The sequence below is a fragment of the Triticum aestivum genome, chromosome 1A, assembly GCF_018294505.1.
Source record: "Triticum aestivum cultivar Chinese Spring chromosome 1A, IWGSC CS RefSeq v2.1, whole genome shotgun sequence".
Lineage (NCBI taxonomy): Eukaryota > Viridiplantae > Streptophyta > Magnoliopsida > Poales > Poaceae > Triticum > Triticum aestivum.
Genome location: NC_057794.1, coordinates 345,197,771 through 345,268,746, shown reverse-complemented (window position 1 = coordinate 345,268,746; position 70,976 = coordinate 345,197,771). Strand labels below are relative to the sequence as shown.

General features: G+C 46.1%; 4 protein-coding genes across 8 annotated transcripts; 2 read left to right on the top strand and 2 right to left on the bottom strand.

Annotated features, from left to right (window-relative positions):
* Positions 1–28,270: 28,270 nt before the first annotated feature.
* LOC123049863 (serine/threonine-protein kinase BSK2) lies at positions 28,271–33,270 on the top strand. 2 transcript variants are annotated; one of them, XM_044472738.1, is made up of 10 exons: positions 28,271–28,572; positions 28,703–28,974; positions 29,071–29,206; positions 29,579–29,712; positions 29,944–30,049; positions 30,376–30,461; positions 30,992–31,180; positions 31,269–31,427; positions 32,085–32,174; positions 32,496–33,270. In XM_044472738.1, the coding sequence occupies exons 1-10, from the start codon at positions 28,485–28,487 to the stop codon at positions 32,745–32,747; spliced, it is 1,512 nt and encodes a 503-aa protein (XP_044328673.1). In that variant the 5' UTR covers positions 28,271–28,484; the 3' UTR covers positions 32,748–33,270. The 2 variants fall into 2 exon arrangements, with proteins under 2 accessions (XP_044328673.1, XP_044328666.1); XM_044472731.1 differs by having other exon boundaries at positions 32,061–32,174.
* A 4,477-nt stretch (positions 33,271–37,747) lies between these two features.
* On the bottom strand, positions 37,748–40,280 carry LOC123049852 (NAC domain-containing protein 86). The gene is made up of 3 exons (XM_044472721.1): positions 39,673–40,280; positions 38,396–39,121; positions 37,748–38,295 (listed from the first exon to the last, which is right to left on the bottom strand). The coding sequence occupies exons 1-3, from the start codon at positions 39,827–39,829 to the stop codon at positions 38,171–38,173; spliced, it is 1,008 nt and encodes a 335-aa protein (XP_044328656.1). The 5' UTR covers positions 39,830–40,280; the 3' UTR covers positions 37,748–38,170.
* A 663-nt stretch (positions 40,281–40,943) lies between these two features.
* LOC123049829 (cilia- and flagella-associated protein 99-like) lies at positions 40,944–48,200 on the bottom strand. Of its 4 annotated transcripts, none has more exons than XM_044472699.1 (5): positions 47,492–48,194; positions 43,144–43,205; positions 42,199–42,283; positions 41,904–41,970; positions 40,944–41,487 (listed from the first exon to the last, which is right to left on the bottom strand). In XM_044472699.1, exons 3-5 carry the CDS (start codon positions 42,251–42,253, stop codon positions 41,061–41,063), a joined length of 549 nt encoding a protein of 182 aa, XP_044328634.1. In that variant the 5' UTR covers positions 42,254–42,283; positions 43,144–43,205; positions 47,492–48,194; the 3' UTR covers positions 40,944–41,060. The 4 variants fall into 4 exon arrangements, 3 of the variants coding, with proteins under 3 accessions (XP_044328634.1, XP_044328644.1, XP_044328641.1); XM_044472709.1 differs by lacking the exon at positions 47,492–48,194 and adding an exon at positions 44,652–44,727; XR_006423667.1 differs by lacking the exon at positions 41,904–41,970 and having other exon boundaries at positions 47,492–48,188.
* On the top strand, positions 43,152–44,725 carry LOC123049818 (uncharacterized). The gene is made up of 2 exons (XM_044472687.1): positions 43,152–43,283; positions 43,391–44,725. Exons 1-2 carry the CDS (start codon positions 43,175–43,177, stop codon positions 44,716–44,718), a joined length of 1,437 nt encoding a protein of 478 aa, XP_044328622.1. The 5' UTR covers positions 43,152–43,174; the 3' UTR covers positions 44,719–44,725.
* Positions 48,201–70,976: the final 22,776 nt, after the last annotated feature.

The window sequence follows — 70,976 nt, the reverse complement described above, 5'->3', positions numbered from 1 at the left end:
CCACCGTTGTTGCTTCTTCGGTCACGTTCGACCATCCCCGCTACTGCCACGACCACCACACGACGCGCGTTGCCGCGGGCTTCCGAATGTGTCGGCGTTATGGGAACGGGGGTCCCCAGACTTGCCTGCCTGCGGCCTGCGGTGTGGCTCAAAGTGGGGCCCAGCACGGCCCATCTTCACCAACACAAACTCAAGACCCTCGCGAGGGGCCAAGCCTCGCGGGGCGGACGACACGAAGCTTCCTCAGGCACGGACTCGTCAGGCTGGCTCACGAGGAGGCGGAGAGATCAAGGCGGGGTACCTCGCGAGGTGCCCGTGACGCAAGCCATGACGACTCAGGGCACCAGGCGGGTGCCAGCCCGCACAGCGTCCTCCTTTCCTCTTTGGTGCAAAGGGGGCAAGCGCAGCCGCGGAGTGCCGAGGCATCTGGCGAAGGTTGCCATTTCAGTGCAACGAGACCAAGACCAGGAGGACTACGAGATGGAGGTCACCATGGGGCCCAAGACGGCGTCATCACCAGAGCTTTGCGCAGGCGAAGACTACTTTTGTCAGGATAGCTGATACTTGCTGTCCCCCTTCAAATTAGCCCGCCATTGTTGGCTCCCTTCCCGCTTAATATTTGGGGAGAGGACCAGGGCCACTATAAATAGGACCAGACACCCACGTGGCAAGGGTCGACCAGTTGGAAAGAGGGAGAGAGAGAGAAAGGTGGCTGAACTCCTCCCAGCAGTTCATTGCCCCAGCCAAGAACAGACCCTCGTGAGGCTGTTCTCCCTTGTATTGTTCATCATCATCAGCCCAAGAGGCAATCCACCACACCACACACTGGAGTAGGGTATCACACCACAACGGTGGCCCGAACCAGTATAAACCATGTGTCCCTTGTGTTGTTCTTTTCATAGCTTTGATCCTAGCGTGGCGGAGGGGTGCAGGAAGGTAGGAGGCGAAATCTCCGCGCGCACCCCAGTGTTCGAACCTCAAGGGTCTGCCGGAACTCGAAATCCGACATTTGGCGCGCCACGTAGGGGTGCGCCGGAATTCGTCTTCCACCGCTCCGCTCTCCTCCGACCATCACGCTCATGTCTGATGCACGTCGGGCCCGGGCAGAGCGTCGGGCCGCCCTCGCTTCCCGCATCACCTAGACATCCCCTGTCGGCGGGCATCCTCGCCATTCCCCGTCACCTGCCGTCAACGCCGCCACCGGCCCGGCAGGGGACGAGCAGCAAGCATCGTCTCAGCATCCATCTGTGCGCCAAGACGGCCGCACCATGACTCCCTCACTCGCCCGGCTGGATCTTCGTCCCGCGCGCTTCGCGCGCCCATGGAGGCTCGGGCTGCACTCATCGCGGCAAACGAGCTCCTGCGCTAGCGTCCCGTCGACGACGTCTACGAAGAATGGCTCGACCGTGTCGCCGAACTCGTCCGCGCCGCAGGGGGCTCCTCCGCGCCGTCCGCTCCGCTGCACCGCACCCCGCCCCGCGCGGGCGACGAGGCTCCGGCGGCGCCCCGGCCGCCTCCCCCTCAAGAAGATGCCATGGCTCCAAGACGCGTGGCCGCTGGGCGGAACCCGCTTCATCAGGTGCCAGCGCGGCAAGAGCAGAGCTGCCAAGAAGTCCCTCGCCCGCCAGAAGCTGCTCGGGCACTCCCTGCTCCAGCACGCCGCGACCATCCTCCTGCTCCGGCGCGTGGGGACATGCAGGACCAGGCTCTCCATCACCCAAGGCCTCTCGTGGCCACAGCAGGCTGCCGCGCCTACACCAACGAACTGCGCAGCGTCGCGTGGCCGGGCAAGTTCAAGCCGGACCTGCCTCCTCGCTACGTCGGCACGGCCGACCCTGCGGAGTTCCTCCAGCTCTACGAGCTGGGCATCGAAGCTGCCAACGGAGACGAGAAGGTCATGGCGAACTGGTTTCCCATGGCGCTCAAGGACGGGGCCCGCACCTGGCTCCTGAACCTGGCTCCAGGCATAATCTCCTCCTGGGAAGAGATGCGCACCCGCTTCATCGCCAACTTCCAAGGTACTCGCGACCGGCCACCCGCCGTGAGCGACATGCGCCGCATCAAGCAACAACCCGGGGAGACCCTGCAGAAGTACATCCAGCGCTTCAACAACGCACGCCTCAAGATTCCCAAGGTGACTGAAGAGGCCATCATCTCAGCCTTCTCCGACGGCGTGCGCGACGTCAAGATGAAGGAGGAGCTGGCGATGCATGAAGACCTGTGCACTTCTTTGGAGCTGTTCAACTTGGCGAACAAGTGCGCTAGGGCTGAGGAAGGGCGTCTCTCCCTCCTTGAGCTGCCTGCCGCAGACCCAGAAGAGAAGAAGCTCAAGGACAAGGAAGTGAAGCGCAAGGGGGCTGCCGTGCTCGCGGCAGAACCAGACACCAAGTGGGGCAGAGATCAGCCCGAACCTCCCAAGGGCAGCCAGTACTGCGTGTACCACGACCTCCACACCCACAACACCAGCGAATGCCAAGAACTCCGAGCCGTGCGTGAAGGAAGGATCGGCCGTCGCCCTGACCGTGGTGACCGGGGATACGGCCGAGGAGGAGGAAGGAACGCAGGGCGCTGGGAAGACCGTGGCCCGCGCCAGGGGTGGTGGCGCGACCAACCTCGTGAGGATCGCTGGCAAGACCCACCTCGCGAGGGAGGCTGGAGGGATCAGCCTCGCGAGGATCGCCCGCAAGGCAACGCAGGCCTCCCACCGCTGCCGCCGCAGCCAAGGAGGAACGAGGACCGCCACCAGGACGAGGAGGCTGGGGGCTTCCAGGAGCCTCGCGCGATCGCCTGCATCCTGGGCGGAGCTCAGGCCCCAGCCTCTCAGCGCATCTTCAAGCAGTTCGCCCACGAAGTGAATGCAGCCCTCCCCAGGCTCGAAGCCACGCGCCCTCTCAGGTGGTCGGCGTGTGCCATCACCTTCAGCTCAGCAGATCAACAACTCAAGTGTGCGGCTATAGCCGGAGTCCTCCCGATGCTTTGTTCCCCAATCATCAGCAACGTGGTGGTCACCAAGACCCTCATCGATGGCGGGGCAGGGCTCAACGTCATGTCCGTAGAGACGTTCAACAACCCCCAAGTGCCCTACAGCCAGCTTCAGCCAACCAAGCCCTTCTCCGGTATCACTGACAGCTCCACGGTCCCGATTGGGCAGGTCCGCCACCCCGTCACCTTCGGGGCACGCGACAACTACCGCACCGAGCTCATCGACTTGACGTCGCTCACATCCGCCTGCCGTACAACGCCATCCTCAGGTACCCGGCGCTGGCCAAGTTCATGGCCGTGACTCACCACGGCTACAACGTCCTCAAGATGCCAGGAAGCGGCAGAGTCATCACGGTGCCCTGTGAAGAGAAGGACGCAGTGTGTTCCCTGGAGCGAGCCTTTCAGGCCGCATCACTGGAGGACCCAGATCGCGGAAGAAGGAGGCTTCCCGAGGCCGCCCCCAAGAAGAAGAAGACATCGTCTGGCCTGGCCCCTCAGGAGGTAGGCCCCTCTGGGCCCGTGCCTGCCCAGGGGGAACCTCCTTCCATCGCATAGGAAAGCGCGCCCGGCGCCCTCCTCAGGCAGGGCTCGGGGGCTCTCCCCTGGAGGGCCACCGACCTAGCAAGGGTCACGAGGGAGGCGCTGGGGCACCACATGGAGGCGTGTTTCGGAGCACGTTTCCCTCAAGAAGGAGCAAGGCAAGGAGATCCAGACCCACAGGAGTTCGTCAGCAAGGCCATTCAGGAGCTACAGGAGTCCAGAGTCATGAGAGGCGCCCGCCGCCTACCAGCAGTGGCTCCCCATCCAGGCGAGGATGGCGGGCTGCGCGTCTGCGTCGACGTACCAGGGCTCAACCAAGTCGCCTCCCTGGAGCGCCTCTGGCCCTCGCGAGTGGGGCGCTGCGGAGGTCCACCCCACAGCTACATTCGCATGCCTTACGGCTTGCCGAGCGCGGCTGACGCGTACCAGCGCCTCATGAGGGGCATCGCGGAGGCGCAAGAGGCCAGGTGCTCCGCAGCCCTGGCGGAGATGAAGATGGCCCGCGAGGAACCGCCAGCGCCTCCGGAGCCTCCCATGAGGATCGGCTTCCGCAGCCCACCGAGCCGGCTACACCAACACCCCTTCGTCTTCAGCGTCATCAGGTGACATCTTTCAAGTTTCACTTCCAGCTGGGAGCGCCCCCAGGGTTGCATTATTCCCAAGCCGCGTGGGTCCGTCCCTGCGGCGTGTATCCCTTTTATTTCGCGTTGTTAGCTTACCTTGTTGGGGGCGCCCCTCGGGCTGCATGATCCCCAAGTCGCTCGGGCCTGACCCAGTGATCTCCGCATCTACTTGAACGAATCCACTCCTTCGCGGCTAATGTGCTTTACCTAGTTGCCTGCTCAGCTGACGCCAACTAACGGAGCTGCTCCCAAACGGCACGACGCTTGCGCATGGGTCCGTCCCTGCAACACCGACGAACCTGGATGGCTGAGCTCTGGCCGCGGCAGCCCCGCATAGCGTCACCTCGTCAAGCCTTCAGTGCCTCACTACCCTTCGGAAGCAACCAACGGCTGACCGCCAATTGTTATGGCAACCCCTTGCTTTTTCTATGGTGGACCTGCAGGACCTCCTGAAGGAGCCGCGTCAGGCAAGGCTCTTGTTGTGTCTCCTTCGCTCTCGTCCGCACGAACCGCTTGCATGTTAAAGGGGGGTACTTGAGCATCGCGACTCAGGGCTCTTACTGGCTCTCCAGCCCTCACCCTCTAGCCTTGACCACGACATCACGACCTGGAATACCAGCGACGGCTGAGACTCGCTCGAGGGCCGGGACCTGAGGACGTAGAGCAGAAAGGGGAGCAAAGGCGAGAGGAGAGACACGCGAGGACTTCGCCGAGCAACCTCGCGCCTGCCGATGCACGGACCCGGCCACACACCAGAGAGCGGCCCCTGATCCTCGAGATAAGTTATCACCCGAAAGCGCCAGCTACCGTGGCACCACCCCTGCACCTAACGCTATCCCATGTTAGCAACGTCGCTCCCCTTTCTCACCGAACGACGGCTGCTTGGGCGCCAAAGGGGACCTCCTGAGCATCGCGACTCAGAGGCTCTTACCGGACTCCGGGTCGCTCACCTCCTGGCCTTGACCACGGCATCGCGACCTGGCATACCAGCGACGGTTGAAGCCGCCTTGGGACTGGGACCTGTCGGCGCAGAGCACCAAGCCCTCGTGAGGTTCGAAAGGGAGGACCGAGCTAAGACGGGATGAGCAACTCGCGTAAATCTACGACAAGGGTTATATTAACAAACAGGATCACAGGCACCTTACAAGCCCCCACGGGGCGCGCTTTTGGTTCCTCGCAGGGAACAGATCCTAAAGAGACGCAAACTACGCGCATCGCTACAAAAGACGCCATCATTAACAGTGGGCCGCCAAGTACCGACGCCAACCCCATCCAGATCAGAGTCGGCGGCGGCCTGACGAGCCTGCCCTGCTTCGGGAGCGGCGCCGGCTCGGGGGCTCATAGTTGTCGTCGCTCGTCTCCGGAGTCGCGAAGGGCTCGCCGGAGTCGCTGGAGCCTCCGACGACTCCACCGCCTGAGGAGCCGCCAAGGGAGCGATTGGCGAGCCCGGTCCTCGTCACAGCAGGGCCCTGGCCGTCTTCACTGGGGCAGCACTCCACCCGGCGCCCGTCCGCGTCGAAGACCTTGAGGAGCATCACTGAAGCACCATCGTAGTCCAAGTGGATCGCGAAGACGCCCCTTGTCCTGCAAACCCGGGCAATCTCTCTCCAGCCCCGGATCATGTAGACCTCGCCCGGGGCGACGACCGCGACCTCTGCCTCGGTCGCGAGGGTGCTGCAGCCGGCGTGCTGCAGCCAGAGCTCCAGGGGCTCCCCCTGCGGGATGACGGAGGCGAAGAAGGGAGGAAGACGGATCCAAGACTGAAGAGGAATGGCGACGTTTAGCACGAACTCTTGGGAGGAGCCCTCGGTGTGGACCCCAGGGGGGACGACCCACACCTTCGTGACCCGTCCGCGCCGGCGGTGGCGCCGCCCGTGGCGGTCAGCATCAGCTCCTTCGGGGCCCTCGACGTGAGCGTACAATGGGAGCGGGAACCCCGGCGGCGCCCGCTCGCCCCAAGGCCTCGACACCACCTGAAGGGCCCCCTCGTCCGGACCATGGTGGACATGCCGTTTCTTCGGTAGAAGTGGGTCTGGTCCCTCTCGGGGAGCCTTTCCCTTCTCTGCTGACGAGAACCGGCGGATCGGAGCCATCGCAGCAAGATGGAGCAAGAATCGGGAAGAAGGAGAAGCAAGGAGGGATGGACTGGAAGGACGCACGACATTCCGTACTTATAGCCGGCGGAGGCCAACCGCCGACCTCCATGATCGCAGGTAATCATGACTCATTTTTCATGCAGGGGCTTGTCCAATCCGAGCAGTTGCCGAGGTGCCGTGGGGAAGTGGAGATGCCCACGTCCAGTCAACCGCCACGTGGCGCCCAAGGCCGCAGGCTGTTAGGGCCCGCGGCGCTTCGCTCTTGCCCTTCCGCCTCCCTGCACGGCCAAGTCCGGGCACGCCTTGGGCCCGGGGGCTACTGTCGGTGTTCTGGGAACGGTGGTCCCCAGACTTGCCTGCCTGCGGCCTGCGGCGTGGCTCAAAGGGGGGCCCAGCACGGCCCATCTTCACCAACACAAACTCAAGACCCTTGCGAGGGGCCAAGCCTCGGGGGGCGGACGACACGGAGCTTCCTTAGGCACGGCCTCGTCAGGCTGGCTCACGAGGAGGCGAAGAGATCAAGGCGGGGTACCTCGCGAGGTGCCCGTGACGCAAGCCATGACGACTCAGGGCGCCAGGCGGGTGCCAGCCCGCGCAGCGTCCTCCTTTCCTCTTTGGTGCAAAGGGGGCAAGCGCAGCCGCGGAGTACCGAGGCATCAGGCAAAGGTTCCCATTTCGGTGCAACGAGACCAAGACCAGGAGGACTACGAGACGGAGGTCACCATGGGGCCCAAGACAGCGTCATCACCAGAGCTTTGCGCAGGCGAAGACTACTTTTGTCAGGATAGCTGATACTTGTTGTCCCCCTTCAAATTAGCCCGCCATTGTTGGCTCCCTTCCCGCTCAATATTTGGTGAGAGGACCAGGGCCACTATAAATAGCATCAGACACCCACATGGCAAAGGGTCGACCAGTTGGAAAGGGGGAGAGAGAGAGAAAGGTGGTTGAACTCCTCCCAGCAGTTCATCGCCCTAGCCAAGAACAGACCCTCGCGCGGCTGTTCTCCCTTGTATTGTTCATCATCATCAGCCCAAGAGGCAATCCACCACACCACACACTGGAGTAGGGTATTACACCACAACGGTGGCCCGAACCAGTATAAACCCTGTGTCCCTTGTGTTGTTCTTTTCATAGCTTTGATCCTAGCGTGGCGAAGGGGTGCAGGAAGCTAGGAGGCGAAATCTCCACGCGCACCCCAATGTTCGAACCCCAAGGGTCTGCCGGAACCCAAAATCCAACAGAATGCACCTAGCTGCACGTCAAGCCGACGCCTGTGGCGGTTTTTCGACGAGGTCCCGAGCCCCTCCGCCTCTGTTTTGGTCGCCGGCGAATTTCTTCGGTGGTGCTGACGTGGCACCTTTAACCCAGCTCCTAATTATGTTTTGAGTCACCGACAAATGGGACCCACACGTAATTAATCATGGGCATAATTAACAGACTAGATAAACTAATCCAAGTAGTCCCTGACACATGGGGCCCATCCCCTAAATAACCCCCAGTTAAATTAAACATTGTTAATTAGTCTAGCCATTGAAAGTAGGCCCCACCCACACTATTTAACAAAATGGTTTAATTAAACACTGGTTATTTAGTTGTGACAATGACTGCTGGGTCCCACTGGACCTAGTTGACTAGTCAACCTACTGACTTGGATGAACCAGCCAATGGCAGGTGGGTCCCTTGACCCTTGTTTGACCAGTCAATAGTCAACAAGTGACCTGTTGACTCAGCCACCTCCTGGCCCACCTGTCATGCTCTGAATGGATGTAGATGAGTATAAAAAGTATTTTCAGTTTATTTTCGAATTAATAACAAATATGGTAATTCCAAAAAAAATCATTAAAACTTTGAAAATTAATATAAAATAAATCGTACCTTAGATGAAAATAATTTATACATGAAAGTTGCTCGGAACGACGAGACGAATCCGGATACACAATGCGTTCGTCCGTCACACATCCCTAGCATAGCGAACACGTAACTTTCCATCTCTGGTTTATCTGCTGGAAAATGCGAAACACCGGGAATACTTTCCCGGATGTTTTCCCTCCTTCCCCGGTATCGCCTATCCCTACGTTAGGTCACCCCTAGCACAACATATTACCGCGTCTTTCTTTGTGATGCTTTGATTACTCTGTTATTTATTGTGTTCCCCCTCCTTTACTTCTTTCCGGTAAACCCCGAGACTGTCGGCGACCCCCAGTTCGCCTACGGTGTTGACGACCCCTCTCTCTTGCTAGAACAACCAGGCAAGCCCCCCCTGATCACCAGATATCGCCTACTCTTCTATCTACTGCTTGCATTAGAGTAGTGTAGCATGTTGCTGCTTTCCGTTATTCCCATCCTAATGCATAGCCTGTCCTTGCTACTACTGTTGTTACCTTTACCTGCAATCCTAATGCTTAGTATAGGATGCTAGTTTATCATCAGTGGCCCTACATTCTTGTCCGTCTGCCATGCTATACTATCGGGCCGTGATCACTCGGGAGGTGATCATGGGTACATACTATATACTTTATACATGATACATGTGATGACTAAAGTCGGGTTGGCTCGAGGAGTACTCGCGGTTGATTCACGAATTGGGGGCTGGAAGGACATACTTTCCCGACAGCCCTCTGTGTGGATCTTTGTGGCGAAGCGATAGGGCAAGTTGAGACCACCTAGGAGAGAGGTGGGCCTGGCCCTGGTCGGCGTTCGCGGTTATTTCAAGATAACACGTTTAACGAGATCTTGGTATTTGATCCGAGTCTGGCCACTGGCTTATACGCACTAACCATCTACGCGGGGACAGTTATGGGCACTCGACGTCGTGGTATCAGCCGAAGCCTTCGTGACGTCAGCGACTGAGCGGTGCGCCGAGTTGGACTGGAACGCCTACTCTTGTATAAGGGAGGCTAGGTCTGCTCACCGGTCGCGTACGCAACGTGCAGGTGTGCAAAGTGCGATGCGCCCAGACCCCTGCGCCATAGGATTTAGACCGGCGTGCTGACCTCTCTGTTGTGCCTAGGTAGGGCTGCGACGTGTTGATCTTCTGAGGCCGGGCATGACCCAAAAAAGTGTGTCCGGCCAAATGGGATCGAGCGTGTTGGGTTATGTGGTGCACCCGTGCAGGGAAGTTAATCTATTCGAATAGCCGTGATCTTTGGTAACAGGATGACTTGGAGTTGTACCTTAACCTTATGACAACTAGAACCAGATACTTATTAAAACACACCCTTCCAAGTGCCAGATACAACCGGTGATCGCTCTCTCACAGGGCGACGAGGGGAGGATCGTCGGTTAGGGTTATGCTATGCGATGCTACTTGGTGAACTTACCATCTACTCTCTTCTCCTGCTGCAAGATGGAGGTTACCAGAAGCGTAGTCTTTGATAGGACTAGCTATCCCCCTCTTATTCCGGCATTCTGCAGTTCAGTCCTCATATGATACCCTTATTCCTTTTGATACCAATGCATACATATGTAGTGTAGCTCCTTGCTTGCGAGTACTTTGGATGAGTACTCACGGTTGCTTTGCTTCCCCTTTTCCCCCTTGCTATACCCGATTGTTGCGACCAGACGTTGGAGTCCAGGAGCAAGACGCCACCGTTGACGACGACTCCTACTACACTGGAGGTGCCTACTACTACGTGCAGCCCGCTGACGACGACCAGGAGTAGTTTAGGAGGATCCCAGGCAGGAGGCCTGCGCCTCTTTCGATCTGTATCCCAGTTTGTGCTAGCCTTCTTAAGGCAAACTTGTTTAACTTATGTCTGTACTCAGATATTGTTGCTTCCGCTGACTTGTCAATGATCGAGCTCTTGTATTCGAGCCCTCGAGGCCCCTGGCTTGTAATATGATGCTTGTATGACTTATTTTATTTGTAGAGTTGTGTTGTGATATCTTCCTGTGAGTCCCTGATCTTGATCGTACATGTTTGTGTGTATGATTAGTGTACGGTCAAATCGGGGGCGTCACAAATATCCATAGTACTAATGATGATTACACTAGTCATAATGAAAATGTCTCTTATAAGCATGTCAATTTTTGTGGAGTGCATAGAGTTTGCAAGTACACACCAATTAGGGAAAATAGATTTTGCAAGAGGCATAAGTATTTGGAAACTAAATGGTTGTAAGAAAGGCTAGATGTTTGTGCTGAAAATTTAAACTTTCTCAGTCGTACTTGTGAACTTTGCAATGAACGTGATCATTTCAGTACCCAATGCAAATTGTTTCATGATCGTATCGTGTCCAAAAATTGTGATGACTTGATTTCCCTTGCACATCATAATGAACTTAGTTTTCTCTTGGGTTATGAAGAAATGAAACGTATATCTAAGGTTATTCCAGAATTTGCCCTTGATAGAGTTCTTAATTTTGATCTAGAGGAAATTTATACGTATTGTGTGGTGCATTACATTAAATCCTTATGTTGCCAAGTATATAAAGAAAAGAAAACAAATAGAAGATGAAGAGAATACTAATGAAAGGGAAGAGACTTCCCAATATCCTCCTATTATTTCTTATGATGAATCAGATAACGAGAAGGAGCCTTCTATCCAACCAGTCTCATCAATAAGGAGCTCGAAAAAGAGGGTTAAACCCACACATGATGTGAAGAAGAAGAAGAAGAAAAGACGTAGAAGCAAAGGTAAAAAGGTATCCCTCCCAAATGATGTTGCTCCTATTACTCATTTCGATTATGATAATTGCTATATTATCGGTGCTATCCATACTATTAATGATGAGAGTGATTATGCTTATAATATGAAAAGGCCCAAGCTTGGGGATGCTATGTTTGATGAGAATGACATGTTTGAGAATATATTTGCTGCAATTAATGTCTGTCCCAAGCTTTGGGAGGCTATGTTTAATGAAGACGATATTTTTAGCCTCCCAAGTTTTGATGAGCAAATTTATTATGATGATAGCATGCCTCCTATTTATGATGATTATTGCGATGACACTTATGATATAAAGAGTAGTGATGATTATATTTACAAAACTTGTCGTGATTATGATTACCCTTTTCTGAATACTACTCTTTTAATGTGGAAACAATTTGTAGTATTCGAGTTTCTTATTATACTCCCACTATTCCGAATGAGAAGAATTTTGCTTATGTGGAGAGTAGTAAATTTTCTATGCTTGTAGATCATGAAAGCAATGCTTTATGTGATGGTTTTATTGTTGAATTCATTCATGATTCTACTGAAAATTATTATGAGGGAGGAACATATGCTTGTAGGAATTGCAATAATATCAAGTTTCCTCTCTATGTGCTTAAAGTTTTGAAGTTATGCTTGTTTTGTCCTCCTATGCTAGTTGATTATTGTTCTCATAAGTTGTTTTCTCACAAAATCCCTATACATAGGAAGTGGGTTAGACTTAAATATGCTTGTCATATGCTTCATGATGCTCCCATTATGTTTTAATTCTTATCTTTTATGTGAGCATCATTGAAATCATCATGCCTAGCTAGGGGCGTTAAATGATAGCGCTTGTTGGGAGGCAACCCAATTTTATTCTTGTTCCTTGCTTTTTGTTCCTGTTTAGTAATAAATAGTTTATCTAGCCTCTGTTATGATTGAGTTTTTTTGTTTTAATTACTGTTTGTGCCAAGTAGAACCTTTGGGAAGACTTGGGGAAAGTCTTTGCGATCTTGCTGTAAAAAACAGAAACTTTAGCACTCACAAGATTTGTTGCCATTTTTATTGGATAGTGCTATTTAGTTAAATCTTTTTTCAGATGATTAATAGATAAATTCCTCACGTACAGCAATTTATTTTAGAATTTTTTGGGTTCCATAAGTATACGTTTGATCCAGATTACTACAGATTGTTCAGTTTTTGACAGATTCTGTTTTCCATGTGTTGTTTGCCTATTTTGATGAATCTATGAGTAGTATCGAAGGGTGTGAACCATAGATGAGTTGAAATACAGTAGATATTACACCAATACGAATTTAGAATGAGTTCACAATAGTACCTAAGTGGTGATTTATTTTCTTATACTAACGGAGCTTACGAGTTTTCTGTTAAGTTTTGTGTTGTGAAGTTTTCAAGTTTTGGGTAAAGATTCGATGGACTATGGAATAAGGAGTGGCAAGAGCCTAAGCTTAGGGATTCCCAAGTTACCCCAAGGTAATATTCAAGGACAACCAAGAGCCTAAGCTTGGGGATGCCCCGGAAGGCATCCCCTCTTTCGTCTTCGTTCATCGGTAACTTTACTTGGAGCTATATTTTTATTCATCACATGATATGTGTTTTGCTTAGAGCGTCATTTTATTTTCTTTTGTTTTGCTTGATATTTGAATAAAATACCAAGATCTGAAATTCTTAAATGTTATAGAGTCTTCACATAGTTGCATAATTATTCGACTACTCATTGATCTTCACTTATATCCTTCGAAGTAGTTTGTCAATTGCTCTAGTGCTTCACTTATGTCTTTTTAGAGCACGATGGTGGTTGTATTTTGAAGAAATATATGAACTCTCATGCTTCACTTATATTATTTTGAGAGTCCTTTAGAACAACATGGCAATAATAAAAACTTACATATAAGTGCATTGAATACTAAGAGAAGTTTGATACTTGATGATTGTTTTGAGATATGGAGATGGTGATATTAGAGTCATGCTAGTTGAGTAGTTGTGAATTTGAGAAATACTTGTGTTGAAGTTTGTGATTCCCATAGCATGCACGTATGGTGAACCGTTATGTGATGAAGTCGGAGCATGATTTGTTTATTGATTGCCTTCCTTATGAGTGGCGTTCGGGGACGAGCGATGGTCTTTTCCTACCAATCTATCCCCCTAGGAGCATGCGCGTAGTACTTTGTTTCGACAACTAGTAGATTTTTGCAATAAGTATGTGAGTTCTTTATGACTAATGTTGAGTCCATGGATTATACGCACTCTCACCCTTCCATCATTGCTAGCCTCTCTTGTGCCATGCAACTTTCGCCGGTACCATACACCCACCATTACCTTCATCAAAACAGCCACCATACCTACCTATTATGGCATTTCCATAGCCATTCCGAGATATATTGCCATTAAACTTTCCACTGTTCCGTTTATTATGACATGCTCCATCATTGTCATATTGCTTTGCATGATCATGTAGTTGACATCGTATTTGTGGCAAAGCCACCATTCATAATTCTTTCATACATGTCACTCATGAGTCACTGCACATCCCAGTACACCGCCGTAGGCATTCATATAGAGTCATATTTTGTTCTAAGTATCGAGTTGTAATTCTTGAGTTGTAAGTAAATAAAAGTGTGATGATCATCATTATTAGAGCATTGTCCCGTGTGAGGAAAGGATGATGGAGACTATGATTCCCCCATAAGTCGGGATGAGATTCCGGACAAAAAAGAAAAAAGAAAAGAAAAAAGAGGCCATAAAAAAGAGAAAAGGACCAAATAAATAAGTAAATAAAAATAAAAAATGAGAGAAAAAGAGAGAAGGGGCAATGCTACTATCCTTTTACCACACTTGTGCTTCAAAGTAGCACCATGATCTTCATGATAGAGACTCTCCTATGTTGTCACTTTCATATACTAGTGGGAATCTTTCATTATAGAACTTGGCTTGTATATTCCAATGATGGGCTTCCTCAAAATACCCTAGGTCTTCATGAGCAAGCGAGTTGGATGCACACCCACTTAGTTTCTTTTTGAGCTTTCATACACTTATAGCTCTAGTGCATCCGTTGCATGGCAATCCCTACTCACTCGCATTGATATCTATTGATGGGCATATCCATAGCCCATTGATACGCCTAGTTGATGTGAGACTATCTTCTCCTTTTTGTCTTCTCCACAACCACCATTCTATTCTACCTATAGTGTTATGTCCATGGCTCACGCTCATGTATTTCGTGAAGAATGAAAAAGATTGAGAACATCAAAAGTATGAAATAATTGCTTGGCTTGTCATCGGGGTTGTGCATGATTTAAATATTTTGTGTGATGAAGATAGAGCATAGCCATATTATATGATTTTGTAGGGATAGCTTTCTTTGGCCATGTTATTTTGAGAAGACATGATTGCTTTGTTAGTATGTTTGAAGTATTATTATTTTTTGTCAATATTAAACTTTTGTCTTGAATCTTTCAGATCTGAATATTCTTGCCACAATAAAGATAATTACATGGCTAAATATGTTAGGTAGCATTCCACATCAAAAATTCTTTTTTTATCATTTACCTACTCGAGGACGAGCATGAATTAAGCTTGGGGATGCTTGATACGTATCCAATGTATCTATAATTTTTTATTGTTCCATGCTATTATATTATCAACCTTGGATGTTTTATATGCATTTATATGCTATTTTATATGATTTTTGGGACTAACCTATTAACCTAGAGCCTAGTGCGAGTTTCTGTTTTTTCCTTGTTTTAGAGTATCGCAGAAAAGGAAAACCAAACGGAGTCCAATTGACCTGAAACTTCACAGAACTTGTTTTTGGAACGGAAGCAATCTAGGAGAGTTGGAGTAGACATCAGGGAAGCTTCGAGGGAGGCACGAGGCAGGGAGGCGCGCCCCCCACCCTCGTGGGCCCCTCGTGGCTCCCCTAACCGACTTCTTTCGCATATATATATATATATATATATATATATATATATATATATATATATATATATACCCTGAAAACATCGGGGAGCAGAATAGATAGGGAGTTCCGCCGCCAGAAGCCTCTGTAGCCACCGAAAACCAATCTAGACCCATTCCGGCACCCTGCCGGAGGGGGGAATCCCTTTCCGGTGGCCATCTTCATCATCCCGGTGCTCTCCATGATGAGGAGGGAGTAGTTCTCCCTCGGGGCCGAGGGTATGTACCAGTAGCTATGTGTTTGATCTCTCTCTCTCTCTCTCGTGTTCTTGAGGTGATACGATCTTGATGTATCGCAAGTTTTGCTATTATATTTGGATCTTATGATGTTTCTCCCCCTCTACTCTCTTGTGATGAATTGAGTTTTCCCTTTGAAGTTATCTTACCGGATTGAGTCTTTAAGGATTTGAGAACACCTGATGTATGTCTTGCACGTGCTTATCTGTGGTGACAATGGGATATCATGTGATCCACTTGATGTATGTTTTGGTGATCAACTTGCGAGTTCCGTGACCTCGTGAACTTATGCATAGGGGTTGGCACACGTTTTCAGCTTGACTCTCTGGTAGACACTTTGGGGCACTCTTTGAAGTTCTTTGTGTTGGTTGAATAGATGAATCTGAGATTGTGTGATGCATATCGTATAATCATACCCACAGATACTTGAGGTGACATTGGAGTATCTAGGTGACATTAGGGTTTTGGTTGATTTGTATCTTAAGGTGTTATTCTAGTACGAACTCTATGATAGATTGAACGGAAATAATAGCTTCATGTTATTTTACTACAGACTCTTGAATAGATCGATCGGAAAGGATAACTTTGAGGTGGTTTCATACCCTACCATAATCTCTTCGTTTGTTCTCCGCTATTAGTGACTTTGGAGTGACTCTTTGTTGCATGTTGAGGGATAGTTATATGATCCAATTATGTTATTATTGTTGAGAGAACTTGCACTAGTGAAAGCATGAACCCTAAGCCTTGTTTCCTAGCATTGCAATACCGTTTTCGCTCACTTTTATCATTAGTTACCTTGTTGTTTTTATATTTTCAGATTACAAAAACCTACATCTACCATCCACATTGCACTTGTATCACCATCTCTTCGCCGAACTAGTGCACCTATAAAATTTACCATTGTATTGGGTGTGTTGGGGACACAAGAGACTCTTTGTTATTTGGTTGCAGGGTTGCTTGAGAGAGACCATCTTCATCCTACGCCTCCCACAGATTGATAAACCTTAGGTCATCCACTTGAGGGAAATTTGCTACTGTCCTACAAACCTCTGCACTTGGAGGCCCAACAACGTCTGCAAGAAGAAGGTTGTGTAGTAGACATCACCCATCAAAGTGAATAGTACAATGCGTGTTATCGGGCCTTTCCTCAGGCATCTGCAGCTCTATCCAATCATTGATGAAGTCCACCAGCGCCTGAGACTTGATGGCCGTGCGAGGCACATATTTTAACCCATGAGGCCCAAGCTCAATAGCCCACTTAGCAACCCGGCCAGTTGCTTCTCTATTTTGGATGATATCTCCCAAAGGAGCAGAACTGACCACAATGATGGGATGACCCAGAAAATAATGTTTAAGCTTCTGGCTGGCCAAGAACACCCCATATACAAGTTTCTACCAGTGCGGATATCTCTGCTTGGACTCAATAAGCACCTCACTAATATAGTAAACCGGCCTTTGAACCGTATATTCCTTGCCTGCTTCCTTTCTTTCTACCACAATAGCAACACTGACAGCCCGACTGTTAGTAGCCACATATAACAACAAAGCCTCCTTATCAACAGGGGCTGCAAGCACGGGCGGCTCAGTAAGCTGCTTCTTCAAATCCTCAAACGTTGTATTAGCAGCATCACTCGAGAAGAAGTTATCTGTCTTTCTCATCATTTGATATAGAGGGATAGCCTTCTCTCCCAACCGGCTTATGAACCGGCTCAATGCCGCAATACGACCCACCAAGCGTTGCACATCATTGATACACGCCGGCTTAGCCAGTGAAGTGATGGCTTTAATCTTCTCCGGGTTAGCTTCAATACCTCTGTTAGACACCAAGGACCCCAAGAGCTTGCCTGTTGGTACACCAAAGACGCACTTGGCCGGGTTAAGCATCATCTTGTAAACCTGGAGATTTTCAAAGGTTTCCTTCAAATCATCTATCAATGTCTCCTTCTCTTTGGACTTCACCACAACATCATCCACATAAGCATGAACATTATGCCCGATTTGGTTATGAAGGCAGTTTTGCACACATCTCTGATAAGTCGCCTGGGCACTCTTGAGCCCAAAAGGCATAGACACATAGCAGAAGGCTCCAAAGGGAGTTATGAAAGTTGTCTTCTCCTGGTCCTTAACTGCCATCTTGATCTGATGATAACCAGAATAAGCATCCAAAAAACTCAAACACTCACAACCCACCGTAGCATCAATAATCTGATCAATACGAGGGAGAGCAAAAGGATCAGCCAGACAAGCCTTGTTTAAATCCATGTAGTCCACACACATATGCCAAGTGTCGTTCTTCTTAAGTACCAGCACCGGGTTAGCCAACCACTCAGGATGAAAAACTTCGATGATAAACCCAGCTGCCAAGAGCCGGGCTACTTCTTCTCCGATGGCCTTCCGCCTCTCCTCATTAAAACGGTGAAGAAATTGCTTGACCGGCTTAAACTTTGGATTAATATTAAGAGTGTGCTCAGCGAGTTCCCTCAGTACACCCGACATGTCTGAAGACTTCCATGCGAAGATGTCCCAATTCTCACGGATGAACTCGATGAGCGCGCTTTCCTATTTTGGATCCAAATTGACACTGATGCTGAACTGCTTGGATGAGTCGCCAGGGACAAAATCAACCATCTTGGTATCATCTGCTGATTTAAACTTGAGAACCGGATCATGCTCTGTGGTTGGCTTTTTCAAAGATGTCATATCTGCCGGGTCAACATTGTCTTTGTAAAATTTTAACTCCTCTGTTGCACAAACCGACTCAGCATAAGCCGCATCTCCTTCTTCACATTCCAGGGCTATCCTACGGCTCCCATGCACCGTGATGGTTCCCTTGTGACCCGGCATCTTGAGTTGTAGATATACATAACAAGGTCGTGCCATGAATTTGGCATAAGCCGGCCGTCCAAATAGAGCGTGATAGGGGCTATGGATTTTGACCACTTCAAAGGTCAGCGTCTCTGACCTAGAGCCATGATCATCTCCAAAGACAACTTCCAGAGCTATCTTACCAACTGGATATGCCGACTTATCAGGCACCACACCATGGAAAACAATGTTTGACGGTTTAAGATTTTTATCAGTTAACCCCATGCGATGGAAAGCTTCATAATAAAGGATATTGATGCTGCTCCCTCCGTCCATGAGTACCTTGGTAAACTTATATCCTCCGACCTGAGGTGCAACCACCAAAGCCAAATGACCCGGGTTATCCACCCGGGGCGGGTGATCTTCCCGACTCCACACGATGGGCTGCTCAGACCAACGCAGATAACGAGGAACCGCCGGCTCAACGGCATTGACTGATCTCTTATGAAGTTTCTGGTCATGCTTACACAAGATGGTGGTGAACACGTGGTATTGCCCACTATTCAACTGCTTCGGGTTGCTCTGTTAACCAGACTGCTGCTGCTGACCCCCCTAATTACTCTGTTGGTTGTAACCACCTTGGTTGTTGTAATTACCTTGATGTCTTTGGAATCCAGAGCTAGAACCGCCATCGCCATAACCCGGACCATGAGAGCTGGGCCCAGAGCCGCCACCTGACCCATGGTCGTCATTAAAAAGATTGGAGTTCTTAAATTCCTTCATAATGTGACAATCTTTCCAGAGGTGCCCGGATGGTCTTTCTTTCGTACCATGTTTTGGGCAGGGCTGATTTAACATATGTTCAAGATTTATACCAGATCCTCCGGCCCGCGGGGGTGGCTTACCCTTTCGATGCTGACCATTATTCTGTGCATTGGTGTTACCCACAAAGTCAGAGCTATTATCAGCCTTGCACTTACCATTGCCTCCCGGGTTATACTGTTGCCCCTTGGCGTTACTGCTCTTCCTTCCCTTCCCCGGCTTTTCATCATCAGACTCGGGGTCCTTGGTACTATGCGAGTCAGCATACCTAACGAGAGCCGCCATGAGTGTCCCCATGTCATTGCAATGACGTTTGAGCCGCCCTAGCTCCTGCTTCAAGAGCATGAAACGATAATTGTTCTCCAACATCAACACCGCTGAATCGGCATTGATGCGATCCGATGAGTGCAAGATTGTCGAGAACCGACGCACCCAATGGGTTGTTGACTCGCCTTCTTCTTGAACACAGGAGGCCAGATCCACAATTGACATGGGTTGTTTGCATGTGTCTTTGAAGTTCTGGATGAACCGGGCTTTTAACTCGGCCCATGACCCCATGGATTTGGCGGGGTGCCCCTTCAACCAAGTGCAGGCCATCCCTTCTAGCATCAGGGGGAAATATTTAGCACATGCAGCCTCGCTGACATCTAGTAACTCCATGTCCATCTCATAACTCTCAATCCACACCTCCGGACTTAAATCGGCTGTATAGTTAGGCACCTTGCGAGGACCTTTAAAATCCTTGGGCAGGCTCTCATTACGCAGATCCGGCACCAAACATGGCACACCCAGGTTTCTAAAGGTCATAGCCAGCTCCATAGAGGTGGTTGGACGAACCGGAGTTGGTTGACAAGCCGTATACTGAGCCGCCAGCTCGGCCTCTCGACGCGTTGTACCTTGATCCACTACATTCTGAGCATTAGCACCACCGCCCACCGGGTTATGCCCGCGTGGTGGGTTATGGTTCCGTCCACTGCTTGACACCGCCGACTCATCGAGATGTCTGTTGTAACTTCGGCTCGGGCGAGGGGTGGAATGAATCCTATCACGACTATAAGAATAAGCCTGTTGCCGAGTTAGAGACATCTGGAGAAGTTCTCTAGCCCTCCGCGTCTCAACTGCCATCAGCGACTCACCATCAACCGGGATCGCCGACAATCGTGATGCCGCAGCGATCATGTTATCCAAGGGGTTAGAATAATGACCCGGTGGTGTCGGCACGTGCTGCGGCGGGTTAATGTTCTAATGAGGCGGGTCCATTGTGCGCGGCTGGACCAGCATACTAGTCCCAGGTGCTTCGACCCGGTTTGCGACTGCCGGGTTACTGGTTCCTGCTCCTGGCATGTTAAAGAGATTCCTCGCCTCATAAACTGAAGGCAAACGAGTCTGATGCCTCCTCCTCATAACTTCATTGGAAGTGTTCTGATCTAACATGAGCCGGAAAGATTGTGACTGAATCCGCTGAGCCTGAGCATCCAAAGCGGTCCGCTCTTCAGCCATCCTGGCGCTTTCTGCGTTTAGCTCCTCCTTGGCCTGCACTATCTCATCACGCAGTTTTGTGATCGCCGCATTGTGCTGATCTTGATCTGCTGGGTTAACCACTGCTGTTAACAACACTGTCAGTTTGTCCAGTAGATCGGTTAAAGCTTGAACCGACGGGCGCTCAGGGCCTCCTGCACCGGCAGCCATTGCCGTTGCTGAACCAGAAATCAACTCTGCCGCAGTAGATGAATGCTGCACGGGCTGTGTACCAGCCATGAAGATTGCAACCCGATTCGGCGGCTCACACGGGTCCGGAATACTGTCGTCGGAGCAGCCCCCAAGCCGACCGTCTGGCAGTTGATACAAAGACTCTATCTCACCGGTGGATGACTCGCCATCAGAGTAGATGACGATCTCATCACCAGATGCTGGTCTGTCCTCATATTCCACTCCATGGATAAATCCCATGAAGGCACGATTCATGGCAGGCTGAACCCAGGCGGGTCTCGCACGCTGAGCCATCTCGACGATGTTGGTGCAGATGTCCGGCTCAGGGCCTGGTTCGCCGATCTTGCCGATGAAGACGTGGATTCCACCAAAGAGGACCCGGTACCCGTACTCAATTGAGCCGGCCTCGGGGCCCCAGCCTGCGTCGTCGATGTAGAGCTTGTCGCAACGACTCTTGGTCATCCGGCCCACAGCGTATCCCTTAATCCCTTTGAAGCTGCCCTTTAAGAACTCAAAACCATCGTGCGATAGCCCCACGGTGTGCGCCAACTGTCATGGAATTGTCACGGTAGATGTCCTAGTGTGAGGACTTAGTCGTGGAGCCATCGCGTTGAGGTTAGCTTAAAAGGGTTAATCAAGACAAAGGACACGAGGAGTTTATACAGGTTTGGCCCCTTACGATGAAGGTAAAAGCCTAGTCCATATTGTAGTTGGTATTGCTAGGGTTTCGATGAGCAGGGAGCGAATACGCTTGACCCGGCTCTCGATATGTTGTTTCTTGTCCTAAGCTGCCGCTAGGTTGTCCCCTTACATACACGGGTTGATGACCTACGGCCCTTAGAGTCTTGGCCGGTTTATACAACGTACCCGCCTCGGTGACCTATCTCTTATGCCTTATGATACAAGTTTTACATACATGGCGGTTTATAATCATGGGCCTTAAACCGCCTTCGGGTCTGGGCCCTCTACCAAGCCTACCTATGAACCGCCATATGACCTTGGGCTTTGTCGGATTTCAGGTTCCGGTAGACCCTTGAGGTTCGAACACTGGGGTGCGCGCGGAGATCTCTCCCCTACCGATCTACGCCCAATCTCCTCGCGTGATCTAAGCTAGAAACAACGAACAACACAAGGGACATGAGGTTTATACTGGTTCGGGCCACCGTTGTGGTGTAATACCCTACTCCAGTGTGTGGTGTGGTGGATTGCCTCGGAGGCTGATGATGAACAGTACAAGGGAAGAACAACCTCGCGAGAGGTGTTCTTGAGGTGGTGCGATGAACTGCTGGGGTGAGTTCAGTCGCCTCTCTCTCTCTGCTAGGGCTCTACCAGATTTCTAGATGTCCCTCTACTCTGTGTGGCTAGTTCTACTTATAGAGACCCTGGGCCTCTCCCTAAATAATGAGCGGGAAGGGCGCCAACAATTGGCCATTTTGAAGGGGAACATCTAGTACAAGTTATCCTGACCAAAGGTGGTCTTTGGCTGCCAAAAGCACTGGTGATGACGCCGTCTTGGGCTCCACGGTGACCTCTGTCCTGCCGCTCTGCTGGTCTTGGTCTCGTTGCACCGGAATGGTAACCTTTGCCTGATGCCTTGGCCTGTGCTTGCCCCCTTTGCACCAAAGGGGAAACAAGGACACTGCACAGGCCGGCGCCCGCCTGGTCTCGATTGTCATGACTTGCGTCACGGGCTCCTCACGAGGTACCCCTGCCTTGATCTCTCCGCCTCCTCGCCAAGCCTGCCTGATGAGGCTGCCTCTGAGGAAGCTTTCTGTCGTCCGCCCCGCGAGGCTTGGCCCCTCGCGAGGGTCTTGAGCTTGAGCTGATGAAGATGGGCCGCGTTGGGCCCCCACTTGAGCCACGTCACAGGACGCAGGCAGGCAAGTCTGGGGACCCCCGTTCCCAGAATGCCGACAGGCTTCATCAAGACGGATCGTCATTGGGATGACCTGGCCCCTCCTGGGTGGGTCATACCTAATATTTATATCCCCAACACCGACCAACCCTTACTGTCGCCTGCAGCTCTTTCTTATCCTCTACCTCGTTGTATCCCGGCTCTATCCGTGATGTCCTCTGCATCAAAGTTGTACTGAAGCTGCAATCGATCTACAATATAATCCACGATTTAGTCCAGCCTCTTGCAGACCCCTTTCATCTCCAACCTTTTAATCTCCTCGTTCCTCGGCCTTAAATTCTTGGCCGCACTGCACTACAACTTCTTTTCTTGGGTAGGACAACTCACATGATTGTTGTTGCAGCGCAGGAGCAGCTGTTTTGATGGCTTCCTTTAGTGGGAAACTACGGGTGAGTCTAAACCTGGGCAAACGTCGGGCCGGGCCGGGTTTCGGGCCGGGCTTGTAAAAGCCCGACCTTCATTTCTCAAGCCCGAGCCCGGCCCGAAGCCCGAAATACTCCATATTTTCAAGCCTGAGCCCGGCCCGAAGTCAAGCCCGAAGCCCGAAAGCCCGGCCCGAATGCTATTTTCTAGTACGCGCACGTGCAAGCCCGGCCCGAAGCCCGAAAGCCCGGCCCGAAATACAGGAAAAGTGAAGCCCAAGCCCGGCCCGAACTATCTTTCGGGCTGCAAAACAAAGCCCGAGCCCGGCCCGAATGTCAAGCCCGGCCCGGCCCGGCCCGGGTTTTTCGGGCCGGGCTCGGGCCGGGTCATCGGGTCGGGCTGCCCATGCCCGGGTTTAGGTGAGTCCTCCCATCTGCCCACTTGCCATCCTCCAATCTGTGGCAGTGCTACGCATCACAGCAGGGAAGAGAATATGTTTAGAGACCAGTGATTGTGATCTGGCCAACAGTAGCATCTTTTGGCATTGAGTAGCGGCATAATTGCAATTTCATGAGTACTGCCACTTAACATTTAAGCATTCAGTTTATATGGTTGCCCCTTATTATCATATTTCAAATTTTATATCTTTGTCAGTACTCATTTAAGAAATTCAATTACATGGTAGCCTTTTCATATGTTTGCATATGAACAGACATAGGCATCTCCTTGCTGGAGTTTGATACAGGTGGAGTGCACTCTACAAGTTAGTAGCATGGTCGCTCTATCTAGCCATCCGTGTATTGAAGAATAGTGTGATTTGTATTTCTAGAAGTATTGTCTATGATTTGTATGTTTGCAACCTTGCTTTCAGTCGTTGTTGGCTCATTGTTCTTGGAGATTTCCCATTTTCTCTGCTATGCGAGGAATGAAAATATAATTGAAGTAGGTTTACTCACAATATTGATACTTCACATAGAGTTCATATGCCCCCCTCCCCCCAACACACACACACACACTCTCTCCTTTCCTCAACTTTATTGTCCTCTTTCTTTCCGTGTGTGTTACGAATAGAAACAACGCATTCTCAAGATATAAATGGATCTAATTTTCAAATTCCAATGCAATGAATACATGATTCTTATTTCTGGGTTATGTATTTCACTGGTGGCTTTTCTCCCAACGAATAGTCAAATTTTTCTTTACATGGAACTTAACTATTTTCAAGCCTTTCCCTATGTACTAATTTTTTATGTAGGCAAACCAAAAAGTAGTTGTGAAAATGGTGGAGAACATCGTATGTAATTTCAGTTCAATTTAGTGTGAACAACTACTCTTGAGGAAAATCATAAGCAATAAATCTCATGGATCTGTAATAGCAATGATATTTTGAATAAATGCATTGATATTTTAATACGGAAATGAGAGGTAGCTAGCCCGTGGTGTTGAACAGGTTGATGAACCGTTGAGGCACACATACTCCACATCTAGGTGACTAATATTTATATTTAATATATTTTACAACTATGCAATAATACAATAAATCATATTTTTATTAGTGTTATTTATTATATTAGCATCAAACATTCATGTTCCTTACAACCAAATCCCACTACAATATGTTGCAAAACATTCCCGCAACAACGTGCAGGGTATCATATAGTTTATCTATCCTTTTACCCGGGAGGGATTGACAACCCCTCTTACATGTTGGGTTGCAAGTATTTGTTCTTTGTGTGCAGGTACCATTTACATAGTGTTTTGTGGTTCTCATACTGGTTCGATAACCTTGGTCTCATCACTGAGGGGAATACCTACCGTAGTTGTGCTGCATCATCCCCTCCTCATTGGGGAGATACCGACGTAGTTCAACCCGCATCAATATTTCGCATAGATTCCAAGCATAGCATAGCAAATAATTTATTTGATTCCATAGGAGTCTCCCCTTTTGAGACAATCGCTGACGCACAAAATAAGCATGCTCATCTGGTGATTTTTCATCAACTAAACTAGTTGGGTTTTCAGCATGAGCACAAACGGATCGAAGATGATCCAAGTAGAAAACTTTAAGTGGATCCATAAGTCTTTACTTTCTATTTTTGTGTGATGACATGATTATTGCAAGCAAACTAACAAAGATTTTTTTTGCGTTCTGATTTTTTAGGGAAGTGGAGGGAGATGAAAAAGAGAGGCAAGCAAAACGATAAATAAAAAAGCAAATAGAAAGTATAACAAGTAGATGATAGTTTGTATGTAGGACCCTAGCAAGAATTTGATGATGTCGCCCCAACAATGGTGTCATAAATTCTTCCTCCTACTTGCAAACTATGTTGGGATTTCCTCGAAGAGGAGGGGTGAAACAGTACAATTGAGATAAGTATTTCCCTCAGTGAGAACCAAGGTTATCGAACCAATAGGAGAACCATGCAAATTCCTGTCTTTGGTACCTACACACACAAAAGCAAATACTTGCACCCAATGCGGGCAAGAGGGTTGTCAATCCCCTTGAACTTGTTACTTGCAAGGATTAATCCTGATAGTGATAGATAGATAAAAAGAAAAGTATAATAAAAAGAGTAAAATGCAGCAAAGTATTTTTGTTTTTTTAGCAATAGATAAATGTAGACCTGGGGGCCATAGTTTTCACTAGAGGCCTCTCTCTCAAACACATAACATACAGTGGGTAAACAAATTACTGTTGGGCAATTGGTAGAAAAGCGCATAGTTATGACATATTCATGGCAATGATCATATATATAGGCATCACATCCGTGAAAAGTAGACCGACTCCTGCCTGCATCTACTACTATTACTCCACCAATCAACCGCTATCCAACATGCATCTATGGTATTAAGTTCATGACAAACAGAGTAACACCTTAAGCAAGACGACATGATGCAGACAAAGTAAACCCAATCCATATGAATAAACCCCATCGTTTTACCCTTAATGGCAACAACACTATACATGCCTCGCTACCCCTTCTGTCACTGGGTGAGGACACCATAAGATTGAACCCATTACAAAGCACCTCTCCCACTGAAGATAAATCAATCTAGTTGGCCAAACCAAAAGGATAGATCAGAGAGAAATACAAAGCTATAACAATCATGCATAATAAAGTTCAGAAAAGACTCAATTACTTTCAATGAATAATCTGATCATAAACCTACAATTCATCGGATCTCAATAAACACACCGCAAAAGAAGATTACATCGGATAGAACTCCAAGAAGATCGAGGAGAACATTGTATTGAAGATCAAAGAGAGAGAAGAAGCCATCTGACTACTAGTTATGGATCCGTAGGTCCGTAGTGAAGTACTCACGCATCATCGGAAGGCAACGATGATGATGTAGAAGCCCTTCGTAATCGATTCCCTCTCTGGTAGAGTACCGGAAAAGGCCTCCAGATGGGACGGCGGAAAAAGTGTTTCGGGTGGATCTCTGTTGGTTTGGGAGTATATGTGAATTTATAGAGGTGGAATTAGGTCAAACGAAGTTGCGTGGGGCCCACGAGCTCAGGGGGCGCGCCCTGTGAGCTCGTCGCTCTCTCGTAGCTCTTCTGGTCTCCTCCCGAACCTTCTAGGGCCCCTTCTGGTCCAGAAAAAATCACCATAAAGTTTCATCGTGTTTGGACTTCGTTTGGTATTGATTTTCTGAAAAGCCAAAAACAAGCAGAAAACAACAACTGGCACTGGACAGTGGGTTAATAGGTTAGTCCGAAAAAGTGATATAAAATAGCATAAAAATGCATATAAAGCATCCAAGATTGATAGTATAATAGCATGAAACAATAAAAAAGTATATATATGTTAGAGACGTATGAGCGAGCAACGGGGAAGCTAGGATGCCGCTTTCCTTCTTGAAGGCATCACCGAGGAGATCGATCACCCTCCTGCCTTTGGAATCCTTCTTCGGGTGAAAACATAGACCCGCCTTGTCGGATCGGCAATGGGGTGGCCTTGGCGACCTTACTTCGCTGGAAACATTGTTTTGAGAGAGGTTGTTGGTGGGCGCACCTGGTTGGCAGTGGTCTGGATGGTCGGGCTTCGGCTGTGGAGCATGTGACGGCGCGACCGTTCGTAGTTAGCCGTGGAGGGCAGAAGAATCACACTTGACATGCGGGGAGCGTCAGGCAAGCCTTGTTCTTCCTCCTCTCGGAATCGAAGTAGCACATGTGTGCCTCTCTTTAGATATGTATTCTCTCCAATGTTGATGAGGTTGAAGAACACGCTTGTGGCGGACATGCCGATGCGGGTGCTCCTGTGTTGTTGCAACGAATTCCAATCACCAGGTCGCAGGTGCGATGGATGATGTACTAGCGACCTAGTTTTTTTGGCATTTTTGCATGTGCTGCGACGTGCTCTGCTCCGTCATGTTCAGTTTTTTTGGGCATTTTTGCATGTCTTATGGTGCTAGCGACCTAGTTTAACTAGGTGTAGTTGCCTTGTTCAGGTATTCGCCCGGTTTGCCTCTAATAGACCGACCAAACAGTTCTTGCCATCGACGTACTTCTTAAGGGAATCATAACATCTCTCCTCCTAATAACTTAAAGAAAGAAAGATATGCCACATATGAACAATATTGTGCAAATTGTGGTGCATCCAACAATTTTTTGGATTTATTTAGGTGTGGATGATTGGGAAAAAAATTCATGCCTATGCACTGTAGCCAAGTTTAGCTGGATAATGCAAATCTAGCCAAAATATTAGCCTGTAATTTTTTTAATGGGGTAGAGGCCGCTGGTATTCTCGAAAAAAAGAATCAGAGGCAGACTCTACTGGTCTTAGGCCCTGTTTGGTTCATAAGTCGTAGGACTTCTTTTAGTCCCAACTAAAAAGTCATTAGTCCCTAAAAAGTCCTTGCACGTTTGGTTCCTGGGACTAAACATGGACTTGACCATGTTACAACTAAAAGTCCCAAAAAGACTCTTCCTCAGGGTCTTTTTTCATAAGTCTCAAATGCCCACTTTAAGTCTCTATAAGTCCTCCCTGTTTGGTTTAGATGGGACTAAAAGAGACTTTTTTAAATCCCTACACCAATAAGTGCGTGTAAACAAACACCCTCTTAGGCTAGTCATAGTGGGAGTAACTTAGCAAGTAACATAACACACTTTGAGAATTTTTTGCTTACATGGCATGTAGTTAATGAGAAGTGGTAACATAATATATTACTGTAACATAGTGCTTTTCAAAACAAGATGAGCCTACAAGCTAATTAATGAAGTTCTTTATGACACTATAGTATGCTACTTTACATTATGAAGATAGTAACTTAGACTAGTGTCATATGCATGACACTAGTATAAGTTACTCCCCACTGTAACCAGCCTAGCTTATTCATCTTCTGTGCACACAGCATTACTTGGTCGGTCGGTCCCTACTCGTTCATCATTAACCATCGATTTGATTCAGATCTGATTGAACGAACACACAATAGACAGAAGAGCAGATACTTCTTTCGTGGTTGGAAAATACTCTATTGATTCGAATGATGTTTTCTGCTTCCTTTTTCCGTTAATAAAAAAGTTATACTACACAGTACTAGCAGCGTACGGCTGCTGCGCGGTGTTTGGTGCGCACCCAGCGGATCCCTGCCCCGCCCTGCTGCCGCCGCGCTTCTCTCGGAGCGCTGCCTCCCACCTCAGTGACCTCACTCTGCCACACTCGCCTCTCCTGCTTCCTCCTTCCACCAGTCCACATTCACACACGCTCTCCCTCCCTCCCCCACCTCCGTTCCACGGCTTGCGTTCCGTTCGCTGGCAGGCTAGCAGATCTCCGATGGGGTGCTTCCAGTCCAAGCCGGCGGGGAAGCCGCTGCCGCCCGACGCCGACGCCGCCCTCCCGCCCGACGACCCCGCAGATCCCGGTAAGCAAGCAAGCAGGCAGGCGGGCGGGCCCGCCGCCATTGCCGCCGCCTCCTAAACCCTAACCCCCCAGCGAATGCGCGTGTCCGGAACGAATCTAATCTGGCCTGCTCCCCTCTTGCTCCACGGAAGAGGCGGCGAACGGGGCGGACGGGGCGGGCGCGGACGGCGACGACAAGGACGGAGCGAAGCGGGCGGTGCCGGTCTTCAGGGAGTTCGGGCTCGCCGAGCTGCGGGCCGCCACCAAGGGCTTCAGCGCCGACCTCATCGTCTCCGAGAGCGGCGAGAAGGCGCCCAACGTCGTCTACCGGGGCCGCCTCGACGGCGGCCGCCTCGACGGCGGCCGCCTCATCGCCGTCAAGCGCTTCTCCCGCCTCTCCTGGCCCGACCCGCAGCAGTTCCTTGTACGCGCCCCTGCGCCCCAATGCAAATGCCTTGTCTGTTTGTGCGTATCTGCTCCGAGGATCCCGTTCCGGATCTCACGTGTTTGGTTGCTGCAGGCGGAAGCGGCCGGCGTGGGGAAGGTGCGGCACAAGCGCCTCGTCAACCTCATTGGCTGCTGCGCCGAGGGTGACGAGAGGCTGCTCGTCGCGGAGTACATGCCCAACGACACATTGTCCAAGCACCTCTTCCACTGTACGTGTCACTGTCTATTCATATCCATGTCCAGTTAGCTATAGTTGTTGTTGATACGGGTCTGACGTACTACTACTTGATCCGTGGAGGTTGGATCAAAACACGATCCCCCTCTGCATTGATTGAAGAGCTTAATGCACCTCTGCCATTACCACATTTGTCTCTTGCTGTCTCGTGCATAAACAGATGTGGTTAATTTGCCAGGACCATCTGGGCGTGTCTGCATTTTCTCTCTTGCTATATTTCTTTTTGGATTTTACCTCAATCATCATAATCATGACTTAATTTCAAATATGAAGATGCTTACCATACATACCATGTGGTGCTATATTTGTTTTGTTGTTTGACTGGAGTTTGGTCTGCTCTTTGCAGGGGATAAGCAGCCGTTGCCATGGGAAATGCGGTTGAGGGTTGCACATTACATTGCACAAGCTCTCGATCATTGCAATGCAGAGAACAGGAAAATCTATCATGACTTGAATGCCTACAGAGTACTTTTTGATGAGGTACGCATGGCTTTGCCTGTCTGGTTCGATAGGTACTTGACAAGCAAGGATCACCTTACTGATGGAAATCTAGTTTGGCTACTTCTTTGCAGCTGACTTTTGCATCATAGCTGCTGTTACTCCTTACATGAACATGAAAATTTTCTCATGAAACTTTTTATGAAATTTGATTGACCTCTGTAGCTACTGAGCAAATTCTCATTGTCATGAACAACATATGTTTGCCATCAGGAAGGTGATCCTCGCTTGTCAAGTTTTGGACTAATGAAGAACAGCCGCGACGGAAAAAGTTATAGCACTAACCTGGCTTACACTCCGCCAGAGTTCCTACGAACGGGTACGCATGACCACATGATCCCTCCACATTCATAATTAGCTAATACCATTGGTGTTATCCATTACAATTTACAAGTGAACATGTGGACTTATTTTAAGCTCATTAGATATAAGATTAGCACTCTTATTCTGTCCACAGAGATAATTTGTGAACCTGTATTGAATTTATCTTTTAAAAACACTTCTGTGTTCCCTCAGTATCAGATGATAGGTATGTTGTGGGTCGTTGTGATAAACTGATCGCATTTTCTCTTTTTACTCCTGAACTGCTCAGCACGTGTTCTTTGGACTGCACTGAATAATTTGTGCTTGACTCCTTAATGGCAGGCAGAGTCATCGCTGAGAGTGTGATATATAGCTACGGAACAGTTCTGTTGGATCTTTTGAGTGGGAAACACATTCCTCCTAGTCATGTATGCTTCATTTCAATCTTCGCTTTTCTTGTTATCAGTTCCTTGCATCGTGGATAGTACCGTACTGTTATTTAATTATCACGCTGGAAGCTGAAATGAGCTTTGAACCATTAGCTTGAATCTGCTAAGGACTAGATTTCTTGATGGATAATAAGCAGGGCACATAACCATCTCGTCTGGAATGTCTTAGGGTGTGTTTGGTTTGAGCCGAAGCCAACCCTACCAAAATTTTGCTTAGGGTTTTGGTTGTCCATGTTTTTTTTTGGCCAATGTTTGCCAGAAAAGTGAACAGGAGTTGTTTAGAGGGCACAGATATACCAAAATATTGGTAACCATCCAAACAAGAGCCAAAATTTTGGCTAAGACTAAAAGATGGTATGGTTGGTTTTGTTCACCATCCAAACATACCCTTATACTTGAAGCCAAGTGCAGCTCAAAGAACATAACAGCATTATGCTAGGTTGTTGTATTGCCATCTATCACTGTTGCCATGCCAGTGAATTTCTCACGTCATTTGTTTTGAATTACAGGCACTTGATTTGATAAGGGGAAAGAACATACTGCTATTGATGGATTCCTCCTTAGAAGGGCAATATGCTAATGAAGATGCTTCAAAATTAGTCGATCTTGCATCAAAATGCTTGCAGTTTGAAGCTAGGGACAGACCCAATATAAAGTATTTATTGTCCTCTGTTGGGCCTCTTCAGAAGCAAAAGGAGGTAAGCAGCTTCAACCATCTTTTGGATTATTAAAGTTCTGTGTTGCCTACAGTAACACAATTCACTTATTTTATCAATCATAATTTAGGTGGCATCGCATGTGTTGATGGGCATTACAAAAACCGCGTCGGTCTTACCAACTATTCTTTCTCCACTTGGAAAGGCATGTGCCGGAATGGACCTTACAGCAGTACATGATATATTGCTCAAAACAGGTTACAAAGACGATGAAGGTGCAGAAAATGAGGTAACATACAATTCATGTATCATTCCTCATTTATGATACACCTGCTGTTAGGTCATCATTTATGTGGTGAACTTTCCTTCTGTCATGATTTGTGTCAACTTGGCATTTTTCTAGTCCTCTCTCAAATTAACTGCTAACTTGTTCTTGAAGGTCCTATACTTGATTTGTTTTGGCATATGGCTTCCTGCACCTTTCCTATGCTAGTTTACAATTACATATGATTAGCTATGTTGGCATTGCATGATTAAATTGAAAAAAAATGCTTTGATGAAATTAGCATATACAGTGGGGATCATGCATCTAAGATATCTTCTCTTCTGTATCGAGAGAAGCTGACTTTCATCAATAACTGATAATTCTTTCTTGTCTGTAGTTAAAAAGGCAATCATTTTCAACTGGATAACCGAGTATTTTGTCAGGCTTAAACTTAGGATGCTGTTGTGCACATTTGCTTATTAAACTCCTTTTTGGCTATTTTTCTTGTGCACAGAATATGTCATATGCTTTTTTTTCCCTCTCTTTTCTTATTCCCATTTGCTCAAGTATTTAGAAATTATGAAATCTCATTCATTTGCTCTGTTAAGATAAGCTAGTTTTATTTGGTGCATGTTTATGCTGCTGTAAAAACTGAAGTTGTCCTTTCAAGAATGGACTCAGCAAGTGCAAGAGATGCTGAACACAAAGAAGTTTGGTGATATTGCATTTCGAGACAAGGATTTCAAGACTGCAATTGACTACTATTCAAAGGTAACATCACTTAAATTATCTGTTCTTATTTTTAACTAGGATATCCAAGTTCATGAATTTTGCAATGTCAATATGCTGCTGCTTCATGATTGTTTGTGCCAAATAGCTACTAATTGAATAATATATTTTCCATAAGCAGTTTGGCCCTCAATATGTTACCTCAAGTGCTGCCAGTAAAGCAGTCACTAAGGAATTCTACTTTCTAACTGATACACAATGTTACCAAAGCTTTCAATTTGGTTTGTGGTCTTCATTTTTTATTTTGTTTGTGATCTTCATTTTTTTGTCCTGTAACATGACAAGCTAATTTGCATGTTGCAGCTAGTTGGAATGATGTCAGTACCTTCAGCTACAGTTTTCGCCAGGCGGAGTTTTTCCTACCTGATGAACGGTCAGTCGGAGCTTGCGCTACGCGACGCAATGCAGGCCCAGGTCTGCATGCCCGAATGGCCTACTGCATTCTACCTCCAAGCCCTAGCTCTCTCAAAGCTTGGAATGGAAACCGATGCACAGGACATGCTCAACGACGGAGCCACCTTTGAGGCCAAGAAGCAAAACAGCTGGCGTGGTTAGGGACGAAGCCACGGCTTCCTCCAAACTGTTGTTGCCTTTCAACAGAAAAGGGTACAATGATGAGTGTTCACTGGGACGTCTGATGAACTGCTAGGAGTGGGATTGAAATGCACTGTTTTATCGTGCGAATTCGCGGTCCCTGCCCCCAAATGTCGATTAACGACGCTGTCGTGACCTGGAAGATCTAAATGGGCAGAAGGCTTATGAGTTGCACCACATGGTGGCAAGATTTCGCTGATCATTGCGTGGCGGTGCTCCTGTGGGAGAGAAGATTGTAATTAAGGTGACGATCTCTTAACGGTTTCTCCTTTTCTTTGTTTATGCTGGATGGCTGGACGATTGTGTGGGAACAGAGGGGGTTTGTTCCTTGTGATTAGCTGGAGAGAAAATAAACCAGAGCCATCTGAATTCCGTTTGATTCGACCATGTTTCCTCGTCTGCTGCTTCTCTATTGAATGAATTGGTGGTGATTTGCATCAAAATAATGTTAGATCATTTTTAGCCCTGCGTCCTGTTTTCTGGACAGACAGTGCCTTGCTTGTCTTTGATTGTTTTGGCCACGTCAGATGATATTCTGTCAGCGTGTCCTCTGGCATCTGAACCACGATGTATGAACTTGCATTAACCAATGTTTTGTTAGTTGAAGAAAGAACTTAGAGCAACTCCAGCAGATGCCGCAAACCTCGCCGGCCTGCATAAATCTGGCAGTTTTAGCCTTTTTTTTGCATTTTGGGCCTGAGCAGAAACGCTATATCTAGCCTGGCCTGTAATTTTTTTACCGGTAATGCTACACCTACGAACAGGTTAACGTAATGGTTACGTAATTAGCCAAATGGCATAGTATGATTGGGGTTAGGGAAAATGAGGGGCCCACCCCACTTAAAATCAGGGAGAGGGAGTTATGTTGAGGGGAAAGTTATGTAACTCCTTCGTAAGTCTTCGTAGGTGTAGGATTTTTTTTTTTACAAGAGGCCTGCATATTGCCCCTCCGCAGCTATATCTACGGGGTCGGGGGCGTTTTAGGGTTTGCTTGCTCCATATCCTCGATCGCAATCCTCCCGCCTTTGTCGTCTCCTTTGGTCTCTTCGGCGAGAGATTCTACATGATCCCATCCATTTCTTGCTAATCCATATAACTGGAGGGGCACGCGGGTGTGGGGGCCGAGGCGGATTGCCGCTGCGCAAGCACTCTTGGCACGATGCGGAGGCCGGCAGCTCTAGCCGGCCTGCCATCGAGCCATCAGCCATGGTGATTGAAGCAGGCGCTAGAACGCGGAGGGCTCTCCCGCAACGATGGCCAGAGCACGTGGGCTCGCTTCTTCGAGCTCAGTGATGCTCTTTGGCAACACACCAAGAGGTGCCGTGAGGCGGAGGAGGAGCTCCTCGTCGTGCTGAAGAGCCGGAGAAGATGGCGTCGCCGAACAGCTCACGGCGGCGAAGGAAGAGCACACGTTTGCTAATTCGTGCCGGAGGTCGCCGAGGCCTTATACCTAGGCGTCGAGTCATGAGCTGGCAATCCCTAGCTCTAATAAATTAGTTTGCTATGTTTTTATGCTATGGAATGTAGATGAACTCCGGTGGTGAGCTTTGTAGCGCGAAAATCGTTTTAAATTTCCAGTATCATTTAGCATATCTGTTCTGCTGTGCCATGCGCGATACCGTAAATTTGTTTCAGAGCACACCTTAAAGGACATTTGCGGTACATGAAGTTGCTCTTAGGTAGGTCTTGTTGTCATCTCTGAAACTCTAAAAAACTGTGTGGCATGGAAGTTTTTTGCTTGGTAAACATACCTTTGATAGTTCTGCACCCCGTGACTCAATCAAAACCTAAGTTGGATGCCGTCACTGTCTCCTCCTCCAAAAAAGCTAGGGTTTGTGCCTCTGGCTGTCGCCGCCGCTGGTCCGCCTCGTCTCCGGTGGTTCTAAGGCCATGGGGCGTGGTGGATACTGGCAAGGCCGGTGGGAGGACTTCATTGTTAGTCGTTTCTTTGAGTTTTGTTAGGGTCTGTGTCCTACTTAAGAAAGCGGGGATTGCGGCGGCTCCCTGAAGATGGAATAAAGGTCTCCCCGCTTAAACCCTGTTCCGGTAATGCGTCTAGCATCGTTGGTGGGTGTGTGGAGGTGTGTCTTCAGCGGATCTATCCACGGTGAATTTGCTCGGATCTGGTTGTTGTTCGTCTATGTTCCTGTGTCTTAAGGTTGGATCCTTTTGATCTACGTTATTCTTCATCAACGACGGTTGCTATTCTAGTGCGCTGGTCCTATGAGGCCTTAGCATGACGACTTTTCGACTGCCTACTACAACAAGTTGTGTCCGACTCCAGCGAGGGAGGGGCGATGACGGTGACGCGCATTCGACTCGCTTCAATGCTTGTAGTCATCGCTAGGTGGTCCATGGATCTGGATATAATTTTTGCTATTTTTGATGTTCGTTGTACAACCATGATGATTGAAGATAAATAGATCGGAAGTTTTTTTTAAGAAACATATCTTCAAATTCTTTTAACTCATAATAAAGAAAAGCTATACTCTGTGAAAAATGCTCAACTCTAGTCTAGGGGGGAAAGGGTGAAAGGTACCCCATGGGAAAAATCTGTAGTTTGTCCTCACTTGGCACTTGCATAGAAAAAGAACAAAAAAATGGTCAGAAGAAATAAAGTGAATGCGATATGTGGGTCCGGTGAATACTGCGTAGTGCGTACAGCCAAAAGAGGGGTTGAAGTTCGTACTAGTGTTCTTTTTCTTAAAAAAGGTGATTTTATTATCTCAAAATGTAACATTTAACGGATACAAAACATTAAAAGTATCATGTGGTCACTGCATAATTAGGATGCACACAGTCAAACATTAGTAGTCTGACAAACAAAAAGATAAAATACCAACAATTCAGCAACAGTAGAGTCCATAGACCGATACTATGCCTATGTCGAAATAGATGGTGGATCGATCCGAAGATTATGCTACCATTCATGTTGGGTACAAACCTCTGTAACCACCTGCTTCAATAGCGTACACACCGCCTTAAATAGCGATTGGTACTTCGCTCGTTGTAGCGTACACCACACATGAAATGAATGCGTACAACAAAAAATAACCTACAAAAAAGAAGCATTTTTAACATTAAAAACAACATCATTTCTCGTAGAAGTTTCGTAGTGTAACAGTGGAAAGTCCCGTGATAAGTTAAAAGTGGTTAGAAAGAGGATGAGACACTCGACCGTTCTGGATCTTTTCCCTACTTCATCCCTGAACTTGACTATATAGGCTGATTTGTTCTTCTTGAAAACCACAGCAATAGAAAGTCATTAGATATTGAACACTACAGAATTGTGTTTGTCTGTAAAAAGTTACAGAACTATATAGTACCATCCATTTCTTCGTCCAGAAATATAAAACCTTATATTTCTTTTTAAAAAACAATCCTTCGTCCAGAAATATTTGTAACATCCATTTCTTCGATAAGTATTTTCGGACAGAGAGAATATAAAACCTTATATTTCTTTATAGAGGGAGTAGTTTCTATTTTTTTTTAAAATTGCATGGTTATTTGATTGTGCATGAAAAAAAACAATTCTTCACTTAGGTTGGAGTGTAAATTTTTTTCTATGAAATCTAGCACAAACTAATTGTGAGGAAAAATTCCTATGAATTCTGATATATGAATCAAACAACCCATGTAGAAAAAAGAATTCCTAGTAAGAGTTAGAGTCCTTCAAAATTTGTTTGAAAATCTTTTGAACCAAACAAGCCTGACAATCATTATGCTCTAGAGTATGAAAGGACAGATTCATGGGACAAGCCTACCGCCGAGGCACCCAATGCATAGAGGCTGAATGAATAAGATCAGGAAAGAATTGTCATGGAATAGCATGACAACAAAAAATTTCACTTCTTTTTCAGATTTCAAAAGGCCCAGAATAAAGGCTAGCATTCGGGAAAGAGCACTGCGCGATTAAAATCTGTGAGCAAAATGGAGCGCGCCGTCCTCTAGCCTCTTTTCTCTTTAAGATGGGGTGATTCTTGGAATGACGGTGGCCACATTTCCTCGTCCAGCACAGGGCATATGTGCTTCCTGTCAATCATTCCTGGCTCTTTTCTTTTCTCCCCCCTTCGGTTGCACTTTAGTCAGACTTCATGCCATGCTAAGTCACCGCCACGCCATCAGATGCACACCACTCTGGTCCAAGCCGTTTCTGTTTTGCCTTCTACAGGAAACTGATATTCGCATCCTCCCTGTCAGGAGTCAGGATTCCTTTGCAGTTATTGTAACAATTTTGTGCAGAAATTCCATGCATATATACAGTACCATGGATGTGTTTGCCGGACCTGATTACAGCGCCATCCAAAACCGTTACCTGCGTTTGGTTTGGTTGATTGAGTCGGGCTGGAATCAGAAGCTGTGTAATCCAATTACAGTGCTATACAGAATCGATCACACCCGCTCCTGGTTGTTAGGGCATGTGCAGTGATTGATAAGAAAGTCGTATCAATTTTCGACGATAATTTAGAGATGGTAAATTTTTCACGATAGTTCTGCTTCTAATATATTTTCCACGATAGTTCTGCTTCTAAATATAAAACGTTTTTATCTTAGTAAAGAGATAGTATCTCTTAATCTTTATCTCTAGTAATCAAATACTATGATTAAATGTATGGTGAGAGGTATTGTTGCTAAGAGATCATCTCTTAATCTTTATTTCTATTTTCACCAAAGAAAAAGAGAATGCAAAGTTTTTTTCTTTCAAGTTTCTCTTTCATCCACCTCATCATTTTCCCATGTAGTCCTTCTCCTTTTTTTTTGACATGCATGTAGTCCTTCTCTCTGTTCCTGTTGCGTGAGTCAACCAGACAAAAGTAGCAAAAGCCCCGTTACACCCACAATGTAGTGTAACCTCATTACGTTACCATTTGCTTTCAACGTAACCCTAACCAAACATGTCCCTCCGTTCCGAATTACTAGTTCGGAACGGAGGGAGTACATAGGAATCACAGGGTCATGAATTGTTAGAATAGATGATGATGATGATGATGTATCCTCCATTTCTAAAGAAGGTTATATATTGTATAAGAGCAATGGGGAATTTTACATCGCCCGAAATGGGAGCACAACATATTGCTGCGTAAATTGCAGCAGCAGCAGCAGCTAGTACAGAGACTGAATCACAGTAAAGGAAGAGATGGAAGTGTCGTGCCACAGCGAGAGAAGACAGTGCTAAAATAGGCCGTCACTCCGAGTACAACTGTACAAGACACACACACACACGCGCGCGTAGCAATACTACGTACTCTTACATATCATACGGTATACGACCCCGTACACTGGCTGAAAATATACCGCCGTTGCCGAGAGCAATTAGGTTTCTGGAATTATTTCCTCTGTTGCCGAAATTACTACGATCTTTTCTTGGGTGTGAAACGAGAGCTTCAGTAGACCACCATGTTGTTCTCGTCCAAGGACGAGAAAAACGCCGCCAGGTCGTCGCTCGCCTCCCTGCACAGCATCGGGGCGGCGGCGTTCGGTGCCGCCGGGTTCCACAGCTCCGCCGCGCCTGCAGAAGGACATGCATATGCATTGAGAACTCGCGCGAAATGGCGACGGGGGATTCAAGAATTGATCGAGCTCGTGAGGCAGAGCATCAGTGCGCGTACCGGCGGTGGTGGAGAAGGTGCTGTTGGCGCAGGGCGGCAAGGTGTCCCATCTGAGCTCGTGGTCCGAGACCACGCCCATGTCGCCGAAGAAGGGCATGTGCGACTGCGTCGTCTCGCCTGCGCCGGCGAAGTCGCCGTCGATGAAGAATGTGGCGGCGGCGTCCTGCTGCGGGAACCCCAGAGGCGTGCCCATGCCGGACACCACCTCCCCTCCTCCTCCGTACAGGGGAGAGGGGGAGCTGTGGAGCTGGAAGGCGTTGCCGACGATGTCGAGGCGCGGCGGGCTGGGCGTGAGGGAGCCCAGCTGCTGGTCCGTGGTGACCAGCGACGAGCTGCTCCCGACCTTGCTCATCTGCCGGTGGCCCGGCCTCGCCTTGGCGGCCGCGTCGCCGTGGAGGAGGCCGGCCTCGGTGCGCTTGATGACGCGGCAGAGCGCGTAGGCGCCGATGAAGTTGGAGGCGCCGTGGAGGAGGTCCTGGCAGAGGCGGTACTCGTGCATCACCCAGTCGGTGCGCTCGCCGCCGGGGGCCCGGCCCTTGTAGAACACCAGCGTCTTCCTGACGCCGCACACGGCGCCGCCGTCGCACGACACCTTGCGGTCCTTGCCGGTGGCCTTCCAGTAGCCCGTGGTGGTGGCCCGGTTGGTGCGCGACCCGTTGGGGTACTTGCGGTCCCGCGGCACGAAGAAGAACCACTCCAGGTCCCTCTTGGGCAGGAACGACTTCTCTGAAGAATCATCAAACGCACACACCTCTGAATCTCAGCATTCTCATTCACATTGGCCACTGTACAAACTAGCTATGTACAGTTGAGTGCAGAGAAGGTTATGCCAGAGTTAACAGTGTGCTGATTACTGTGATTGGCTGCTGAGAATATTCCAAAATTGAGAGGGGTGGCTGTGGTGATTTGGAGAACAAGTTTCTTTGGGAAAAAGGCGGGAAAATGACTCATCTGCAACCGGCCTAAGTTATGGAGAATATATGAGGCGAGATGCCTCTTTCACAAAGTCCCTTTTCATGTATGCTGGCTAGCTAGCAAGCAATTTGGAGGGCAGATTCTTTTTCTAAAAGAATTATGCGATTCGAGGATGATGGCAAATTATTACTTGTCAAATAAATTGTCTATTCAGGGGAGAAGAAAGGTGAACACCATGCGGTTTGACATAGGTAAAATTCAACTCTCTCGAACACTTTTTTTGTCGGTCGAAGCATGAATGAATGTGTGGCATGTTGAAATACAGAATGAATCGGATGGAAGATGCATGTGTATGTATGTACCTGGCAACTCCCATGGCTCGCACTTGTAGAGGTCGATGACGGGGATGACCTCGAGCTCGATCTTGAGGTTGTCGACCCTCCGCTTGAGGTAGTAGCCGACGAGCTCGTCGTCGGTGGGGTGGAACCTGAAGCCGGGCGGCAGGGTCATGGTGCCCATGCTCGTTGCTTGCTTGCTTGTGTGAAACTTGCAGCCAATTCAAATATCTTGGGCAGTTCGATCCGACAGTAACCCAGCCCAACCCAACCCAGGAGGAGCAGATGATGCTACTTAAGCTTGCGCTGTGACTAGCTAATAACTGTGTGTATGTATGTATATATGTAGCGTCAACTGCCGATCACAAATACTCGAGGCAGGACTAGAGATCTAGAATCCAGGAGGCGGAACGGAGTCAGGTGGAGAGGAGGCCGTATCGGTTGAAGATTTGGAAGATCCAGAAGTAGAAGCTCTTGTTGGCGATGAATACGGTGTAGCAGCCTCCAGGATTCACGCTCATTATCCTCCGGTCACGAGCTCCAGAGCAGAGGCGTCCGCGGCGGGCGGGAGGAAGGCGAAGACGGCTGGAGAGGACTGAGGAGGAGGGAGAGGAGGTTGGGGAGGGATGAAGTGACGGGCATGGTGCCGTTTATATAGAGGACGAGGAGGAGAAGCCAACGGGAAAAGGGTGGAGAGGCGGTGAGAAGGTGGTCGGGCGCACGCCATTCCAAAACCCCCGCCGGCGCTTGTCGCGCGCCCAAGCCGCCGCCAAACCGTCTCGCAATCCGCACTTCTTTTCCCGTTTCGTTTTCTTTCGCGGCTTGCTTGGGCAATTCACCACTAACCAAACGTGCCTGGCCGTTCCGTTCCGTGTGCAGGGCGTATCGTGGCGACGCGATGATCAGGATGCGTTATTCATTTCTTTCTGAACCCTGAGGCGCAGCAGCGGCGGCGGCGGGCGGAGGTTCGAAAGTGCAGTTTTGTTTTCATATGGGCTTTGGTTTTGAATATGGGTTCATTCCGCTGTCACCAAGATCCGTGCTTAGCCCCCTTGGCTTAAGTTGATTAATTAAGTTTATCATCCTCGGCCGCGTACCGGTTTTCGGAATTCAGGTAGGCTCCCAGGACTTACCGCCACTCTGTTTTCCAGCTCATGTGTTCATACTCGTGTCGTCGTCGTGAGCGTGTCTGTTTTACACGAATCCCATCTCCGCAGGAACATTACACGAGCTTCTTCTACTTCCGGTCCTAGAGTTAATTAGTGGTGATGCAGGATTCTCTTGCCCAGTGACATGCGACATACTCCCTCTGTTCCGAAATGTATGTCGCTGGGGAATATGTTCCGACCAGGTGAAAATGGGCAAATGGACCTTTATGCCCCCAGTTCAAACTTTGAATCTGTCCGTCATCTTCCTCAGCGTCTTCCACCTCCGCCTCCGCCCCGGCACTCCACCTCCGCCTCCGCGGCTCTGCCACCCGCCCTCCACCTCCGCCCCGGCACTCCACCTCCGCCTCCGCGGCTCCGCCACCTGCCCTCCACCCCCGCGCTCCTCTCCCACGCCAGGGGCTCCTCCCGGCCCCCGCGCGCCCAGGTGGTGCTCTGCTGCCGCCCGCTGGTGGAGACGAGGTGCTGATCTACTGCCGGCCGCTGGTGGAGGCGAGCTGGTGCTCTGCTGCCGCCCGCTAGTGGAGGCGAGCTGCTGCCTACGCGCGCCCAAGGGCTGTTCCTCCCCATGCACAGGTGCTGCTGCCGCTGAAGTCCTCGCCGCTGGGCAGGAGCTGCTTTAGCTGGAGTTCTCAATTTTGCTCTCCTAGGTTCATCTCCTCGCCCATTACTCCCTCTGCATCATCCGAGTAAACAATTTGATGATCATAAACTTGATGTAATCATCTGTCTTAAATAATTTGAATAATTGCATGTAGTACAATCTTGGAGTAATACTGAAATTTAACACTGAAACTGAACAGTGATATTGAACACTGAAAGATGAACACTGAGTAGAACATGTACTGTCAATACAAGTTTGGACTTGTACTGTCAATACAAAAAATGAGCATGTACTGTCAATTTAACACAGGTTTGGACTTCTTAGTTTCATCAGTACTCCAAATCAGTAGGAGTATGAATTAATGGGCAAAAATAATTGCTACTCTCATTTCAGGTAAAATTGAGTAGGAATAGGAGTATGAATATCAGGAGCATGAATACCAAGAAGGGTAGTGGTAAAACATAGAGCATGGCCTCCGAAAATTTTACCTCAGCCTTACTTTGAACTCACTATCATTTCTGTACTCCATTATTCCCATAAGAGGGTCTCTTTCACCTGTAACTTGACATGATCAAGTAAACTGTGCACATGGCTATTTTTATTTGAATCTTCAGAATGTCCAAACTTTTAAACACTATGGTATGACTGAACAATCTAAAGTGTTTGACATAATTTGATGTAAATAAAATACTCCGGTCATTATTAGTATGCAAATTTGCAGTTAGTGCTTCGAAAAAAACACTATGGGAAATGACTTGAATGGAGAAATGTTGAGATACCAACCTGCTAGCTGAAAGTGCGGCATGCCGGCATGAGAGTGACTGATGCCCTCACACATCTTTTTTCAATAGCCCTTCTTTAAAACAATCTGATGGAAAAAAATTCAAGGTCACAAGTCATATTACTGTAGGGCTCATATTACTGTAGAAGAGGGAAGAGAGAGAAGAGAGCAAGAATATGGAGGTCACAAGAGGAGTATACTACAGTAGCTCTCCTCTTGTTGCAAGTCCTACACTAAACTACTAAAACTACTGCTTGCAAGTCCTAACATAACAGCAGCAATCATCATCAGTACTCCAAGTATCCAAGATCGAATAATTAACAGAAAAACAAGATAACCTAACAGAGCAAGATGGAGTAATCCAAGAAAATTAATTGAAAATTGCTGAGTAGTGTTGTGTGCAAGTGCAAGTACTCCAAATTTGTTTGAGTAGCAAATCTTGGAGTACCGGAGGACTCCAAGTTAAATGTACTCAAAGCAAAATTAACTTGGTGATGCATGCTAAACTTGAGAACCATCATCAGTTGGTACACACATCATTCAGATTACACATGATAATTAATTAGGTGCGATAACTAAATAACCCCAGCAGCTACGTTAGTTAGGTGTAGTAAAAACTCCTACTGCTACTGCATCTTTACCAACCAAATTCAGTGACAGAGCTACTCCATTTTACTCAAAATTCAGTATGCAAAATTAACAGTAATCCATACAGCTGCTTCATACTCCAAATTCAGTATACAAATTCAGTATTCATGTACTACTCCAAGTCCTACACTAAACTACTCAAAGATCATTTTCATTTCCATCTGATCATTTAACGTTAAACAAGCAGTGCAAGCAAGAGAATAGTGCAAACAAAGTATGCAATAATGTTGTACTGCTCCAATTGATCATTTTCATTTCCAAAATGTACTGGTGTGCATCTTGAAAGTTCAACCTCTTACCTTGAAAGTTCTTTTTAGTTGCCTGGAGAACATGGATCTCCCAGACCTCAACTACACCCCACCTGCAGAAGATGAAGATGAAATGGACGAAGATGTAAGAGATGAGATGGACGAAGATGTAGGAGATGCAATTGTTCAAGGTAAATGACTCAAATGATCATGAGTAGAGAGTAAACGACTCAAATGACTTGTGTAAATGCATTGTTGTACTCCATTTGATCATATATAATATATTTTCTTTGTGCAGGTGTTGAGCAAGCAGTTCAGAAAAGGGATATCCTAGATGACAAGAAAAGATATGCTGCTTATGTTGCAATGCATACATTGTGCATGAGTAGAGGGGGAAAGTTTAAGAGAGATGACAAGAAAAATATTGCTGATTTCTTTGGAGTGGGTGTCTGGAATATACAAAGGATTTGGAAGAAAGCGATGGAGCAAATTGCTGAAGGTCTAGACGTAGATGTTTCAGGTCAGAGGAAAGGAAATTGTGGAAGAAAGCCGAAAGACATCAATCTAGAGCAAATCCCTACCATCCCACTAAACAGGAGGTCTACTATCAGGTCACTTGCCTGGCAACTCGGGTGCAGCCCTACGACACTCCACCGGAAGTTCATGCTCAAGTTGATAAAGAGGCATACAAATTGTTTGAAGCCAGCTCTAAATGAAAAGAACAAGAAGGATAGAATGAAATTTTGCTTGTCAATGCTCGATGAGACAACAACACAAACTGAAAGGCCAAAATTCAAGACCATGCACAACATTATTCATATCGATGAGAAATGGTTCTATATGACCAAGAGAAAAAGGAACTATTATCTGTTGTATGGGGAGGAAGAGCCTACAAGAACTCTGCAAAACGGCAGTTGTATTGGAAAGGTTATGTTCTTGACAGCGATTGCTAGGCCGAGGTGGGATAATGAAGGAAATGTGACCTTCTCTGGAAAACTTGGAATTTGGCCGTTTGTGAAAGAAGTTCCGGCTCAAAGGAGAAGCGACAACAGGCCCAGAGGAACATTGGAGACAAAGTCAATAAAAGTCAACAGGCAAGTAATGAGAGAGTTCATGATAGAGAACCTGCTGCCAGCAATACAAGCATCTTGGCCTGAGAATGATGCTGGGCAAACCATCTATATACAGCAAGACAACGCTAAGCCTCATATCTTGCCTAATGACCCAGAATTTTTAGCAGCCGTGGAAAGAACTGGACTCGATATCAGACTAATCCAACAACCTGCCAATAGCCCTGATCTGAATGGCCTTGACCTTGGGTTCTTCAGCTCGTTGCAATCTCTAACAGATTGTTTAAGCCCTAGAACGCTTCAGGATCTTATCAAGGGTGTGCTAGATGAATTTGAAAACTATGATGTTTACAAGCTGAACAGAGTTTTCCTATCTCTACAAGCTTGCATGATTGAAATCTTGAACCATGCAGGGGGCAATGGGTATAAAATACCCCATGCAAACAAGGAAAGGCTAGAGAACTTTGGGATGCTACCTCCAAGACTTACATGCCCTCAAGAGGTATATGCAAATGCCCTGCACAATCTTGGGATAATGGAGAGAGTTGCTTGTTGAGTTGCTTGTCGAGATGCTAGTTCAGTTGCTTGAGGAGATGCTTGTTGAGTTGCTTGTCGAGATGCTTGTTGAGATGCTCGTCGAGATGCTTGTTGAGATGCTTGAGGAGTTGCTTGTCGAGATGCTTGTCGAGTTGCTTGTTGAGATGCTTGAGGAGTTGCTTGTCGAGATGCTTGTGGAGATGCTTGAGGAGATGCTTGTCGAGATGCTTGAGGAGTTGCTCGTCGAGATGCTTGTTGAGATGCTTGAGGAGTTGCTTGTCGAGATGCTAGTTTAGATGCTTGAGGAGTTGCTTGTCGAGATGCTTGAGGAGATGCTTGAGGAGTTTCTTGTTGAGATGCTTGAGGAGATGCTTGTTGAGATGCTTGAGGAGTTGCTTGTCGAGATGCTTGTTGAGATGCTTGAGGAGTTGCTTGTCGAGATGCTAGTTTAGATGCTTGAGGAGTTGCTTGTCGAGATGCTTGAGGAGATGCTTGAGAAGTTTCTTGTTGAGATGCTTGAGGAGATGCTTGTTGAGATGCTTGAGGAGTTGCTTGTCGAGATGCTAGTTCAGATGCTTGAGGAGATGCTTGTTGAGTTGCTTGTCGAGATGCTTGTTGAGATGCTGGAGGAGTTGCTTGTTAAGATGCTTGTGATTATTTGTGTGGAGTATGTGTGTAACTCCTTGTTTGTGTGCAGTATATGTAAACCCCTTGTGAAATTACTCCATATGTTTGCAAAAGGCTTCTATGGACTGGATTTTACTCCATATATATGATCATTTTTGTTTGAAAAGTTTAATTTAATTTTGTGAGGAGTGCATCATTTGTGTGATCATTTTTGTTTAATTAAGAGAGAAGAAGAGAGGGCACTGGAAGAGAGAGAAAGTAAGAAGAGAGGGCAACACACACACACACACACACACACAGAGAGAGAGAGAGAGAGAACTGGAAGATAATCAAGCACTCCAAGAAGAAAGAAAGAAGAGAAAAGAAGAGAGAAATAGGAGTACTCCATTAGTGAAAGTTTCATTTGGTTTCATTTGATTTAGGTCTCATATTGTTGCACTATTGTAAGAGGGCAAAAGAGAAAGAGAAGACAAATGAAAGAGACGAGAGGAGAGGAGAAGAGTAGTTCAGTTTAGTTTTAATTAAATGAAAAGGTTTAATTAACCAAGAACTACTCCTACTCCTACTCATACTCCAAGAACTACTCCTACTCCTACTCCAAGAGCTACTCCTACTCCTAATTTTAAATAAAACTAAACAGCAAGTCCATAGAATAGATTTTACTGAAACTACTCCTGAGTTTGAGTAGCTTGTATGGCATGTCATGATTTTACAGAAACTACTCATATCATGATTTTACTGTCATTAATATGCAAGCAACAATTAAGTTCACAATATTATGCAAGTTAACAAGCTTCAGTAGCCCAAGTTTCAGTAGACAAATTAACACAAGCTACATACGACAACTTTCAAAAGAAGCTACAGCTGCTTCATGAGAATAAGCAAAGTTTCAGTACATTTGATCCATCTGGCCAAATCGAGAAGAAAACAAATCAGGGAAGTTTAACTAATAACTGCAGTTTACCCAGCCCCATGGTGAGAGGAAAACAAGCTGCAGTTACCACACACCCAAATTCAACCAATCTACTCCGGCCGGCCGGTTATCAAGTTCAAAGGTCTTGTTCAAAGAGAAGAAGAAGAAGAATATGTTCCATCAAAGAGGAGACGGGGTCAACCTTGATGCAAAAAGATTTTAAGTTAGTTAAAGGAAAAGGTTTCATTTTATTTTACTCCTACACTTTACTGAAAAAGAAGAGAGTAAGAGAGGACAAATGGTTCAGATAATTTTACGTTAATTGAAAGAAATGGTTTTAGTTTATCTTAATTTTACTGGAAGTTTTAAGTTAATTAAAAGAAAAGGTTTCAGATTATCTTAATTAATGGCTGCAGTTCTTTCAGTTAGTAGGGTCTGCTGCAGTTCTTTCGGTTAGCAGGGTCATTGATGGCTGCAACCACCCAATATACAGGTGAAAACGTTGTTGTGAGGATATGAGTGAAAGGATAAACAAGTTGTTGCAAGAGAGATAATTCTAAGAAGTCAGAAAACTACTCCTTCTAGATCAAACAAGTTGTTACAGGAGTACTCCAACTGTAGATCAAACAAGCAGTAGCAGCAGCTACTGCACCAAAATTAACACAAGATACTGACAGCAGCAGCCCAAGATTAACACAAACTACTGACAGTACCTCTATTAATCTCCTTCCCAACTGTAGATCAAACAAGCTACTCCAAAATTTGTGTTGGTCACTGCATTTCTCATCAGTGCAAATCTGCACACTACTGCATACTCATATCCTCACAACAATTCGTAACAGAGGGCCTAAAACACAGATGTTACTAAAAACTGAAAAGCCTACTGCATCAAAGCTACTCCAAATCAGTGCAAATCCACACTGGAGTAATAAAGTTTACTGCAAATCTGCACACTGGAGTAATTCAGATTTACTGCAACTTCTCTAAATCGCTACAAATCAGTGACTTGTGAGCATGAAGATTATTCCTCGCCCAGCTCAACTTGAAGAATCAAGATTATTCCTCCCCCAGCTAAAAAAAATGCAAGACTATTGCAATTTCCGACGACTCAGCTCACCCTTGTCTACGGGTCAACGATCCTATTCCGCAAAGAACTTGCAGACATGTCTATGGATCGAGGAAATTTCAGCAGCGCCAGGCCAGGGGAGATGGACAGACAGACAAAGGAGCAAAGCTGTAGTGGAGAAGGGACCTTTTCTTGCATGGTTAGGAGGGGCATCCCAGCGCCGTCGTGGATGGTGCGGCAGCTCCGGATGCTGAAGATGGCGCCCTTGACCTTGAGCACGACGGCGCCGTTGGCATCGGTGATGGCGAAGTCGCCGTCGGAGAGGCTGAGCGCCTTCTTGGTCACCGTCAGCGGCACCACGTAGGGCGCGCAGAACTGGTGCCCCACCACCGGCAGCGGCGCCGGTGGGGCTCCACATCAAGCGCCGTTGTGTCGCCGGAGTACTTGAGATGCGGCTCCAGATCCTCCCGCTCGGGCTCCAGATCCTCCCGTCGTCGTCTTCACGCCCGCGCCGGTGCCGCTTGGGCTCCGCTTCAGCGACTCCTCACGCCTATCCACAAGCAGATCGAGGACCAGCGCATGTGGATCCAGCTCCTCCTCGCCCAGCAGCCGTCGCCGACAAATAAAAATGGCAGCTTTGTGTGGTGGGGAGCGGTGAGCGGCGATGCGGAGCAAGACGCCGGCGAGAGGGAGAGAGAGGGAGCATCAACGGGGAGAGAGCGGCGTCGCGCGCGAGAGAGAGAGGCGCCTGGTGGCCGGCGTCGCGCGCGAGAGAGAGGCAAGCGGGGGCGTCGCACGCGAGGGAGAGAGAGCGGGGGTGAGTGGGGAGAGAGTGGTCGGTGGCGTCGGGCGAGAAAGAGGGAAACGTGTCGGTCGGAGGGGTAGAATGGGAAACTCAGGGAAAATCGTAGCCTACGAAAATTTGTTCGTCGAATCGTTTAACGACATACAATTCGGAACAGAGGGAGTATACTAGAGTTAATTAGCGGCCTCGATTGACCTTCACACACATGAGTGGATTCTGAATTGACGTGCGTTATGCACGACCGATTCCCTCGTTTCAGTAGTACTCTACTACTGTAGTAGTAGTAGTGCAGGGGCGAGGCGTTGTGTTGACGCATCGATGCAAGTCGCCTGCAAAAACGGTTTTTTGTTTGTTTGTTGTACTGCACTGGATCATCGGAAAGTTCACCGAAGGTGACGGCTGAGTTTTGCGCGCAAATCGCATCAGGACAACACGAGGTGTATAATCAGCGAGAACTGATTCAGTGTCTGAATTAAAAAGTGGCGGAACACGTCACGGTCTCTCTTTGGGACCTGCTCTTTGGTTTGCAGCGCACTGTAAAGCGCCATACATGACATGACAAGCGGCTGCTCCTATCAGAATGAATGAAAGTGAATGTGAATCCTAGTCAGAATGATTCTGGAACCAGCAGCCAGCTAAACACACAGTTTGGCTTTAGGTGTATCGATTGCTCGTATGTATGTGTAAAATTAGCACACATGTTGCAGTTGGAGCCAGCCTTTTCAGACGGCTTCGGGGGCCAGTCATTTTTCCCAGATGACCTGAATGTTGAAACTTAACCTAGTTCTTCCGACAGACCTACTACCCGTGCACTGAACATGTACAAAATCAGTAACGCGGGAACGGGCCTACAGGGCATTTTGGCATCTTGACTAGCTGTATATACATACATAGATATCTCCACGTGCATCGACCGATCGACACGTTCCTCGACATGTTTGAACACATAGGTTTTCGACGTGGCACCGTTACCGCGAGCTCACTAGCATCAAGGTCTGAGCAACTCCAGATTAAGCAAGGCCCTAAACATGGATTTTGAAACAATTTTAATTGATAAAGCGACTGTCCTTGGCTTATTTTTAGAGAAAAAAAAAAGGAAGACCATGATGTTGCTATATAGGGAAGAGGCCCTGGCTCTGTAGTGACATCAAGCTAAGGTTTTTTGAACTGTGACATCAAGCTAAGTCAAGTGCTGCACTTGCTTTGGCTTTGCAACCCTTTTTTTCGTAGCTGAGCTGCACTTTTTTCGGTCTTGTCTCTCTCTGAAAACCACTGGCCACTGGGAGACAAATATATGTAGTACTTCTCAGCCACAGGATCTACCAGAGAAGTTGAGTGCTTCGGTCAATATAGCCTAGGGGTCACCATCTTATCACTACTTTGAGGCAGGCAGGGGTTGGTGCTCAACTACTTGCTTACCACCAGTCCCTTGACCAAAGTGCCAGTGCTTAACTTCACTTGGAGGTTCAAAGATTATGAAGGTAGTAACAAATTGCTTCATGGTGAGCACTGAGTACTCCATGACGGCAACAGGTTGTTTAAGCACACTAAACGACAAGCCCTCAGCACTCGAAGCAACAATTTTCTTGGTAGGGAACTAGGGATCCAAGTGACCATGGCGCACTTTGGAACCGTGCTGGAGAGCTGCATGTATTTCATCAGAAAGAAGAGTACAACGCCAAAGATGACAAGACCAAAAGCAAAAAGTAACCCGAATCTTTGGCGTGTTTCTTTGTGTGTGTCGCTTGTATTAATGTTCAAGCAAAAATACTAACGCGGGTCGTTGCGGGTCAGCGTGGCTCGGCCCAACCCGCTTGCATCCCTAATTTTCATTCGACATTGTGTGCATGATTTTTTTTCTGGAAAAGGAGGATGACCCCGGCCTTTACATCAGAACGATGCAATGCAACCATCTCTACTCCTAATGAAGCAGTTGGTAGTCTCGCTTCCAGGGTTTTTTTCGTCCCACCACTTTCGTCCGGTTTTTTTCCGTAGGTTAACCGTCGTAGATTTTTTTCGATGATGGTTTCTTATTCACCGGTTTATTTACCCCTCAGCTCTTTCCTTGCAAATCAGAACTTTCCAAACGTGCACGCAATCACGGATCTAAATTTACTAACTTATCCAAATCAACCGATACCTTCCATTATTGCAAATTTCTTTATGAAACAAATAATAGATTTTAAGGAAACAAATAAAAGATTTTAAAGACACATCATACTTTACTAATAATCACTAAAAATCAAATCTAAATTAATTAACCTTACTTTAAATCACTGAATCACTTTAATTAGAAAACATTTTCTTTCCTAACCGCACCTCGCTTAGTGTGCACATAACAATCCGAAGTAATTAGGGTCACATGATTGAATCCATTTATTTAGAGCGACATGATTGCGTTCCGGGATGGAGGCCATGATTTCGTTGAGGTCGTTGCTGCCTCCTACACTCAGGGTGTGTCGCCGAGATCGAGGCGAGCATGAGGAGCTGTGGCCACCGCCATGGTCACCTCATCGCAGGGGATGGAGCACGCCGTCGGCCTACAGCTTGTGGAGATCAGCACTTTCCAAACGAGCACACAATCACGGATTTAAATTTACTAACTTATCCAAATCAACCGATATCTTCCATTATTGCAAATTTCTTTAGGAAACAAATAATATATTTTAAGGAAACAAATAAAAGATTTTAAAGACGCATCGTACTTTACTAACAATCACTAAAAATCAAATCTAAATTAATTAACCTTACCTTAAATCACTCAATCACTTTAATTAGAGAACATTTTCTTTCCTAACTGCACCCCGCTTAGTGTGCACATAACGATCCGAAGTAATTAGAGTCACATGATTGAATCCATTTATTTAGAGCGACATGATTGCGTTCCGGGATGGAGGCCATGATTTCGTCGAGGTCGTTGCTGCCTCCTACACTCAGGGTGTGTCGCCAAGATCGAGGCGAGCATGAGGAGTTGTGGCCACCGCCATGGTCACCCCATCGCAGGGGATGGAGCACGCCATCGGCCTACAACTTGTGGAGATCACTGTTGCTCTTCAGGTCGCGTGGTGACCGGATCTTGCCGATGTGTCCCTCCCCGACGACCTCCTCTTCGCCCGGTTGGCCGGCATGGATCTCGCCACTACTGCCCTCAACTTCTCTGCCTCGAGCTCGACGGTCAGCCACCATGGATCCCCCAGCTGGAGGGTCACGTGAACCAGCCGTCCTCCCATGCTGCAGCGGTGAGAAGGTGACATGGCTCTCCGTACACGAAGAGTGTAGTGTGGAGTTCGGTCAAGTACTTATATACTTGGCCTCTACTGCTGATCCATGTACATGGAGAAGAACAGACAACCGCTCATTCATGCTTCGTTCCACTCCTTTGCGCTACATTACTGGAGGTGACATTTTCCTATCTCTCTATGTTGTAACAAGCCTGTTGCCTGCATAGTTAATGGATTTTTTATTTAAATTTATCGCTGCTTAGTGCTTTGTTGCAATTGTTCACGCAAGATTCTTATATATAATCTGAGCGTATGTAGGCATACTTAGCTTTGCTATTCCATTTTTTTTGGCGCATAGAAATAAGAGTATTGTCCAGGTTAGGTATTCAATTGAGTATGGTATTTGGATTGCTATCAGAATGTCTTTTCTATGCATGTGATTTCTCACATCTGGTTATAATATTTGTGAAGATATGCATTGCACGTGCACTTGGAAGTGGGCCCGTGGCCCGCGCTGGACGGCGCCGACGCCGACCCGAGCCACCTCGTCCGCGTATTCTTGGAGCTGTGGCTGGTCGATTTACATGAAATTAATTCCCTCAGTTCTGGTGGCAAATATAATACACATAATCCATATTGTTATGCACTAGCGTGTATGTGTGAAATAGATGGATTATGGTCCCGTACCCAATAAGATGGATATGTGTGTGTGTTAGAGAGAGAGGGAGAGGGGGATAGAGAGTGAGGAAGACGGAGGGAGAGTGTGTGTCTGTGTGTGTGTGAGGATTTGATGGTAAAAAAGATCGCCAATGTCGTAATATTGAACTCTTAAAGTTAATGTGGCCCCGTTGCAACGCACGGGCGTTCTTCTAGTATTATTAAATGATAAATCTGAAAGGTCCACAAAGAAGTACAAGTTCACTCGAAGTTCCAAAACAAAGGAAGAAAAAAAATCTGCCACAACCGGTGAAAATAGGACTAGATGACTAAACACCTAGCCTATTACTGAACCGCGATCCAAACCGGTTGTAAATATCCCAAACCACCATCTCCCACCGGGTACACCCGATATCCAAAGGCTCCCTGTTTTTCTCAGGAGTGAGTAACGACCACGTACGGATCCATGTTGTGGTCAGGTAAATAACATTGTGTACATGGTGTGTAGCCAGCAGAGAAAATTTGACTAAGAACCTGTGTTAAAGTAAAGCTAACTTCAAATGCTCCCAACTACAACGTCTCCACAAACCAAAGGCACAACAACCCCCATAACGAAACAAGTGCTACCTTTGTACTAGCACTTTGCACTGCACGCACGCACGCATGATTAGCTTGGGATCATTAGCTTAATATCTCGGACCGGAGCACTGTCAAGACCGGATGACAGCAGCCAAAACCATCTCCAGGTATGAACGCCCTTGGGGGCCCATCCGAAGACCAGAGTTGCTTTAGTGAAGCATACGTAGCCGTAGGGCCTGCCTAGTTCTGAACTGCTTGACTTGGGAGGCGAATGGTTGCACGACCAGGATCACTTTGGCATCGTCTGCCCCATCACTGCCTCATCAGCATGCCACTAACGTCGGCTCCTTTTAATCTGATAATCTCCACTTATTTTCCAGCCATCTCCTCATGATCTTATATAGTTGTCGAGGCATTGTTGATTGTCCCTGTTGGCCCTGATCTGACAGGGCACCGGCACCGGAATTCCAAGGTTGTATGAACACGGCTTTTCTTATCTCATCGTGAATCGCCCAATGATTTTATGTGTTGCTAGTCCAGGTTAAAGCAGATGGTATAGGGTCAGGCATGCATAGCATCGGCTCTGGGAAACGGGAATGCAAGTACAGAAAGCTGAGGTGGACTCTCACGCGTGTGATTGGACGTCAAAGTGATCAGATGACGCATGGATCATCTTATCTTGACCGGCGATGCCTTTACTGCTGCACCCGAAGAATGGAGAACCTCCCTCCCCGTGTTGGCGTCTGCATGCAATGGTGCCCTAAGTAAAGTACGGCAGGGTCATAGGCTGCAATGCATGCACGCTCAATCATCACCCCAAAGTTGGATCAGTAGCTTCTCATTTAACTAACCAGGAGCAGTCTTGATCGCATTGTAAACTATGGCCATGTCATGCATATATGAAGGATAAACAGTGCCCTTAGTTAATGTTTATGCATTAGAATATTTTGATTCCACTGCTGATTGTTTATGCAGAGAAACACTTTAGGTGGCCAGCTTCAGCTTGAAGTGTTCACCTTGGATAATGCATGTTGTGTCTAAGGTAGCTTCCTTCATGCATCCTCCGGGATCCATCTCAGTGAGAATGCCATATAGTGCTTAATAAACTGAACAAAGGCCGCAAGTTAATAGAAAATTGGCATAGGCATGGAACAATTTAAAGGCCTGGCCGGCTATACATGTAGTGTTAATTATTCGGCAAAGCAGCCAGAGGGGAGAAGAGAACACTACTTCTCCTATATGTGCTACACATATACCAAGGATCAATCAGCACTAACAGAATAGTTAACTACGCCAAAGAGAATCTCCATAATGCAATGGGGCACAAAGCATCCATGTACAAGATATACCTTTCCTGGCCCCTACTGGCCGGAATCCTCCTGGCAGTATTAAGAAACTAGCAAAGAAATGCGCGTCACCATAGTATATAACTTAGCTGTGCACTAGGGTTCGCTTATTTGCTTCCCCCTCAAGATACCAACTGAGAGAGATTCAAAGCTTCGTGAGGGCCACTCAGGGAAAGAATCGCTAGCAAGGCGGTTTTCAGCGCACGCTTTCCATGGTGCTAGTTATTTTACTAGGTGAAATTTTAAAAACGCGCAACTTGTCTTTCACTCGTTTACCGCTAACTAGTCTCACAAGTCACAAGTATGTTTGTCATATTTCATCATCAGCTTGGGCTTTTGAGTGAACTCACTAGTGTTTATATTGAACTTTATGGTTATGACACAAGTAGTAGGTACCGCAAATTCATGCGCGCGTGTAAGCACAAATTTTTGTTCGATGGGAAACAAACGCAAATATTACATGATTTATTTTTCATTGAGAATGTTTTTTTTCTTTTGTGATAAAAGTGGGTTTTATTCCTCAGTGATAGAATTACAGTCTGCTAAAGAAATCTGAACTACGCTGTCTACCGACAACTGATTCCAACACGGTCAACAGTCGACGTACGTAAAACAATCCGAATTAAGAACTTTGCTCTCCTGCTTGTCATATGTGCCCATGAACAAGTGGAGCGCATGCATGCAAATGTGATATGTGTGTGCCCTTGTTGGTTGAAGATGACAAGCAAGTTTTGCTGGAGTGCGCATGGGTCGGCAAGAGATAGAGTGGCCAAGTCGTGATCGATGGCGATCCCTTGAGGTGAATGTGATACCTTAATTGGCATCGTTCGCTCCTGCACCTCGGAGGCCGTTGTTTTCCTCCTTTGGTTTCTTGCACCGGCCGGCGGCAGGTCATCCTCAACACACCATGCACTTCCGGACTAAGACTCCGTTTGGTGTTTTACCGATCGGCTCTTCCAAACCAAAGGTTTACTCTTACGGTGGCTTTCTAGAATCACTTATTTTTATTACACTTTTTAGTTTTTGTCTACATGGCCAGCGATTTTCCGATGCTCGCATAATTTTGTTAAAATCAGTGACAATTCATTTACTCCCTCTATGTTGAAATACAATGCATATTCGTATTGTGCTAGGCTAAACATTATATGTTTTGACCTACTATACAGAAAATTTATCAACATTTAGTTAGTTATAAAATACAAAATGACAAAATTGGACCTGCCATAGAATATAATTTTATATTTATTTATTTGGTTTTGTAAATATCGACATCTTTTCTTGTAAATTTAGTCAAGCTTCACAAAATATGGCTTCGATTAGAACACAACAAAAAGCATCTCTAGCCCTTCCGCCAAATTTAACTCCTAAAACAACCCCTCGGAACTTAACTACTCAAGTTTGAGAAGATATAGATTTTTACACCTAGCCCTTCGGCCCTTCCCCAACATTCTAACTCCTCAAAACAGAAAGTTTGCACAGGTAATCATTTCAAACTAGATTTAGATAACCAGTTAATTATAAATAATGCTGCCACATTAAACATAAAAAACACTAAATTAAACTAGATACCACTTGCTTAACACTTAAGAGAAAAAGCGAGCTAACAGATATCTACTCATTGTCGAAGATATCGATGGGCTGCACATTGCTGGAGCCTAGCACTTCGGCATTGTGGGTACACCTCCTAACCCATGGCATCAATTTGTCATCAGAGTCGTCAAGGCATGTGTTCAGTGAATGCCGCCGCTCGGTCCCTCTTTATTGCCGCTAAAGCCACGCGGTTGGCGGCGACCTCGTGATTGAAGTCTTTCGACACTTCGAACATGTGGGGATCAGCTCAGGTGGCGGTGGCCTTAGTGTGCTCCGCGTTGAGCCACATTGCCCCTCCATCTCCTCATCCTCCCCTTCCGATTCGAAGCTCGAGTTGGACAGGGCACTGCGCAAATACGGTGGGCATGGCTCAAATCGGGGGTGGGAGAGGGGACATTGATGCATTTTTTAGCCTACGGGGTGTTGTTTGCTCGGCGCACCGATGTTTGCACCATGAATACCAACGAGAGAAGGTTTATAGAGAATGAGCGGGAGTTGCTCAAATTTGAGAAGGGAGGGGATGTTTTGATGAGTGACTCATCAATTTGTAAATATTGAGAATAAAACTTCCAAATTCTAAAAAATCAACAAATGATGGACTTTATTGATTCAAAATGAAGCATTAAGAGAATACAAACACAACAAGGGCACACATGGTATCTACATAACTAGGATGTACACAGTGAATACAGCACGCACGTGCGCCCACACACACAAACACACACAAATAAACACGTTGACAAAAAATAAAATTCATACAAGACCAAAGCTATGTCTAGTCGAAGGAAAAAGAAAAAAAATGAAGTGATCAAAACCACTATCAATAAAAAATAACGATCACCATATATGCATCCAAACCATCTCTTGACATTATAAGGACAACGAGACCATGTTGTCCAACATCAACATCTTTTGGAAGCGAACGATGCTCGAACGTCGTCATCATCGGATCCAACCACCGAATGCTAGATCCTAGGTTTTCACCCTGAAGATCAAGCCCGATAAAGTCGGACCAATGCATTCAACAAGATAACGACGCAAAAATATCGACATTGCTAGGTATAACCAATTAAGGTAAGACACGGGGTTTTCGCCATAGAGATCGAGACCGAGTACTCGAGAAGCAGCACCAAATCAAAATCATCATATCTTATCGCCACCATTTTCCGCAACCCCATCAGGTACATATGTAACACATTGATGTGGGATGTTACACAAGTGAAGACAGTGCACGCACAAGTAGGCAGTCGAGCTGCGACACGAGCAGCTCGCCACCAAAGGTTCTGAACGGTCATCACAAGTGCGACGAAGATTGACGAGGGAGGAAGATCGCTAGCACCGCCAAAATCTCAATTCGGGATGCTCCTGCAATCCCCCACCATCCTCATGCTTTGTCGTCCTCTTCTGTGGCGGCAGAATTGATCAACAAAATATACTTGTTGTTGCCGCCGGATCTGAAGATCCAAGACCCTCCGGCCCGTCACAACAATCGTCTAGTAGCGTAGGGCACCCACCCATTGTCAAGTAGGAGTACAATGTAAAAAATACAGGAAAGTGTGAGCACCCACCCATGCCGAGTTTAAAGCTTAAACTAATCTCAAAAAAATGTTTAAAACTTAAACCCGGACAGACATGTTCCACCACAAGTAATCTGATGAACCATATATCTCTGACGTCATGTACACAACATGTGCACACAAATGTATTACTAGATCTGACGTCATATATAAAGGACCAAATTACACAATATGAATAGCGACCGCAGCTGCGCGTGCAAATGTACACAACATGCATGTAGCTCAACAGGGACGCCGACGGCGGTGAGCGCGCCTCCCTTGGGAGCCGGAAAGGACGTGACGCGGAGATCGGACAAAAGTTGCATCCAGCAGCTACCGGCCATCCACATCGACATGGACGTGACCGATGCTCCAAGAAAAACATATCGGACATGGAGATGGGCATAAAGCTAGCCAGCCAAACCAAAGCCACGTTCTCACACTTGAAACATAGTCACACGAAGACGACGACTAGGACTAGGACCACGACGGCGACGGCGACGGCGAGCGACCGGGCTGGTGCCAGCTGCTACGCCTCAACGTCCGGGCTAGATGTGTACTTGTGTTTCATGCCTTGCCCGGCCATGCGTGCCGAATAACACGAGCATACATGCAGAGGTTCTGTGGAACTAGCCGCCAGCTCCTTGTCCAAACTCAGTAGTACGTACGCACTGCGTGTCATTCCAAGTCTACGCGTTTGACTGTAAATACAGAAGGTTGGTAAACACTTTCAGTTGTTGAAGAATGAAAGTGAAACATGAATACATGCCTTCATTTGAACTTCCACACATGCCCTGCCAAGGTTTAACATTTCGGTAAAGTGAATTTTTTTTTGGAACTCACCGAAGTGCTTTAAAGTTTCGGAATTCGATCTACCGAAACTTAATTCTAACTAGTAAATGCGCACGTGCAACGCACGTTAATATTTAGGTAATATATTAATTGCACACGGATATTAGGTATGCTATTAATTATGTGTTAATTATCTGATTAGTGTAATATTTGGCATGCTATTAATTACACGTTGAACGCTCGCCATTGAAGCAGTTTAGGTCGTTAGATTAACTTAGTTTGACGGCCGAGATCAGTTGAATCTGCCACTTTGGGTCTTTTTATATTGGTATGGATGAATATTGAATGAGTTTGAATTTGTGTTGAAATTTGTTTGAATCTATCTGAAAAGTTTGTCAACTTTGTTTGATTTTTTTAACCCAAGACCCTAGCGTAAAATTAAGCTCAGTATGCAGTTGCCGAACCTTGTTGTGTGTTCTGTCGCGCTTGTTTTATTGTTTCGTGTCAAAATTAGGATAAAAGTAGGAAACAATCAGTCAAATAAACACTACAACCAGGGAACGGACACATATGATTACGAAAATCGATCATAATGAGATGGCGTGACCAATGAGCAAGAGTTGAGTAGCGATTACAATGTCAAAGCGCTGATAACAGGCAAGCAACCCCCCCCCCCCCTTTGATCACGTTGAATCCCATTGTTTTGAAACTTACATTCATGTCACCCGCTATAACTGCATTTGGTCAACTCCTACTTTATTGATAGGTAGAAATTAAACCCATTCATTTGCATGGTGGATTATTGTAACCCTTTACCATTGATACCTACATCCTAGCATGATTAGGAGTTGCTTGATCATTAGCCACCTCTCAGCCTTACATATTGTGCTATGCTTAGTCATGCTTGTTGGAGGCCGTGTCATCATCCATCGAATGGGGTTTGACGAATCACAATTGGCAGTGAACATGCATAGTGAGATGTGGTAAGATTACTAGGAGTAATCAGGATAAACATGCTTAATGGCTAAGGCGAGAGGCCTTGTTGAAGAACATGGTGGCTTGTCTCATTTACGCCGCTCTTAGGACCTGAGTTCTCGTATCTTTGAACCAAGATTGAGCATACATCCGCACGGGCCCTGACGAAGGACAACCCTCAACCTACTAACTTGCCTCAGACTGGTCCAGGAGTCGCACCTAATTCAGGCTTTCGCGACGTATGCTTGGAAAGAATGGTAATGTAGTTGCATTGCATAACGTAGATATGTCGGCCGACTTGTCAAGTGCCATGGCATGGGATTGAGATAGTGTCACACAATGTTTGAGTCCATATTGGAGACACTCAGCCGGACTCTCGATAATGGTTTGATGTCTACTACACAACCTTCTTCTTGTAGACGTTGTTGGGCCTCCAAGTGCAGAGGTTTGTAGGACAGTAACAAATTTCCCTCAAGTGGATGACCTAAGATTTATCAATCCGTAGGAGGCGTAGGATGAAGATGGTCTCTCTCAAGCAACCCTGCAACCAAATAATAAAGAGTCTCTTGTGTCCCCAACACACCCAATACAATGATAAATTGTATAGGTGCACTAGTTCGGCAAAAAGATGGTGATACAAGTGGTATATGGATAGTAGATAAAGGTATTTGTAATATGAAATTATAAAAACAGCAAGATAACTAATGATAAAAGTGAGCGTAAACGGTATTGCAATGATAGAAAATAAGGCATAGGGTTCATACTTTCACTAGTGTAAGTTCCCTCAACAATACTAACATAATTGGATCACATAACTATCCCTCAACATGCAACAAAGAGTCATTCCAATGTCACTAATAGCGGAGAACGAACGAAGAGATTATGGTAGGGTACGAAACCACCTCAAAGTTATTCTTTCTAATCAATCTCTTTGGCTATTCTTATAGATGTCACAAACAACCCTAGAGTTCGTACTAGAATAACACCTTAAGACACAAATCAATCAAAACCCTAATGTCACCTAGATACTCCAATGTCACCTCAAGTATCCGTGGGTATGATTATACGATATGCATCACACAATCTCAGATTTATCTATTCAACCAACACAAAGGACCTCAAAGAGTGCCCCAAAGTTCCTACCGGAGAATCACGACGAAAACGTGTGACAACCCCTATGCATAGGTTCATGGGCGGAACCCGCAAGTTGATCACCAAAACATACATCAAGTGAATCACATGGTATCCCATTGTCACCATAGATACGCATGGCAAGACATACATCAAGTGTTCTCAAATCTTTAAAGACTCAATCCGATAATATAACTTCAAAGGGGAAACTCAATTCATTACAAGAGAGTAGAGGGGGAAGAAACATCATAGGATCCAACTATAATAGCAAAGCTCGTGATACATCAAGATTGTATCACCTCAAGAACACGAGAGAGAGAGAGAGAGAGAGAGAGAGAGAGAGAGAGATCAAACACATAGCTACTGGTACATACCCTCAGCCCCGAGGGAGAACTACTCCCTCCTCGTCATGGAGAGCACTGGGATGATGAAGATGGACACGGAGAAGGATTGCCCCCTCCGGCAGGGTGCCGGAACGGGTTTAGATTGGCTTTCGGTGGCTACGGAGGCTTCTGGTGGCGGAACTCCCGATCTATTGTGTTCACGGATGTTTTTAGGGTATATGGAGATATATAGGCGGAAGAAGTACGTCAGGGGGGCCGCGAGGGGCCCACGAGGGTGGAGGGCGCGCCTAGGGGGTGGGCGCGCCCCCCTGCCTCGTGGCCTCCTCGTAGGTCCCCCGACGTGCACTCCAAGTCTTCTTGGCTTCTTTCCTACCAAAAATGAGTTCCGTGAAGTTTCAGGTCAATTGGACTCCATTTGATTTTCCTTTTCTTCGAAACCCTAAAACAGGGTAAAAACATAAACTGGCACTGGGCTCTGGGTTAATAGGTTAGTCCCAAAAAATGATATAAAAGTGTATAATAAATCCCATAAACATTCAAAACAATAGATAATATAGCATGGAGCAATAAAAATTATAGATACGTTGGAGACGTATCAGCATCCCCAAGCTTAATTCCTTCTCGTCCTCGAGTGGGTAAATGATAAAAGAAAGAATTATTGATGTGGAATGCTAGTTGGTATAATTTCAATGTAATTTTTCTTAATTGTGGTATGAATATTCAGATCCGAAAGATTCAAGACAAAAGTTCATATTGGCATAAAAATGATAATACTTCAAGCATACTAACTAAGCAATTATGTCTTCTCAAAATAACATGGCCAAAGAAAGTTCATCCCTACAAAATCATATAGTTTAGTCATGCTCCATTTTCGTCACACAAGAATGCTCTCATCATGCACAACCCCGATGACAAGCCAAGCAATTGTTTCATACTTTAGTAATCTCAAACCTATAAACTTTCACGCAATATATGAGCGCGAGCCATGGACATAGCACTATGGGTGGAATAGAATATAATGAGGGAGGTTATGTGGAGAAGACAAAAAAAAGGAGAAAGTCTCACATCAATGAGGCTAATCAATGAACTATGGAGATGCCCATCGATTGATGTTAATGTAGGGAGTAGGGATTGCCATGCAACGGATGCACTAGAGCTATAAATGTATGAAAGCTCAACAAAAGAAACTAGTGGGTGTGCATCCAACTTGCTTGCTCACGAAGACCTAGGGCACTTGAGGAGGCCCATTGTTGGAATATACAAGCCAAGTTCTATAATGAAAAATTCCCACTAGTATATGAAAGTGATAACATGAGAGACTCTCTGCTATGAAGATCATGGTGCTACTTTGAAGCACAAGTGTGGTAAAAGGATAGTAACATTGTCCCTTCTCTCTTTTTCTCTTTTTTTTGGGCCTTCTCTTTTTTATGGCCTTTCTCTTTTTTTGGGTCTTCTCTCTTTTCTATGGCCTTTCTCTTTTTTTATTCCTCACTTGGGACAATGCTCTAATAATGATGATCATCACACTTCTATTTATTTACAACTCGATACTAGAACAAAGATGACTCTATATGAGTGCCTCCGACGGTGTACCGGGATATGAAATGAATCAAGAGTGACATGTATGAAAGAATTATGAATGATGGCTTTGCCACAAATACTATGTCAACTACATGATCATGCTAAGCAATATGACAATGATGAATGTGTCATGATGAACGGAATGGTGGAAAGTTGCATGGCAATATATCTCGGAATGGCTATGGAAATGCCATAATAGGTAGGTATGGTGGCTGTTTTGAGGAAAATATAAGGAGGTTTATGTGTGACAGAGCGTATCATATCACGGGGTTTGGATGCACCGGCGAAGTTTGCGCCAACTCTCAATGTGAGAAAGGGCAATGCACGGTACCGAAGAGGCTAGCAAGGATGGAAGGGTGAGAGTGCGTATAATCCATGGACTCAACATTAGTCATAAAGAACTCACATACTTATTGCAAAAATCTACAAGTCATCAAAAACCTCGGTACTATGCGCATGCTCTTAGGGGGATAGATGAAGGAAATATGCCCTAGAGGCAATAATAATGTTATTATTTTATTTCCTTACATCATGATAAATGTTTATTATTCATGCTAGAATTGTATTATCCGGAAACATAATAATTGTGTGAATACATAGACAAACTAAACGTCACTAGTATGCCTCTACTTGACTAGCTCGTTAATCAAAGATGGTCATGTTTCCTAACCATAGACATGTGTTTTCATTTGATTAATGGGATCACATTATTAGGAGAATGATGTGATTGACATGACCCATTCCATTAGCTTAGCACCCGATCGTTTAGTATGTTGCTATTGCTTTCTTCATGACTTATACATGTTCCTATGACTATGAGATTATGCAACTCCCGTTTGCCGGAGGAACACTTTGTGTGCCACCAAACGTCACAACGTAACTGGGTGATTATAAAGGAGCTCTACAGGTGTCTCCAAAGGTAATGTTGGGTTGGCGTATTTCGAGATTAGGATTTGTCACTCCGATTGTCGGAGAGGTATCTCTGGGCCCTCTCGGTAATGCACATCACATAAGCCTTGCAAGCATTGCAACTAATGAGTTAGTTGCGAGATGATGTATTACGAAACGAGTAAAGAGACTTGCTGGTAACGAGATTGAACTAGGTATTGAGATACCGACGAGCGAATCTCGGGCAAGTAACATACCGATGACAAAGGGAACAACGTATGTTGTTATGCGGTCTGACCGATAAAGATCTTCATAGAATATGTAGGAGCCAATATGAGCATCCAGGCTCCGCTATTGGTTATTGACCGGAGACATGTCTCGGTCATGTCTACATTGTTCTCGAACCCGTAGGGTCCGCACGCTTAAGGTTTCGATGACAGTTATATTATGAGTTTATGAGTTTTGATGTACCGAAGTTAGTTCGGAGTCCTGGATGTGATCACGGACATAACGAGGAGTCTCGAAATGGTCGAGACATAAAGATTGATATATTGGACGACTATATTCGGACACCGGAAGTGTTCCGGGTGATTTCGGAGAAAACCGGAGTACCGGAGGGTTACCGGAACCCCCCGGGGAGAAGTAATGGGCCATATGGGCCTTAGTGGAGAGAGAGAAGGGCAGCCATGGTGGGCCGCGCGCCTCCTCCCCCCTGGTCTGAATTGGACTAGGAGAGGGGGGCGGCGCCCCCCTTTCCTTCTCCCTCCCCACTTCCTTCCCCCTCCTAGTAGGAGTCCTACTCCTACTAGGAGGAGGAGGACTCCTTGGCGCGCCTATAGGGCCGGCCGGCTTCCTCCCCTTGCTCCTTTATATACGGGGGCAGGGGGCACCCCTAGACACACAAGTTGATCCACGTGATCGTTTTCTTAGCCGTGTGCGGTGCCCCCTTCCACCATAATCCTCGATAATATTGTAGCGGTGCTTAGGCGAAGCCCTGCGACGATAGAACATCAAGATCATCACCATGCCGTCGTGCTGACGGAACTCTTCCCCGACACTTTGCTGGATCGGAGTCCGGGGGTCGTCATCGAGCTGAACGTGTGCTAAAACTCAGAGGTGCCGTAGTTTCGGTACTTGATCGGTCGGGCCGTGAAGACGTACGACTACATCAACCGCGTTGTGCTAACGCTTCCGCTGTCGGTCTACAAGGGTACGTAGATCACACTCTCCCCTCTCGTTGCTATGCATCACCATGATCTTGCGTGTGCATAGGAATTTTTTTGAAATTACTACATTCCCCAACAATAGATTGGTAGGGAAAGACCATCGCTCGTCCCCGACCACCACTCATAAGGAGGACAATCAAATAACACCTCATGTTTCAAATTTGTTACACAAAGTTTACCATGCATGCATGCTACGAGACTTGCAAACTTCAACACAAGAACTTCTCAAATTCACAACTACTCAACTAGCACGACTTTGATATTATTATCTCCATATCTCAAAACAATCATCAAGCATCAAACTTCTCTTAGTATTCAATACTCTATATGAAAGTTTTTACTATTCTTGGATGCCTAGCATGTTATGATTATTTAAGAAAATTACCATGCTATTTAAGACTCTCAAAATAATATAAGTGAAGCATGAGAGTTCATCTATTTCTTCAAAATAAAACTACCACCATGCTCTAAAAGATATAAGTGAAGCACTAGAGCATCGACAAACTACTCCGAAAGATATAAGTGAAGATCAATGAGTAGTTGAATAATTATGCAACTATGTGAAGACTCTCTAACATTTAAGAATTTAAGATCTTGGTATTTTATTCAAACAGCAAGCAAAGGAAAATAAAATGACATTCTAAGAATGGCAAACATCATGTGAAGAAGCAAAAACTTAGGATCAACCAAAACTAACCGATAGTTGTTGAAGAAGAAAGGTGGGATGTCAACCGGGGCATCCCCAAGCTTAGATGCTTGAGACTTCTTGACATATTATCTTGGGATGCCTTGGGAATCCCCAAGCTTAAGCTTTTGTGTCTCCTTAATTCCTCTCATATCACAGTCTCCCTAAATCTCAAAAGCTTCATCCACACAAAACTCAACAAGGACTCATGAGATAAGTTAGTATAAACCATTGCCAAAACCTTATCATACTCTACTGTAGAAAATCACTAAAATTATTATTCAACATTGCATACTAAATGCCTCTGCATATTTAATAGTCCTATCCTCAAATAGAATCATTAAAGAAGCAAACATATGCAAACAATGCAAACATAACAGCAATCTGCCTAAACAGGATAGTCTGCAAAGAATGCTGCAACATCCATACTTCCCTAGCTCCAAAAATTATGAAACAAAATTCCCACTGTATTAAATTTATCAGAGCTTAATATGCAAAAGGTTTCAACATTTTATCATATTCTGACTTTTCTAGGGAATTATTGCAACAGCGGTAAACTTTCTGTTTTCAAACAGCAACATGTATACTTGTAACATAGGCATAGTAAAGGCTATCAATGCCACTTTTATTGAAATAAAAGATGCAAAATACTGTTCTAAATAACAGCAAGCAAATCCTAACAAAATGAATTGACGCTCCAAGCAAAATACATATCATGTGGTGAATAAAAATATAGCTCCAAGTAAAGTTACCGATGAACGAAGACGAAAGAGGGGATGCCTTCCGGGGCATCCCCAAGCTTAGGCTCTTGGCTATCCTTGAATATTACCTTGGGGTACCTTAGTCATCCCCAAGCTTAGGCTCTTTCCACTCCTTATTCCATAGTCCATCGAATCCTTACCCAAAACTTGAAAACTTCACAACACAAAACTTAACAGAAAACTCGTAAGCTCCGTTAGTATAAGAAAATAAATCACCACTTCAAGGTACTGTAATGAACTCATTTTTTGTTTATATTGGTGTTAAACCTACTGTATTCCAACTTATCTATGGTTTATAAACTCTTTTACTAGCCATAGATTCATCAAAATAAGTAAACAACACATAGAAAACAGAATCTGCCAAAAACAGAACAGTCTGTAGTAATCTGGATCAAACATATACTTCTGGAACTCATAAAATTCTAAAATAAATTGCTGGATCTGAGGAATTTATATATTAATCATCTTCAAAAAGAATTAACTAAATAGCACTCTCCAATAAAAAATGGCAGCAATTCTCATGAGCTCTAAAGTTTCTGTTTTTTACAGAAAGATCAACAAGACTTTCCCCAAGTCTTCCTAAAGGTTCTACTTGGCACAAACACTAATTAAAACAATGAAACCACATCTAAACATAGGCTAGATGAATTATTTATTACTAAACACGAGCAAAAAGCAAGGAACAAAAATAAAATTGGGTTGCCTCCCAACAAGCGCTATCGTTTAACGCCCCTAGCTAGGCATGATGATTTCAATGATGCTCACATAAGAGATAAGAATTGTAACATAAAGAGAGCATCATGAAGAATATGACTAGCACATTTAAGTCTAACCCACTTCCTATGCATAGGAATTTTGTGAGCAAACAACTTATGGGAACAATAATCAACTAGCATAGGAAGGCAAACACAAGCATAACTTTAAAACTTTAAGCACATAGAGAGGAAACTTGATATTATTGCAATTCCTACAAGCATATATTCCTCCCTTATAATAATTTTCAGTAGCATCATGAATGAATTCAACAATATAACCAGCACTTAAAGCATTCTTTTTATGATCTACAAGCATAGAAAATTTACTACTCTCCACATAAGCAAAATTCTTCTTATGAATAATAGTGGGAGCAAACTCAACAAAATAACTATCATGTGATTGAAAATTAAGATCAAGATGACAAGGTTCATTGTTATTATTATTCTTTAAAGCGTACGTGCCATCACAATAATCATCATAGATAGGAGGCATGCTTTCATCATAATAAATTTGCTCATCAAAACTTATGGGACAAAAAATATCATCTTCATCAAACGTAGCTTCCCCAAGCTTATGGCTTTGCATATGATTAGCATCATGGATATTCAAGGAATTCATACTAACAACATTGCAATCATGCTCATCATTCAAATATTTAGTGCCAAACATTTTATAGATTTCTTCTTCTAGCACTTGAGCACAATTATCCTTTCCATCATACTCACGGAAGATATTAAAAAGATGAAGCGTATGAGGAAAACTTAATTCCATTTTTTTGTAATTTTCTTTTATAGACTAAACTAGTGATAAAACAAGAAATTAAAATACTCGATTGCAAGATCTAAAGATATACCTTCAAGCATTCACCTCCCCGGCAACGGCGCCAGAAAAAAGCTTGATGTCTACTACACAACCTTCTTCTTGTAGACGTTGCTGGGCCTCCAAGTGCAGAGGTTTGTAGGACAGTAGCAAATTTCTCTCAAGTGGATGTGAAGGAAATATGCCCTAGAGGCAATAATAAAGTTATTATTTATTTCCTTATATCATGATAAATGTTTATTATTCATGCTAGAATTGTATTAACCAGAAACATGATACATGTGTGAATACATAGACAAACAGAGTGTCACTAGTATGCCTCTATTTGACTAGCTCGTTGATCAAAGATGGTTATGTTTCCTAGCCATAGACAAAGAGTTGTCATTTGATTAACGGGATCACATCATTAGGAGAATGATGTGATTGACTTGACCCATTCCGTTAGCATAGCACTTGATCGTTTAGTTTATTGCTATTGCTTTCTTCATGACTTCTACATGTTCCTATGACTATGAGATTATGCAACTCCCGTTTACCGCAGGAACACTTTGTGTGCTACCAAACGTCACAACGTAACTGGGTGATTATAAAGGTGCTCTACAGGTGTCTCCAAAGGTACTTGTTGGGTTGGCGTATTTCGAGATTAGGATTTGTCACTTCAATTGTCGGAGAGGTATCTCTGGGACCACTCGGTAATGCACATCACTATAAGCCTTGAAAGCATTGCAACTAATGAGTTAGTTGCGGGATGATGTATTACGGAACGAGTAAAGAGACTTGCCGGTAACGAGATTGAACTAGGTATTGAGATACCGACGATCGAATCTCGGACAAGTAACATACCGGTGACAAAGGGAACAACGTATGTTGTTATGCGGTCTGACCGATAAAGATCTTCGTAGAATATGTAGGAGCCAATATGGGCATCCAGGTTCCGTTATTGGTTATTGACCAGAGAGGTGTCTCGGTCATGTCTACATAGTTCTTGAACCCGTAGGGTCCGCACGCTTAACGTTCGTTGACGATATAGTACTATATGTGTTATGTATGTTGATGACCGAATGTTGTTCGGAGTCCGGGATGAGATCACGGACATGACGAGGAACTCCGGAATGGTTCGGAGATAAAGTTTGATATATGGGATAGTAGTGTTTGATCTCCGGAAGGGTTCCGGAATTCACCGGAAGGTGTTCCGGATGTTTCATGAAATGTTTGGGCACGAGAACACTTTATCTGGGCCAAAGGGGAAAGCCCACGAGGCTTTTGGAAAGTGCAAAAGGAAGTTTTGCGGAGACCAGAGGCTAGACGCCAGGAACCCTGGCGTCTAGGGGGTAGACGTCGGGAACCCTGGCGTCTAGCCTTGGAGTCCGAGAAGGACTCTTGCCTTTCGGGTGAAACCGACTTTGAGGAGGCTTTTACTGCAAGTTTCGACCCCATGGCTCAACATATAAATAGAGGGCTAGGGCTAGCACCAAAGACACATCAAGAAACACCAAGCCGTGTGCCGGCAACCCCGTCCCCTCTAGTTTATCCTCCGTCATAGTTTTCGTAGTGCTTAGGCGAAGCCCTGCGGAGATTGTTCTTCACCAACACCGTCACCACACCGTCGTGCTGTCGGAACTCATCTACTACTTCACCCCTCTTGCTGGATCGAGAAGGCGAGGACGTCACCGAGCCGAACATGTGCAGAACTCGGAGGTGTCGTGCTTTCGGTACTTGGATCGGTCGGACGTGAAGACGTACGACTACATCAACCGTGTTGATATAACACTTCCGCGAACGGTCTACGAGGGTACGTAGACAACACTCTCCCCTCTCATTGCTATGCATCACCATGATCTTGCGTGTGCGTAGGATTTTTTTTGAAAATACTACGTTTCCCAACAGTGGCATCAGAGCCAGGTTTTATGCGTAGATGTCATATGCACGAGTAGAACACAAGTGAGTTGTGGGCGATATAAGTCATACTGCTTATCAGCATGTCACACTTTGGTTCAGCGGTATTTTTGGATGAAGCGGCCCGGACCGACATTACGTGTACGCTTACGCGAGACTGGTTTTACTGTCGTGCTATGCACATAGGTGACTAGCGGGTGTCAGTTTCTCCAACTTTAGTTGAACCGAGTGTGGCTACGCCCGGTCCTTGAGAAGGTTAAAACATCACTAACTTGACAAACTATCGTTGTGGTTTTTGATGCGTAGGTAAGAACGGTTCTTGCTAAGCCCGTAGCAGCCACGTAAAATTTGCAACAACAAAGTAGAGGACGTCTAACTTGTTTTTGCAGGGCATGTTGTGATGTGATATGGTCAAGACATGATGCTAAATTTTATTGTATGAGATGATCATGTTTTGTAACCGAGTTATCGGCAACTAGCAGGAGCCATATGGTTGTCGCTTTATTGTATGCAATGCAATTGCGCTGCAATGCTTTACTTTATCACTAAGCGGTAGCGATAGTCGTGGAAGCATAAGATTGGCGAGACGACAACGATGCTACGATGGTGATCAAGGTGTCGCGCCGGTGACGATGGTGATCATGACGGTGCTTCGGAGATGGAGATCACAAGCACAAGATGATGATGGCCATATCATATCACTTATATTGATTGCATGTGATGTTTATCTTTTATGCATCTTATCTTGCTTTGATTGACGGTAGCATTATAAGATGATCTCTCACTAAATTTCAAGATAAAAGTGTTCTCCCTGAGTATGCACCGTTGCCAAAGTTCGTCGTGCCCAGACACCACGTGATGATCGGGTGTGATAAGCTCTACGTCCATCTACAACGGGTGCAAGCCAGGTTTTGGACACGCAGAATACTCAGGTTAAACTTGACGAGCCTAGCATATGCAGATATGGCCTCGGAACACTGAGACCGAAAGGTCGAGCGTGAATCATATAGTAGATATGATCAACATATTGATGTTCACCATTGAAAGCTACTCCATTTCACGTGATGATCGGACATGGTTTAGCTGATTTGGATCACGTGATCACTTAGAGGATTAGAGGGATGTCTATCTAAGTGGGAGTTCTTAAGTAATATGATTAATTGAACTTTAATTTATCATGAACTTAGTCCTGGTAGTATTAGCATATCTATGTTGTAGATCAATAGCCCGCGTTTAGCTCCCCTGTTTTATTTTTGATATGTTCCTAGAGAAAACTAAGTTGAAAGATGTTAGTAGCAATGATGCGGATTGGATCCGTGATCTGACGTTTATCCTCATTGCCGCACAGAAGAGTTATGTCTTTGATGCACCGCTAGGTGACAAACCTATTGCAGGAGCAGATGCAGATGTTATGAACATTTGGCTAGCTCAATATAATGAATACTTGATAGTTTAGTGCACCATGCTTAAACGGCTTAGAATCGGGACTTCAAAGACGTTTTGAACGTCATGGACCATATGATATGTTCCAGGAGTTGAAGTTAATATTTCAAGCAAATGCTCGGATTGAGAGATATGAAGTCTCCAATAAGTTCTATAGCTGCAAGATGGAGGAGAATAGTTCTGTCAGTGAACATATACTCAAAATGTCTGGGTATCATAATCACTTGACTCAATTGGGGGTTAATCTTCCTGTTGATAGTGTCACTGACAGAGTTCTTCAATCACTGCCACCAAGCTACAAGAGCTTCGTGATGAACTATAACATGCAAGGGATGGATAAGACGATTCTCGAGCTCTTCGCAATGCTAAAGGCTGTGGAGGTAGAAACCAAGAAGGAGCATCAAGTGTTGATGGTCAATAAGACCGCCAGTTTCAAGAAAAAGGGCAAAGGGAAGAAGAAGGGGAACTTCAAGAAGAACAACAAACAAGTTGTTGTTCAGGAGAAGAAACCCAAATATGGACCTAAGCCTGAAACTAAGTGCTTCTACTGCAAAGGGGCTGGTCACTGGAAGCGGAACTGCCCCAAGTATTTGGCGGATAAGAAGGATGGCAAAGTGAAC

Excerpts from the sequence above, each read along its gene's own strand:
- LOC123049863 (XM_044472731.1), top strand. The coding sequence starts at position 28,485 with ATGGGGTGCTTCCAGTCCAAGCCGGCGGGGAAGCCGCTGCCGCCCGAC. Across the intron at positions 31,428-32,060 it reads ATGAAGGTGCAGAAAATGAG|TTGTCCTTTCAAGAATGGAC; the intron begins GTAACATACAAT and ends TAAAAACTGAAG. Across the intron at positions 32,175-32,495 it reads CAATTGACTACTATTCAAAG|CTAGTTGGAATGATGTCAGT; the intron begins GTAACATCACTT and ends TGCATGTTGCAG.
- LOC123049852 (XM_044472721.1), bottom strand. The coding sequence starts at position 39,829 with ATGGGCACCATGACCCTGCCGCCCGGCTTCAGGTTCCACCCCACCGAC. Across the intron at positions 39,122-39,672 it reads CGAGCCATGGGAGTTGCCAG|AGAAGTCGTTCCTGCCCAAG; the intron begins GTACATACATAC and ends ATGATTCTTCAG. Across the intron at positions 38,296-38,395 it reads CACCTTCTCCACCACCGCCG|GCGCGGCGGAGCTGTGGAAC; the intron begins GTACGCGCACTG and ends GTCCTTCTGCAG.
- LOC123049829 (XM_044472706.1), bottom strand. The coding sequence starts at position 42,253 with ATGTGTGAGGGCATCAGTCACTCTCATGCCGGCATGCCGCACTTTCAG. Across the intron at positions 41,971-42,198 it reads GCCGCACTTTCAGCTAGCAG|GTGAAAGAGACCCTCTTATG; the intron begins GTTGGTATCTCA and ends GTCAAGTTACAG. Across the intron at positions 41,488-41,903 it reads GAGTTCAAAGTAAGGCTGAG|AGGGAGTAATGGGCGAGGAG; the intron begins GTAAAATTTTCG and ends CGGATGATGCAG.
- LOC123049818 (XM_044472687.1), top strand. The coding sequence starts at position 43,175 with ATGGATCTCCCAGACCTCAACTACACCCCACCTGCAGAAGATGAAGAT. Across the intron at positions 43,284-43,390 it reads AGGAGATGCAATTGTTCAAG|GTGTTGAGCAAGCAGTTCAG; the intron begins GTAAATGACTCA and ends TTCTTTGTGCAG.